At 43.8% G+C, this 72,089-nt stretch overlaps 1 protein-coding gene across 1 annotated transcript; it reads left to right on the forward strand.

Moving 5' to 3' along the window:
- Window positions 1-840: 840 nt before the first annotated feature.
- On the forward strand, window positions 841-12,316 carry ARSI (arylsulfatase family member I). The gene is made up of 2 exons (XM_033927474.1): window positions 841-1,881; window positions 10,642-12,316. The coding sequence occupies exons 1-2, from the start codon at window positions 1,562-1,564 to the stop codon at window positions 12,038-12,040; spliced, it is 1,719 nt and encodes a 572-aa protein (XP_033783365.1). The 5' UTR covers window positions 841-1,561; the 3' UTR covers window positions 12,041-12,316.
- Window positions 12,317-72,089: the final 59,773 nt, after the last annotated feature.

The raw sequence follows: 72,089 nt of genomic DNA on the forward strand, positions 1-72,089 counted from the left end.
TCCCCCAAGGGTGTTCTGTAGTTATTAAGGAACAGATAGAAGTTAAGTCTTGGCCTGAAATCCCCAGTAACATCGACTGTCGAAATAAGAGGTGTAGAAAAGTTTCTCTCGGCCTAGGGCAGGGGTAGGGAACTCCGGTCCTCGAGAGCCGTATTCCAGTCGGGTTTTCAGGATTTCCCCCAATGAATATGCATTGAAAGCAGTGCGTGCAAATAGATCTCATGCATATTCATTGAGGAAATCCTGAACACCCGACTGGAATACGGCTCTCGAGGACCGGAGTTCCCTACCCCTGGCCTAGGGGGTAGAATTTTTTGTTCCCTTGTTCCTTTCTCTGATTCTCTTTAAATTACTGTTTCTCAGTTCTCTGAGGATCGAACCCAAATCTTTTTTTTTTTTTTTTTTTCTTTGCAGCCTGGGAACATTGGAGTACTGGAATTTGCCTGTAGCATCCTGGATGCGTTTCTGCAGAACAAAACAGTTTCTTCCCGCTCCAGGGGCAGGATACCAGATGGATGTGCTCACTAAGTTGACAGAAAGCTGGAAAACAAAGCAGCTGCAAGCATCCCACCCTCTTAACATCAAACTGTCCTTAAGCCTGACTTAAAGTCTGGACGAAACCTCTCGGTCTTCAAAGAGGGAGCGCAGATCATTTCCTAATTCAAAAGCTATCAATCACTTAAGATGCCAGCAAGCCAGGAGAGTCTCCAGAGGAAGGAGAGGCAGAAAGGCAAACGGGAAGAAACGAGAGCTGCCTTTAGGGCCCTGGAGGGTCCCGGTCTAGCGTGTTCAGTTTCCCCTCTGAGTTCAAGAAATGGGAGGCGCTGGGGTACCAGATTCCCCATAAACCTGGCTGCAGCTCTTAGAGCCCGGGGCAGATGTTCCTTACAACTTTTCCAAATTGCAATTTAAAGCTTTGCCTTAGCAGAATCATTTTCCACTGGGGACGGCTCAACTGTTTGCATTTTCAAGAAAGCTGAAAAAAGTGCCTCTCAGGGCATCTCGGTTGCGATTTTGCAGCAAATCTCGTGGAAGCTTGGTTTTAGAGCAATAATCTGCAAAAGCAGTTAGTTTAGGGATAAACCTCTGGAAGGAAAAACTAGCTGGTAGAGAAAATGACCCAGGCTGAGCCCCGTTTATAAGCGTCAGAACCTCTGCCAGACCTTAACTGTGGACTTGCAGGGTGAAATGTTTACTTGCTCTTAATCTGTGGCGGCTTTGTCAAACGACTGGGACTTAAGTTTTCACCCTTTGAAGAAGCTTAGAACAACCACCGAGACGTTCATAAAAATGTAAAAACATACTTTGCATGCTTAATTTTGTATGGGACGAGGATCAGACGTTTCTGGGTTGGGTTTTGTTTTTTTTTCCACATTTCTACCCATGAATAAAAACCTTGCAGATCCAGTTCACTTGCAGAAAGTTTTTCATTTCGTTAAAAACTTTCTTGAAGGAGGAGGAGCTTTTGGGGGTTTGTCAGTCCTTCTCGGACAGCCGGGGGGACTACTGATGCTTGACTACTGAAGGGTCCAAAAGGACCACCGAGCCCTTTCGCTCCGACATGGCTGTGTATGCCCTCACTGGCTTCTCTCTGGTCAGTCTGCTCAGCTTTGGCTACTTGTCCTGGGACTGGATGAAACCCAGTATTCTGGGCAGCTCTGCTGTGGAAGTGAAGGAGAAATCTCGAGTTGCTGCCCCCTCCAGACCACCTCACATCATCTTTATTCTTACCGACGACCAGGGGTACCACGATGTGGGGTACCACGGCTCTGACATTGAGACCCCAACACTGGACAGACTGGCAGCGGAAGGGGTCAAACTGGAGAATTACTATATCCAACCCATCTGCACCCCGTCAAGAAGTCAACTGATCACTGGCAGGTAACAACTTATTTTAAAAGACGCTTAGAAAAGTTTCCCCCTTTTTGCCTCGTTTTGCAGTGACTTCAACTCTGCTTTCTAGCTATTAGCTGGGGTTATATTGTTGTGTGTGCGTGTAAACCATTTTGAATGGCCCGTGCCAGGAAAATGGTACACCCACACACTTAAAAAGAAAGAAATAAAAACAGATCTCTGTTTATGCCTGTTCTGAATCAGTCAAGGGACCCCCATGCTAAGTTATTGCAAAGTTTGCAAGAGAAAGGAAAGGAGGAAAAGATCTATTGTTTCTGATCTTTCTCCCTCCCCCCCCTAAAAAAAAATGCAGCTCCCTCCATTTGGCTTTGACCTCAGGTTTTTAACTTATCTCTGCAAAGCTTTGCTTGTTTTGTCATCCCAGTTGTTGCAGTTGGAGAAGAGAAGCCCTAAGCCACTCGGGGACCATACCTTACCTCCACTTTTGACAGGACTCTTTGCAATCAGGGCAGGATTAAGTCTTCAGTGAGCCCTAGGCACCCAAGTACACTGGGCCCCCTGGACCTGCCCCTCCATGGCCCTGCCCCCTCCCTGCCTCTGTCCTCCCATGTCCCCCTCTTGTGAGAGTGTACCTCTTGACCCAGCTCCAGAAGTCCAAGTAGCACCTTCTCCTCCGGGCAGGATTAATTCATTGAGGGCCCCTAGGCACCCAAGTACACTGGGCCCCCTGGACCTGCCCCTCCATGGCCCTGCCCCCTCCCTGCCTCTGTCCTCCCATGTCCCCCTCTTGTGAGAGTGTACCTCTTGACCCAGCTCCAGAAGTCCAAGTAGCACCTTCTCCTCCTGGCAGGATTAATTCATTGAGGGCCCCTAGGCACCCAAGTACACTGGGCCCCCTGGACCTGCCCCTCCATGTCCCTGCCCCCTCCCTGCCTCTGCCCCCCATGTCCACCTCTTGTGAGAGTGTACCTCTTGACCCAGCTCCAGAAGTCCAAGTAGCACCTTCTCCTCCTGGCAGGATTAATTCATTGAGGGCCCCTAGGCACCCAAGTACACTGGGCCCACTGGACCTGCCCCTCCATGGCCCTGCCCCCTCCCTGCCTCTGCCCCCCATGTCCACCTCTTGTGAGAGTGTACCTCTTGACCCAACTCCAGAAGTCCAAGTAGCACCTTCTCCGGGCAGGATTAATTCATTGAGGGCCCCTAGGCACCCAAGTACAATGGGCCCCCTGGACCTGCCCCTCCATGGCCCTGCCCCCCTCCCTGCCTCTGCCCCCCATGTCCACCTCTTGTGAGAGTGTACCTCTTGACCCAGCTCCAGAAGTCCAAGTAGCACCTTCTCCTCCGGGCAGGATTAATTAATTGAGGGCCCCAAGGCACCCAAATACACTGGGCCCCCTGGACCTGCCCCTCCATGGCCCTGCCCCCTCCCTGCCTCTGTCCTCCCTATGTCCCCCTCCTGTGAGAGTGTACTTCTTGCCCCAGCTCCAGAAGTCCAAGTAGCACCTTCTCCTCAGGGCAGGATTAATTCATTGAGGGCCCCTAGGCACCCAAGTCCACTGGGCTATGAGCGTCAGGAGCAGCACAGAGCATTCAGTGCAGCTCCCTGCACTAATAATCGCTATTGCGGTTTAGTAAAAAAAAAAAAAAGGGGGGGGGGGGGTAAAATGCTTTCTACCTTTATTGTCAAATACCTCAACCTCTCTAACCCTGTCTCCCACATTTTGTAGGGGCTGAGCTGATATGTTCTGGCAGCAGCATCTCCTTCTCCTAAGGACCTGCAGGGATTTGCTTCTTCTATTGAGGGAGGCACTCCCTATGTGTGGGTTTGGGGTTACAAAGCCTGGGCTCTTTCATTAATACTTGAGGACTATGGGTCTATTTTATCATAAAATACAAGTAATCCTGAACAAAAGCCCCTCCTACAATGTCCAAATTCCTAGAGGAATACTTTAAGGCTACCATAACTCTATCAACCATTAAATTAACTAAGAGTCTGAACCCAGACATTTAATGCTAGAAAGTTGTCCCTTAGCCAGGATGCAACCATCAATAGACACTAATTAAGCAGTATAATTGTCTCGGTATAAAACCTAGAGGAGCAATTATTTGGGTACCATCTGCATAGGCAACAAAAGGAAGGCCAAAAGCTTGAGCTAGCTGTCTCGGGGGTTACAAGCAGTGGCATTGCAAGGAAAGTTTATGCCTAGGGTGGAGGCCCTCGGCATCGTTGTGCTGTGTGCCTCTGTGCTCCCTCTCCCCCGGCATTGCTGTGTGCTAGTGCTGCCCGATTCAGGAAAAACATTTTGATTCGATTCAGCCTATTGAATCAATTTTTAGATTCATTTTTCCTGCCCAATTGGGTGGTTTTTTTCAAACATCCTGGTGGGTTTATTTTATAACCTCTTCACCCCTTTTATAGCCTCTTCACCCCCTTTGCCTTCTCCTAACCACACTGGCGCTGTGGTGTAAACAAACAAAAAAGACTTTTCCTCTCTCTCTTAAATCCTAGCTCACGTTTGCGGTCTAACACCAGCTCTGGCAGGATACACGTTTCAAATCTGACATATTGTAATCACAAAACAGAAAATAAAATGATTTTTTCTACCTTTTGTTGTATGGTCATTTTTCAAATCTTGTTGGTCCCAGGCTCTGGTTGTCTTCTGATAACTTGCTTGCCAGGGTCTCCTTCTTTCTTGGTGCTAACCATCCATCTTCCATCTCTGTCCTCCCTTCTGTTTCCCATCCCTCCCCCAGAGGTCTGGCATCTTTCCTTTTTTCCTTTCCATCCCGCCGCAGCTGCAGCGATGGACCCCACCATCCCCAGATCCACCATCTCTCCTTTTTTCAACTACACTTTCATCCAGCATCTCTCCCTCCTTCACCACCACTCCAGGGTCCACCAGTTCTCCCTTTCTCTTCCCAACTACCCTCCTATCCAGTATCTCTATCCCCACCCCCACCCCCTCCACACCATCCCTTGTGTCCAACTTCTCTCCATTTCTGTTCCTTCCCTCCCTAAATCCCATTGTCCATCCCTCTCCCTCTCCTCTGCTTTTAGACCCATTATTTCTTTCCCCTCCCCCCAGTCCGGTATATGCACGTCTCTTTGAACCCCCCCTTCCCTCCCTCCGTGTACTTCTACATCAGGCCCCCCAAAGGCCTGCCCCCCCCAAAGACCTGCATGTTCCCCCCAGCTTCCCCTGCCAACCATCCATCCTCCCGCTGAATCCCTTATCTATCATATCCAGCATCTCTCTTCTGTGTCCCTGTCCCTATTCTCCTCTTCAGTAGTGTCCCCCTTGATATGCTCCTTCCATGCCCAGCATCGTATCTCTGTTTCATGTCTCTCCCCATATCCAGCTTCTTCTTTCTCTCTTCCTTACCTCTTGTATCCCCTTCCCCAGGTACAGGCTTTCTCCTACTATATCTCCTGCCATCCTGCCCACCTACTTTGGAGTAGTATTTGTACTTTGGAGTAGTATCTTGTACCCTTCCCCTTGTGGTCTTGCATTTTTCCCTCCCTCTCCCTCTCTCCGTTAGTCCTCTGCTTTCCTCCCCCTCTTTTTGGTTTGGTCTCTCTCTTCCCTTCACTTCACCCCAGGTCTGGCATCTCCCCTCCCCTCTCTCACTCCCTCTTGCCCCTTCCTCCTCCTCCCTCTGCACAGGCCTGGCAGGCATCTCTCAATCTTCAACATATGAGTATAGAAAATGTGTTATAATGCCCCCCCTGCAAGCCTGCATGTTCCCCCAGCATCCCCGCTCTTACCTTAAGCTAATAGGGCAGCCTGCAGGATCGCCGGTGCTATAACAATCCCTGCAGGGCAGACAGTACAACGTCAGGGGCAGCATGCACATTTTAGTGTTTCTCTTATAGAGCTCCTCCTGTGGGACCTCTGGTTGTGGCACTCTGTAATGGGTAAACTCACGCTGACATCTGTAAAACACCTGTCATAGCTGCTTCTGCCCAGGATCGATGTCCTATGTACACCCCCTCACTGTTGCTGTCAGGTTTAAGGATAGTGAGTGCTTTGTGGCGTGTTTTAAGAATCATACAAGCATGCACTATCGCTATAAATGTGCAGTACAATGTGTAACCAAAGGCAACAGAAACAATGTACTATTTACAGCTAGCATAATAACCAAACTGCAGATCCAAACCTCTTATAAATGGTATAATATGGTCTGGAATATTACCTTATTACGGATAAAAGATTGCCGTATCTTTAAGGTCGCTTGGATTCTCTCCTTCCGTTACTGAGATATCAAGGACTTGAAAACAAACTCAGCTGTCTTGCATTTCCTTGCAACCTTTGACCTCAGGGGGATAGATTTCCAGGAGCTTTTAAAATAATTGATGGGTGGTTCACATCGTGTGCTACCTCCTAGCTCCTCTCAGATTGCTGACAAACTGCTCCTTTTTTGAAGGTATTGTTTATAATAACAGTAAGGGCCAGGACACTTCTCCCTCCGTATTTGCGGTTTCAGCATTCGCAGCTTCGATTATTCACGTTTTTTTTAACTTGCTGGCTCCTCCCCCAAATTACATCAGCTTGCATAGAGAAATCGCTGATTCCAAGGATTTACAGAAAAAAATCACTGATTCCCGGCACTTTCTTTACCGTGTTTTGCCTCTCCTTCAGGAACAGGCCAGGTCTCCCACCATGTTATTCGCGGTTTCACCATATTTTCAAGATGGTTTTTAATAGAAAACTGCGAATAACATATGAAACAGTTATTTGCGGTTTTTCTGTATTTGCGGTTCTGTTAATCCCCTATCGCAGCGAATACGGAGGGAGAAGTGTAGAGTCTTAGATGAAAACCCCACCTCAGGACCAGCTAATTCCAATGCAAAGTTAATTATGACAAATGCCACATATGTTAAGACTGATCTGCCCCAGTGGCTTGCTAATTTAAAATGAATTTGCGTACAGTATGTTTCCTAAACTTGCAAGTGGTACTTGTTTGGGCTAATAATTAATTGGGTTTTTAAAATGTCATATAGATTTATTTTGTAATTGATAAGGATAGTTTGAAAAGTTTGGTAAAAAAAGCAAGTTAATGTAAACTCTTTTGAGGGCTATACATTTAGGGCTCCTTTTACAGAGGTGCGTTAGGGCATTAATGCGCGGAATAGCGCACGCTAAAATGCCACGCGCACTAGCCGCTACCACCTCCTCTTGAGCAGGTGGTAGTTTTTCAGGTAGCGCGCACTAATTCGGTACGTGCGCTAAAAACGCTAGCGCACCTTTGTAAAAAGAACCCTTAGTCCAGAGTTTGCAGTTTTTTTCCCTACGATACGAAAAAACTGGAAACTCACTGGACTAACCCCCACCCCTTTTCACAAAACCGCAAAAGCGGTTTCTAGTGCAAGCCAGCGTGCTGAATGCTCTGCGCTGCTCCCGACGCTCATAGGAACTCTGTGTCAGGAGCAGTGCAGAGCATTCAGTGCGCCAGCCTGTGCTAAAAACCGCTTTCGTGGTTTTATAAAAGGGAGGGTAAGTGTCTATGTTTATTAAAGTATGATATCCCGCCACATCTTACAACAGTTCTCAGCGGTTTACATAGTGATAAAAATTCAATAGAATAAAGAAAAGAACACACTAAAGGTCTGCACTAAAAGAAACACAATTATACAACATGCACACCTGATTACTTCTCAATCAATTGATCAATCGGAAAAGAGTCTGTACTATACGAGGACAATTTTTCCCCCTTCCCCACAGGAACTCAATTTCCCAGTCCGATCTCTGTGAGCTATGTCGCTGTTCCTGCCCCATTCCTGTAAGCTCAGCTTTATCCGCACAAACCACAAACACATGATTTTCAAGAGTTTGAAGCTTGTGCAGTTGAGGACGGAGCTTAGGCATTGGTGGAGTGAGGCATTATGACATCACAATCTGAGCTCTAGAATGTTGCAACTTATGATTTTAAAGTGTTTGAGGCTTGTGCAGATGAGGGCGGAGCTTAGGCATTGGTGGAATGAGGCATTATGACATCACAAGCTGAGCTCTAGAATGTTGCAACTTATGATTTTAAAGTGTTTGAGGCTTGTGCAGATGAGGGCGGAGCTTGCAGACATGGGGCAAGGGCAGGAAAAGAACTTGCGGGGGTGGGACGGGAAAATGAGTTCCCCCGGGGATGGGGAAAAATTTGTCCCCGTGTCATTTTCTAGGCCACACCAAAAGCTAATTGAAAAAAAAAGAGTCTTTAATAATGTCTTAAGGGCTTTAAGATTTACTTCAGACCAAATATTGTCCTCAATGGAGAGACCACATTGTTTAATGTGCTTTCTTACCAAACTTTTCAAACCACTCCCGTATATCCTGTTAACCTGTCTAAAACTTTAGATAGTGCAGGCTGTAAGTCAGGGGTGTAGAACTGAATCGCATAAGGGGCTGAAATCTAAAACATAGGCCAAGTCGAGGGCTGAATTTTTAATTAAGATGCTTAGGGGTCCTTTAATTAGGGTACGCTAACCGATTTTGCTTACGCTAAATGCACCCCTTAATAAAAGCACCCCTTTGTCTTATTAAGACTTCTACTAAGAGAAGTATAGGGTTACCCCACGCCAAAATTAAAAACATGGACAAAGTCGTTGTGTCCAGTACTGGAGGAGGTGAGAGCTGAAGGCGGTTGCGGATGCGACCAACGGACACGTAAGGCAAAAGTTTTCCAGGCACAAGTCGGATATTGATTCTCCCCTCTACAAAAAAAGCCTAGAGGACTACACCAAAATCTTGTCTCTTGCAGTTGATACTTTAGAATCTAAATCATAATTTTGCATGCAGAAAGTGAAAAACTATCTAAACTTCACTTTCTGCATGTTGCACTGCTTTCAGCTGTGTAGAGCTGAAATTATCAGAAGCAATTAAGGAAAGATTTATAAACTATAACGCGTTTTACCTCATGCAAAGTTGTCATTTCTTTAATAAGACATTAACTACTTTTTCTGCGGCCCTCCAAGTACCTACAAATCGAAAATGTGGCCCTGCAAAGGGTTTGAGTTGGAAACCACTGGCTAAACTGTAACCACGACATCCTCATTGTCTTTGGGAAGCAGAGCTAAGACTGTGATGTCATAATGCCTCATTCCACCAATAAGAGCCAGCCTCATCAGTGATGTCACAATGGCTTGATTGTCCTGTTCTCCCCTCTGCCCTCCAACCCAGACAGCAGATTAACTGTTCCCCTTAACTCAGTGGTCTCAAACTCGTGGCTCCCCAGGTTTATCATAATTACAAAAGTAAAATAAAACCGTTTCTTGATCATCTGTCTCTTTAGCTATAAATGACAATATTAATATTAAGACTTAGCCGAAAGGAAAGATTTGTAAACTATAAAGAGTTTTACCTCATGCAAAATTGTCATTTCTTTAATAAGACATTAACTACTTTTTCTTCGGCCCTCCAAATCCAAAATGAGGCCCTGCAAAGGGTTTACGTTTGAGACCGCTGCACTAAAGCATTCTGTGGTAGTTTTGCCACTTCTGTGTGCTAAGCGTGTGGTATTTTTTTTTTTTTGTATTTTGTTGGTAGGGGGCATATCAGGGGGTGGAGAATGAGCATGGATGCTTTAATCAGATAGTGCATTGACATGACTGCTGATCTAATAGGTTAGTGCGTCCGTAATGCTGGAGCTCTTAGTGCTTCCTAAATAGGAGGAGGTAAGTACTCCAGCAATAATTTCTTTAAATGGCCATCTGCTAATGTTAACATTAGCGCATGGCCAGGAATGCAACAAATAGGAAAAAAAGCCCTTTTTGATGGCAGCAATAGAAGTGGGCTTAGCACATGGGAAAGACCTGGCGATCTAAGCCCATTTCTTAGCACAGCTTAATAAAAGGGCTCCTATGTTAGTACTCTGAACATTTACTCATGTAATTGGTCTTGAGGCTGGATTCAGGGCCCATGATTACATTATTCCAGAAGGAGATATGGTGCATGGGCCCTGGTCCAGCACATTCTCCGCAGTGACCAGGTAAATTGGGGGCAGGTGAGTATCTAAAAATGTGTAAAAAAAAATCCTTGTAAACAGCCAAGTCATAACAAGAATTTACCTTACTCTTTGTACTTCATTTGTGCCAACATCCGGACCGACTCAAGGCATGGACCAGATGAAGCACTGGCTCAGCGCGCCAAGCCTCAAGGGTGCCAAAAAGCCTGCCTCACCTATTCCTCTGCAATGGCCAAAACCTTTCTCCCTGGGTCTGGCAATTCCTCTGTCTTTCAGACCACCCTCCCCTCAGTCTACCTTTAAATGCAGTTGTTCTCTTCCAAGCTCTGGCAGCGTTTTACCAGACCTGGCATCTTCCTTATGCTGGTCCCCTGTGGAAACAGGAAGTTGCATCAAAGTGGGGCAGGGTGGGAAGAGGGAAGATGCTGGATCTGGTCTGGGTTGCGTTTGGTGAAATGCTGCTGGTGCTCAGGAGAAGACAACGGCATTTACAGGTGGACCATGAGAGGGTGGCCCGGGGTAAGGGTGCGCCGGGGGGGGGGGGTGCGCATCGATGAGGGAGGGTGGCATCAAACCAAAAGGTGGCCCATGCCGCCAAATTGAAAGTTGGCTCAGGGTATCACAATCCCTTGAGCCGGCTCTGGCTACCATTATCATATTTATAGAATAGAATGCAAAGCCAGGGTGTAATCATATGCATTGAAGTCATTTGACAAGTGCTTTTTATAGAAGTTAAAAGAGATTCATGTCCTTTCTGAAATATTGTTTTTGTAATTTTGTTTATTCTTTTTTTTTTTTCGCTTTTCTCTCTCTACTCTCCTTTTTGCATAGGTACCAAATTCACACAGGTTTGCAGCACTCTATCATTCGACCACGACAGCCTAACTGTTTGCCACTCCACCAAGTCACTTTGCCCCAAAAACTGCAAGAGGCTGGCTATTCCACGCATATGGTGGGCAAGTGGCACCTTGGCTTCTACAAAAAGGAATGTTTGCCCACACGGCGCGGTTTTGACACCTTCCTGGGTTCCCTGACAGGCAATGTGGACTACTATAGCTATGACAATTGCGATGGCCCTGGTGTCTGTGGATATGATTTGCATGAAGGTGAGAATGTGGCCTGGGACCAGAGTGGGAAGTACTCAACATTTCTGTATGCCCAGCGAGTAAGAAGGATTCTTGCCACACACAGCCCCCAGGAGCCTATTTTCATTTATGTGGCGTTCCAGGCAGTACATACACCACTGCAGTCTCCCAAGGAGTATATTTACCGATATCGGGCCATGGGCAATGTGGCACGACGTAAGTATGCTGCTATGGTGACCTGCATGGATGAAGCAGTGAAGAACATCACTTGGGCGCTCAAGAAATATGGTTACTATGACAACAGTTTGCTTGTGTTCTCCACTGACAATGGAGGACAGACTTTTTCTGGTGGTAGCAACTGGCCTTTGAGGGGCCGCAAAGGAACCTACTGGGAAGGCGGAGTCCGTGGCATTGGGTTTGTCCACAGCCCTTTGATCAAGCGAAAACGCAGGACGAGCCAGGCATTGATTCATATTACAGACTGGTATCCTACTCTTGTTAATTTAGCAGGCGGCAATATATCAGACACAGAGGGGCTGGATGGGTACAATGTTTGGCCTGCAATCAGTGAGGGGAAGGCATCTCCTCGAACAGAAATTCTTCACAATATTGATCCTCTCTATAACCTTGCTAAGTCTGGATCTTTTGAAGAGGGCCAAGGGATCTGGAACACAGCTGTGCAGGCATCTATTCGCATGGGTGACTGGAAGCTCCTGACCGGAGACCCTGGGTACAGTGACTGGATACCCCCACAGACCCTGACCAACTTCCCTGGCAGCTGGTGGAACCTAGAACGACTCACTGACGGAGTGCGGAAATCTGTCTGGCTCTTTAACATCAGTGGAGACCCCTATGAACGTTATGACCTGTCAGAACAGCGACCGGATGTAGTCAGATCTCTACTGAAAAGATTAGTCTATTATAATAGGACTGCCATCCCTGTAAGATACCCAGCGGAAGATCCACGTGGCAACCCAGAGTTCAATGGGGGTGCTTGGGGACCCTGGGCAAGTGAGGAAGATGACTGGGAGGAGGAAAGAGATGGATTATTGAAAAATAAAAATAGGAAGAAAAAGTGTAAGATATGTAAACTAAGGTCATTTTTTAGGAAACTCAACACTCGACTCATGTCCAACAGGATTTGAAAGGACATCAGAAGTACTGGAGTGAAATTTTGAATCGGTGAAATGAAACATGTGCAAAGAGTTAAAAAAAGGGAGAGAGCGAGCAAATACTTAAAAGAGGAGCTTCTAAGCCCTCTCCAGAAGGCACACTTAGCCAGTGGAAGATTTCAGGATTACTGCAATGAATAAAAACAAAACAAAAACTGCAGATCATGTACAAGATGCAGGCACTGTTTATTGCAATATTAGTGGTATAACTACTTATTACCAACCAAGGGACCCAACACGGTCCGTGTTTCGGACAACTTGCCTTCCTCAGGGGTCCGTGGTAAATAAGTTATTGTAACAAACAACAGGTGCCGCTCAGCCTCCGATGTCGAGTGTCATTGCGACACACTTTGACACTCGACATCGGAGGCTGAGGGACACCTGCTTATTCCATTTACTGTTGTTTGTTACAATAACTTATTTACCACGGACCCCTGAGGAAGGCAAGTTGTCCAAAACACGGACCGTGTTGGGTCCCTTGGTTGGTAATAAGTCATTTGACAAGTGCTTTTTATAGAAGTTAAAAGAGATTCATGTCCTTTCTGAAATATTGTTTTTGTAATTTTGTTTATTCTTTTTTTTTTTTTTCGCTTTTCTTTCTCTACTCTCCCTTTTGCATAGGTACCAAATTCACACAGGTTTGCAGCACTCTATCACTAATATTGCAATAAACAGTGCCGGCATCTTGTACATGATCTGCAGTTTCTGTTGGATTCCCTGTTTTTGTGTTCCTTTACATTAGGGATTTCTATTCCGCCTGTGCCTTGCGGTTCTAGGCGGATTACAATAAAGATGATATCTGGGCATTTCCAGTAGAATTACATTACAGGAGAAGAGTTAATTACAGGTAATAGTGAAGAATTACAGTACATTCAATATCACAGGAGATGTTACATAGCAACTGAGTCAATTTACAACTGGTGGAGAATAAAGAATTACAATATATTCTAGATTACAAAAGATGTTACATGAGCTGAGTCAAGTTTCTTCGGGTGGAGAGTAGCATCATATGCCTATAAGCGGAGGTGTATTTATTGTTTTGATGATTGCATGATGTTGGTTAATTAATGTTGATGATATGGACAGTAGGGGTGTTTAGTTTGGGTTGGATAAAGAGATTCTATTCCCAAAGGAATTGATTGGGAACTCATTAGATGGTGGTTTAGATTGATGGGAGATATTTTTTGAACAGTAGTGTTTTTATTTCTGCAATGAATATGCATACAGGTGAGAGAGATTTGCATACAGATGGTCTTCGATATGTGCATGTTTATATCCTGAAAACCCCACTGGCTAGGTGTATCTGCAGGAAAGGGTTGAGAAGCATTTTACATATAAAGCAGCGATGCTTACGTTCTCTTGGCTGTATAGATGCATGGTTACATATAGAGCCGCGCACGAGTCCATACATAAGTACGGGCATGCACATTCACGCGGAGTGGAGGAGTGGCCTAGCGGTCAGAGCTGCTGTCTCAGCACCTTGAGGTTGCAGGTTTGATCCCAGTGTTGCTCCTTGTGACCCCGGCCAAGTCACTTAACCTTCCATTGTCCCATTGTGAGATAGGGAAAAATACATGATAGAAAAAAATTGTACACCACCCTGAACTTCTCCAAAATATATCAAATGCCAGTAAACATATAAACATGGTACTAGTAGACAGAGATGGCATATACTCGTATCAAAGTCAGCCTTGGAATTAAATACAGGGTCTGTGCAGATCTAAATGAATAGATGGCCATGCACACATGCGTAAGTAAAAATACACCTCCCGCATTCAATCAAGCACACACGTTCTAAAAACTAACTCAATATACCACATGATATATTATTCCGCAAACAACTGAAAACTTGGCTTTTCACCAAATTGTAATTCTATCCTCCCCCCTTTTTCTTCCCTTCTACATATAAGTTCATGTAAATCTTTTCCTTCTCTACCTATATTTTAAGTTCTTGTAAACCGTGTCGAGCTTCATATTCGTGGAGATGATGCGGTATATAAACTTAAGGTTTAGATTAGATTAGATTAGATATCCAGGTCTATACTAGCACCCTTACTACCCTCCGTTCCAGTGTATTGCAAACTGTGTGCCGCGAGATGCCGGCGAGAAGGAAAGGCGCCGGCTGACTGCTTACAAGGCATGCCTCTTTCGGCGAGAGGCATATCCTGTAGTCAGTTAGCTCGCAGGCGCCTCTGCGCCTTCTCCTCCCCTCTCCTTCTGCAGCACCCCCTCACCGGCGGTAATAGGGGGCGCAGGGCCGCGGCTGGAGGACACTCATGCATGGGTGGACATCGGTGTGACATCATCGCGTCAACATCTGCGCATATCCGGGCGCCCTCTAGCCGCAGCTTAAAAGGTTTGCGCCACACTGCTCTTTTCTACAGCAGTGTCCTGGGTGTCTGAATGCTGGGCTTCATTTCAACAGCGATTACTGGTGGTGCCCAAGTATTTAACCTGTGACACAGGGTCACCTTCTGAACCCTTCTTTCATCCTCTCCTTTGAGGCATTAGCAAAGTATTTTGATTATATCGCATTTCAGTTGTGGGTATTTCAGTCCTTTTCCAGGTGCTCAAAACCACACAGCCTATCCAAGGGCTTCTCGTGTGTGAATATGTGCTTGTGTGCACTTGTATGTATGGACGTGTTTGCATGTGTGTGGGGAGGGAGGGAGAAGAGATATTGCGCAATAACCCCCAAATTCTGTATAAGGCGCCTTAAGTTGTGCACGCAAATCAGTGAACATAAGAACATAAGCAATGCCTCCACTGGGTCAGACCTGAGGTCCATCGTGCCAAGCAGTCCGCTCATGCGGCAGCCCAACAGGTCCAGGACCTGTGCAGTAATCCTCTATCTATACCCCTCTATCCCCTTTTCCAGCAGGAAATTGTCCAATCCTTTCTTGAACCCCAGTACCGTACTCTGCCCTATTACGCCCTCTGGAAGCGCATTCCAGGTGTCCACCACACGTTGGGTAAAGAAGAACTTCCTAGCATTTGTTTTGAATCAGTCCCCTTTCAACTTTTCCGAATGCCCTCTTGTTCTTTTATTCTTTGAAAGTTTGAAGAATCTGTCCCTCTCTACTCTCTCTATGCCCTTCATGATCTTGTAAGTCTCTATCATATCCCCTCTAAGTCTCCTCTTCTCCAGGGAAAAGAGTCCCAGTTTCTCCAATCTTTCTCTCTTTCTCTCTCTTTCTCTATTTCTCTCTGTCTCCCTTTCTCTCCCTCTCCACTCTCTCTATGCCCTTCATGATCTTGTAAGTCTCTATCATATCCCCTCTAAGTTTCCTCTTCTCCAGGGAAAAGAGACCCAGTTTCTCCAATCTCTCAGCGTATGAAAGATTTTCCATCCCTTTTATCAGACGCGTCGCTCTCCTCTGAACCCTTTCGAGTAACGTCATGTCCTTCTTAAGGTATGGCGACCAATATTGGAAGCGGTACTCCAGATGCGGATGCACCATCGCCCGATACAACGGCAGGATAACTTCTTTCGTTCTGGTTGTAATACCCTTCTTGATTATGCCTAGCATTCTATTTGCCTTCTAATCGATGTCAATAATGATAACACCTCATAATTGGTGCTAATTGACACTAAATAAAAATTACATGCACAACTTGGAAAGCGTGATTCTATAAAAAGCATGCGCCAGGTGCAGGGAGCACCTTTGAAAAGAGGGCGTGGCCAGGGGAGGAGCATAGGTGGATCCTGGGCTTCCCTAAAAGCGATGCGCATTGTGCACTGTTTGTAGAATACGACCGAAGTGTGCACAGGTTAGGCGCAGGGATTTAGTCCTGGTTTTCCGTGGCCTAAAAGTTATGCGACATAAAGACGCTTAGTGCGATTCTATAAAAGGTGCACGCCGATTTTTGGGGGCCCTATATAGAATTTTTGGCCGCTGTATAGAATCGGGCCCTAAATTTGCATTTTCTTACCACTCAGATGGGGTGAGGTTGCATATATACATATGTAATTTTATACGTGGGTAACGTGCGTGTGGTTGTATCTGTGGGAGGAAAAAGAATTCTTAATTACAATATTCTGCATTTAAGTATGTGTGTGTGTGTGTGTGTGTGTGTATGTGTGGGAGAGGGTGTTATCAATAATGACACTTGTGCATTTAAATGGATGTAATGCCTTTTGCATTATGCTCTAAGTTTCTTTCTGTGTAGGCAGACTGCTGTGAATTTTGAAGAAAGTTATTTTCGTCTCTGTAAAACGAGGCCCTCTGGAACTTTTCAGCCCATGCTGATATATTTTTTTTTTTCTGATTGCCATTTAATTCTCATTACAAATTTTCCACTGTATGCTGCGATACAATCTGTGCTTGCACAAAATAGCATAGGACGCAGAAAAGGCTGGTATATGAAGGTGAGGTATGTTTGTGTGTGTGTCTCGCTGTGTGTGGAGAGGGCAGGCCGTACGACACCCATTAAGAGATATCTGCTAGCTGATGACACTTTCATCTTTTCTGAGATGCAGTGATTTAAATGAGCAGAGAAGCAAGAGCCTTCCTACAACACGTGGCTTCTTGTCTCCGCACTACCGTCGAGTCTAGGCATGATGAAGGCAAACCACTACCTCTCGATGTCTTGGTTTACCTATTATAACTCAGTGTTACTACCTGTAATTATGGCTAGGATTCTCTTTGTTGTACGATAACTCCCATTATTGCAGGTGTGCCTGCTGCTGTTAACTTAGCCTCCCAGTGGATGGCATCATTGTTTCACACAAAGATGGATGGAAGAGCCTTTCTTTTGGTGGGCTGCAAAACACTGAAACTTCTTATCAGGGAATAACATGATACCAAAACTCATCACCGTTCCCATCCCTGTGGATAACCGTGGGAAACAATCCTGTGTCTTTCTTTAGTGTCTCTCTCAATCTCAGTCCTTCTACACCAACATTCTTCAGTACAAGGCTTGAGGGTCAGTGGCTGAGCCCATTTATACTCTGATTCTTATTTGAGCCAAGTATAGGCTAATGAAACCATTGTGACATCACTGATGTGATTGGCTCTTAGGCATTGGTGGAATGAGGCATTATGACATCACAATATCTGCTCTGGATACCAGAGACTGTCATTCTTTAGTGTCTATCTCAACCTCAGTCCTTCTACACCAGCATTCTTCAATGCAAGGCCTGTGGGTCAGTGGCTGGGCCCATTCATACTCTGATTCTTATTTGAGCCAAGTATAGGCTAATGAAGCCATTGTGACATCACTGATGTGATTGGCTCTTAGGCATTGGTGGAATGAGGCATTATGACATCACAATATCTGCTCTGGATACCAGAGACTGTCGTTCTTTAGTGTCTATCTCAACCTCAGTCCTTCTACACCACCATTCTTCAATGCAAGGCTTGAAGGTCAGTGGCTGAGCCCACTCATACTCCGATTCTTCCCTCTCTCCTTAAAGAATGACACGGGGATGGTTTCCTGCGGTTATCCACATGGCCTGAAACGGTGGCAAATTTTGTCACCGTACCATTCTCTACTTCTTATGCCTTGTGTGCTCCATCTCCACACATACCGCATGATAGAAAGCAAGCGCATTATGCTCAAAGACAAAAGCATAATATACTGTTTAAGACACACTCTTTCACAGCACACACAGGGATTAATTTTATGTATGTCTCCTACAGGTGGGCACTGGGATGATGTATGCTAACCCCCTAATTTTATATATGGCATTTTGAGGCACCTGCCTAATTTGCATGTGCAACTTAATTAAGGAACAAGCCACTTAGACCCTGATTCTATAAATGGTGCCTAAAGTTAGACCCCTAGATCGACACACCTAGCTGATCTACTTTTACTTCTACTATTAATTATTTCTGTAGCGCTACCAGACGTACACAGCACTGTACAGAGTCACAAAGAATACAGTCCCTGCTCGAAAGAGCTTACAATCTAAACAGACATGACAGACAAACAGGATGTCATGGATACAGTTAATGTAGACTAGGCACTGTATTTAAATTAATTTAGAATGAAGAAATACAAAACACATTCACATACAGTTAAGGCAGGGATCTCAAAGTCCCTCCTTGAGGGCCGCAATCCAGTCGGGTTTTCAGGATTTCCCCAATGACTATGCATTGAAAGCGGTGCATGCACATAGATCTCATGCATATTCATTGGAGAAATCCTGAAAACCCAACTGGATTGCGGCCCTCAAGGAGGGACTTTGAGACCCCTGAGTTAAGGGGAACAGTTAATCTGCTTCCTGGGTTGGAGGGCAGTGGGGAGTACAGGACAATCAAGCCATTGTGACATCACTGATGAGGGCTCTTAGGCATTGGTGGAATGAGGCAGGGGGGTGGGAGTGGGTGTCTGGCACGAGAGACTGGGCATCCTACCGGGGAAAGGGGGGGGGGGGGTGTTCCGGCAGGAGGGATTGGGCATCCATCCTGCTGGCGATCTTCGGGGGGTGGGGTGGAGGGGTTCCGGAAGGAGGGATTGGGCATCCCTCCTGCCACGATTCTTTGGGGGGGTACAGGCGTCTGCAACTGCAACCGCTAAACTTATCGCAGCAGGGCGATCCCTTGCCATGATAACCTCAGTGGGCGCATCTACATACAATGTAGGCCAGCATTTTGCTGGCCTATATTGTATGCGTCTCCCGCTGGCCTAGGGAGATGCGTACGGCCACCTAGGCCCGCCTAAGGCTACTTCCTGGCCAAACCACGCCCACACCTAGCCTTAAGCAAGCTTAGGCAGGCTTGCGAGTCTCCCTAGGCTTCCGGAGGTGCCTCCAATATAGGCGACCTGCCTTGGGAGGTTTTTAAAAAAATGTGCACCCTGATTAGCTGGTTAGACAGCAGGAGGACGCCTACAATCGGGCACCGTTTATAGAATTTGCCCCTTATAGCCTAACTTTAGGCATGATAACTTACACTAGCTCAGTAGCTGGTGTAAATGCTTATGTCTAACTGTAGGCCGTTAGGGACGTAAATGCTAATATTCTATAATTAGATTGTATAACCACCTGACACACCCCTCCCAAGTCCAGAGGCATTTTGATTGTTCAGCCTATAGAACAATGATTAATGGCAGTTATGCCAATTAGCACCAGTTACGATCAATTATTACAAATGGTCATTCATGCCAATTAGCATCTAATAAATTAAGTTATACACGCAACCGATACTGTTCTATAAACTGCATAAATTTGCATGCTAACCCCTTAATTCTATAAAAATTGCTAAAAATTGCATGTGCAGTTTTTGTCACATAACCAAATTGTATACACAATTTAACTGAACAACAAGTTAATTAGTGTCGATAATTACCAGATAGTCATTCATCATAAGATTCCTTGGTATAGAAACATGATGGCAGGTAAAGGCCAAATGGCCCATCCAGCCTGCCCATCCGCAGTAACCAGTGACACCTTCACTATTTGTACGCTGTAATTCGCTGATTATACAGCTCTCTTCACTGTGAACCGCCTAGAAGTCACAAGATTATGGCGGTATAGAAAAATAAAGTTATTATTATCGCATCCTCTCCCTATTGGCTAAGGTTCTAAACATTTGCATCTCTTCTTCCTATAGGCTAAGGCTCTGTACACCTGCATTGTGAGGTCATAGAGCTGCCCATCCGCAGTAACCATTATCTCTTTCTCTCTCTGAGAGATCCCACGTGCCTATCCCAGGCCCTCTTGAATTCAGACACAGTCTCTGTCTCCACCACCTCTTCTGGGAGACTGTTCCACGCATCTACCACCCTTTCCGTAAAAAAGTATTTCCTCAGATTACTCCAGACCCTCTCATTGCAGAGTTTCCTTTCAAATGAAAGAGACTCGACTCGTGCGAATTTACATTATGTAGATATTTAAACGTCTCTATCATATCTCCCCTCTCCCGCCTTTCCTCCAAAGTATACAGATTGAGATCTTTAAGTCTGTCCCCATACTCCTTATGATGAAGCACTAATCCTAGGACTCCTGGACTACTGTAACATACTTTACCTGTCATGGCCCGCCAACATGCTAAAACAATTACAAACAGTCCAAAATACAGCCCTAAGACTAATATACTCGTCGAAAAAAATACGACCATATTACCTCAGCTTTCCAGGACTCACACTGGCTCCCAGTACAAGCACGCATACAACACACATTCAAAGCCCTAAATGGAAATGGACCAAGCGATCTGAACAACCGCCTAATCTGGAAAAACACATCCAGACCACGGAGAACTCAAGCACACTTTACCCACCCCCAAATCAAAGGCATGCAAAGCAAAAAAATATATGACGATCTACTAGCCACCAGAGCAGCAAAAATAGACCACCACCTCTCAAATCTGCTGACCACGACGCCCAACTACAAAACATTCAGGAAAGAACTGAAAACTCTACTATTCAAGAAATTTGTCAAATGATCTAACCAAACCGTATCGACCCTTCCCAGATCCCGACGCATACTATAGCTATCAACCTTGCAATCCCCCTGGGAATGCCCAGGCTAATTTCTTGTTGCAAACCGCCTAGAACTGAAAGGTATTGGCGGGATAGAAGACATCAATGTAATGTAATGTAATACCATTTAGTAGTAACTATCAGCCCCCTCTCAGATCTTTAAGGTCAGAGGGTACGCTGCAATGGCCAACAGATGAGTTATCACAAATACATTATGCCAACACGAGAGCATCGGTAATTTTGGTTGCAGGTGTAAAATTATGGTATACAATTACTTTCTGATATCCAGAAATGTAAGAAGGGTTTGAAGACAACTTTGTTCATGGAGGCTTTTAACTGAGTAGGCTGGGAGAGTACTTATGCACATTTTAGATGAGTTTGATTTGTTTATTTGTATGTTTTGTATGTTATATGGTAATTATGTTTGAATTTTGTAAACTGCTTAGGTTTAAGCGGGTCAGAAATCTTTTAAATAAATAAATAATTGGCAGTATAACAAGCAAATATTGATTCTACGTAAAATCAGTTACAAGTTGTATGTATAAATTTAGGCATGGGATCCTCACCAAAACTTTACATTTGAGTCAAAAAAGGGGACATGGAAATGTTACTTTAAGTTTATTTATTTATTCAATTTTCTATACCATTATCCCTGGGGAGCTCAGAACGGTTTACTTGAATTTATTCAGGTACTCAAGCATTTTTCCCTGTCTGGCCCGGTGGGCCCACAATCTTTTTAATGTGCCTGGGGCAATGGGGGGATTAAGTGACTTGCCCAGGGTCACAAGGATCAGCATGAGTTTGAACCTACAACCTCAGGGTGCTGAGGCTGTAGCTTTAACCACTGCTGGAAATCAAAATGTAGTAAAAGTGAGCCAAGTATAGGACAATCAAGCCATTGTGACATCACTGATATGGTTTCAAGTTTATTAAAATTTTTGATTAAACGCAAATCATAGTTTCTAAGCATTTTGGTTTATGTGCCTAATTAGTTATGTGCCTAATTTTTGGGCTAAGAAAAAACGATCACATCAGCCCCTACTACAAAAAACTACACTGGCTTCCAATAGAAGCGCGAATTCTATTCAAATTCGCTTGCACCTGTTTCAAACAAGCCTGGGGACTAGCACCTTCATACCTACAAACTCACTTCACCCTATACAACCCCACAAGAACGACCAGAAACAAAAACATCTTTGCATACCCAAAGATTACAGGCTGCAGATACAAATCCTTCTTGGACAGAACCTTCCAGTTCCAAGCGAACAGACAGCAAACCTGGCTGAAAAACCACATAAACGAACCAAACATGACTTATAATACTTTCCGCAAATCGATCAAAACCACCCTATTCGCTAAATTCATAGACTAAAACGGTCCCCTCCCCTCTAAGACCCCTCTCATGGATGTTCTAAATCTTTCAGACACTCATTACCCTTAGATCTCCAATTAATATGTAAGTTACCATTTAGACTATTGTACTGCATCTAGTCTCTTTATTCGGTACTGTATTTAAACTTATTGTATGTTTAGAATTTGGACTCACTCTACTGTATTATATGTGAATTTATTGTATTGTATTAGTATTGTACTGTACTTGTTATTCGCTGAATGTCCAGCCTTCTTACAATGTAAACCGCCTAGAAGTCGCCTGACTATGGCGGTATAGAAAAATAAAGTTATTATTATTATTATTATTATTATTTTATAAATTATATTTTAAAAAAGGGAGACAAAACAGACAAATATCCACTTAACAACACTTGACCAACGGAAACATTAGGAAAGTTGGGAGAATTACAATTTAAAAGTAGAGAATACATGAAAGGTAAACCGCAATAGGGAGGGGAGACCATCAGGTTGACTCTTAGGCATTGGTGGAATGTGGCATTATGATGTCACAATACCAGCTCTGGTGATCAGAGGCTGAAACTTTTCACACTATTTATTCCAGGGGAGCTCAGAATGGTTTACATGGATTTATTTTGGAACTCAAGCAGTTTTCTCTGTCCTGGTGGACTCACAATCTTTCTAATGTACCTGGGGTAATGGGGGGGGGGGGATTAAGTGACTTGCCCAGGGTTACAAGGAGCAGCGTGGGTTTGAACCCACAACCCCAGGGTGCTGAGGCTGTAGCTTTAATCACTGCACCACTCTAGAAATCAAAATGTAGCAAAAGTGAGCCAAGTATAGAACCGTCAAGCCATTGTGACATCACTGATGAGGTTGGCTCTTAGGCATTGGTGGAATGAGGCATTATGACATCACAATACCAGCTCTGGTTATCAGAGCCTGAAGCTTTTCACACTACTTATTTATTCAATTTGCTATACAGTTCTCCCAGGGGAGCTCAGAATGGTTGACACAAATTTATTCAGGTACTCAAGCATTTTCCCTGTCCTGGTGGGTTTACAATCTATTTAATGTACCTGGGGCAATGGGGGGATTAAATGACTTGCCCAGGGTCACAAGGTGCAGCGTGGGTTTGAACCCACAACTTCAGAGTGCTTAGGCTATAGCTTTAACCACTGCACCACACTCTCATGTGTAAGTATAGAATACATGCATATAGAATAAGGGCATTTGTGTCTAAATTTAGTCATGGTTTCCAGGCGTAAGCGCTATATAAACCAACCTTACTAGGCATGGTTTATGAAATAGCATTTTTTTCAGCACCAATTTTTTTTTGGCCCAATATATAGAATTCAGTCCAAAGTGTGAATTTAGCTTGCAAGTTAATAGACTTAGGGGGGACACTATATATATATATATAGTTCTCTCCCTTTCCCTTCCTCCTCTCTCCCCTCTTTTTCTCTCCCCTTCCTCGCCCTCTAACCTATCCACCTCCTCTTTCTCTCCCCTCTTACCTCTCATTATAGTCGCCTTGAGCCTCTATAAGTATGAGCGACGCTCAAATAGAAGATTAGATTAGATTCATCTCTCATATAGGTCCAGGAGATTTGCAAGGAGCCAATATCACTTGGACAATTGAACAAGTCCAGAATTGTTCAGGCTTTTAACTTTGCACTAAAGCAATGAGCAAGACCATGGAGAGTGGCACGGATACCTGGTTTTTCTTTCTTTTTTTTTAATTTGTGGATGCCAAAGTACACTTTTACAAAATCACTTATATGACAGGAAACTAAAAGTATCGAATGAATTCCTAATGTCATTAGTCAGCAAATGGACCCAGACTCTCCAGAAGATCCATTGCTGGCAGGGAGGCCAGATGTTGACTGCTGCGCTACCAGCGCCATGTTCCGCCTTGCATTTGCATGAAGCCAAACTGTTATTGCACATCTTCATGACCCGTACTGGTGCTTATTAAAGAATATGAAAGCTGACAGGGTGCAAAACGGTCTAATGAATGTGCAGAGGAGGCTTCGGCAGCCGTGCTCCCTCTCTTTCTCTGCCAGCCCACAGGGAACAGTTTTACAGCAAAGTCAGAATTAAACAGAGGAGGGAAAGGGAAAGAACGTTTTGAAAGGCAAAATACCCAACCTGACACATTGTATAGCAATTGCTACTCATTTTGAAATCACCCATTTGCTCCTAAACACTGAAGTGTCCTCTTTTATTTTAAGTTTACATTATAAATCCTTTATGTCTGTGTGGGACACTGAATCCAGATTAATATGCAATCAATCAATCAATATGCAATAAGAGAACTGGAACAATAAAGCAGTAAGGTACCATAAGACGCTGACTGGTAAAAGAGGCTGAATGTTTTCATTGGCTCCCCCTGGGAGGACCAAGATCTCTTGTGTCAGCGACATCCAATTGCACATTTCCCCAGCTCCTCTGAACAGAAAGACATCCTCTAGATCAGTGTTTTTCAACCTTTTTATACCCGTAGACTGGCAGAAATAAAAGAATTATTTTGTGGACCGGCAAACTAATAATAATAATAATAATAATAACTTTATTCTTCTATACCGCCACAATCTTGCGACTTCTAGGCAGTTTACAATCAAGATAGCTGGACATTCAGCAAAATACAATATGCAGATAATCTTGCGACTCCTAGGCGGTTTACAATCAAGATAGCTGGACATTCAGCGAAATACAATATGCAGATAATAGAAACATAGAAACATAGAAATAGACGGCAGATAAGGGCCACAGCCCATCTAGTCTGCCCACCCCAATGATCCTCCCCTACCTTTCTCTGTGAATAGATCCCACGTGTCTATCCCATTTGGCCTTAAAATCAGGCACGCTTCTGGCCTCAATAACCTGAAGTGGAAGACTATTCCAGCGATCAACCACCCTTTCAGTGAAAAAGAATTTCAGTTTCCCGCCCCTGATTTTCCACGGATGCCCCCTTGTTGCCGCGGGACCCTTGAAAAAGAAGATATCTTTCTTCCACCTCGATGCGGCCCGTGAGATACTTGAATGTATCGATCATGTCACCCCTCTCTCTGCGTTCCTCGAGGAAATACAGAGAGCAGAGACTTTAAGAAAGCAAGAATATAGAAATACAATTTTCTGAGCAAGAGTATAAGATGTACATTTTGGTAGGTAATGTCCGACAGGACCTGTTTGGAATAAATAACAACGAAAAATTATGATAAGATGAAGATAACAGTTTATACGTATCACAGTACCGTGAAATTCAGGTGGGCTAAGGAGGGGGGTGGTAAAGGTAGGGGGTAGGGGGGACCGTTATTGGGGAGAGAGAGGGGAGAGCGGGTCAATTGTTTAGGTATTTCAGGAACAGGTATGTTTTTAGGCATTTCCTAAATTCCCCGTAGGTAGTGGGCGAAAGCAGTTGATCTAGGTCTTTACCCCATAGGGCTGCTTGGTGAGAGAGAAGGTGTTCGTGGTGTTTTTTCAGTTTGCAACCTCTAACTGGAGGGGAAATGAATTTTGAGTGTGTGTTTCTCTTGCGTTTGTTATTAGAAAATGAGAAGAGGTCCATTATGTACTTGGGGGTAAGTCCATATAGTACTTTGAAGCAGAGGCAGGAGAATTTAAACCTTACTTGGGCTTCCGTTGGTAGCCAGTGCAGCTGCCGATAGTAAGGTGTCACATGGTCGAATTTCTTCAGCTCGAAGATAAGTCTGACCGCAGCATTTTGCATTATTTGAAGACGTCTCATATTCTTTTGTGAGATTGCTAGATAGGCGATGTTGCAGTAGTCGAGTTGACTCAGTACGAGGGATTGCACTAGGATTCTGAATGCTGACGTATCGAAGTATGATTTAATGGATCTGAGTTTCCAGAGAATAAGAAAACCCTTTCTGAATAGGGAGTCCACTTGTTCCTTCATAGTTAGGCATTGATCTAGAGTAACACCTAATATCTTCATGGTGGGCTGGATAGGGTAATTGAGTTTATTGATGTATAGTGGGGTTTTATTGTCAAGCGGGTGAGGGGAGGCAACGAAGAATTTTGTTTTTTCTGGGTTGAGTTTGAGCTTGAAATCTGTCATCCATTGTTCCAAACTACTAGGACTAAAATTTAAAAACCCTGTTTCCGCCCCATCTCCACGAGCTTGGTCACCTCAGTAACTATAGAAAAATAGACAAATATAGTGCAAAATATAGTCAGCAGATATAAATTCTCAAAACTGACACATTTTGATCACTAAATTGAAAATAAAATCATTTTTCCTACCTTTGTTGTCTGGTGATTTCATGAGTCTGTGATTGCGTTTCCTTCTGTCTGTGCATCCTTTCTTTCATTTCTTTCTTTCTGCACTCAGGCCCAAGACTTGTCCCTTTCTATTCCCTCCCTCTTTCCTTCCTATGTCAGCAAGGTGGTAAGATAACAGCAGACCGGGGAAAAGGAAGGAGGGAGGCTTTTTTTTTCATGGCAGTAGGGACAAGAAATGATCGCCTGTCCCGTAGTCCCCGAGCACAGCTTCGGGACACTGTCCCTGAAAACGGGACATTTCGGCGTCCCGAAGTTGTGTGTGGGGACAACGGGACAGGAAGTCTGAAAATGGGACCTATGGTCGCCTTAATCTTGCCGGCCCTGTGCAGACCGGCAGAAATTTCCTGCGGACCGGCGGATGAAGAACAGTGCTCTAGATCAGTGTATCGCAAACTGCGTGACATGGCACACTAGCGTGCCTCCTGAGATTTTGGGTGTGCTGCGGCATGCTGGGGAGGAGGAGAGGCACAGGCTGATCGCCTACAGGACGTGCCTCTCACGGTGAGAGGCACGTCCTGTAGGCAATCAGCCGGCACCAGCACCTCTCCTCTCCGGCCTTCTTCCCAGCTGGCATCCCCCCCCACTAGCGTCTCAGGGCCCGTCTGGAGGGCCTTTGCGCATGCACGGACATCGCCGTGATGACACCATGCATGCACATGAAGTCATCATAGAGACATCCATGCACTTCGAGGCCGAGCCGCAGCCACCGCGTTTAGTGTGCCACAGTGATAGGTAGCTTGTAAGTGACTCACATCTGCTGACTGAATTCACCACGGATATTCAATGCTGGGGCATGTTAGTGGGACAACTTAGAAGTTAGCTGGGCATGGGGGCCAATATTCAGACTGGTGCCTGGTGAATTTCGCATCAAGATAAGACAGCATGTATGCTGTCCTAACTTCATCCACAGCAGGTTAATGCACTGAATATCACTGCTAACTGGCTAAGTAGTCGCTCCATTCAAACTCCACCCCCGGACCACCTTTGACCTAGCCGGTTAGGGAATGGTTGGTTAGAGCAGCTGGCTCAATGGCACGACTCGATTAAATGCTACTACCCCAGTGTTCTTCAACCACCGGTCCATGGACCAGTGCCGGTCCACAGAAATTTCCTGCCGGTCCACAGGGCCAGCACGTGCATCAGGCCCAAAACAGTGTTCTTCAACCGCCGGTCCACGGTGCGATCGATGCGGCATTATCTTCAAGCCAGCTCCCTCTTCTTAACTGATTCAGTGCACAAAGCTACGGGCAGCGGCTCCTACGGGCATCCTGCGCCTGAACCGGAAGCCTTCTCTCTGACGTTGCAACATCAGAGGGAAGGCTTCCAGATGAGGCACGGGACGTGCAAGGTGCAATTAGTACTATTATGGGGCGGGGTCTGGGGTGGAGATTGGGTAGAGATGGGCGGGGTCTGGCCCACGACTTAGCCCAGTGTTCTTCAACCGCCGGTCCACGGACCGATGCCAGTCCACAGAATAATTCTTTTATTTCTGCCGGTCCATAGGTGTAAAAAGGTTGAAAAACACTGGTCTACCCAGTTAAACCTCTTTGAATATTGTCCCCGATGAATAAGTTTGAGATAAATTTACATGCAGTGCCTCGACTATAGGCAAATGATCTCATGCATATTCATTGTGGGGTATCCTGAAAACCTAACTGGCAAGGTATATCCCAAGGACTGGGTTGAGAACTAGGGTTGTGGAGCCCCTTCCAATTTTCCTCTTGCATCATTTCTCATATCATTTTTGAGTTAAAAAAAAATTTTGTTTTGTCACACGAGTAATGTTGTCAAGAACACACACTTTTTCTGAAAGATTGTACCCTTGGCAAGGTGTATCCCAAAGACTGGGTTGAGAACTAGGGCTGTGCAGCCCCCCCCGCCCCTCCCCAAAAATAATAATTTTGTGTCATTTCTCATGTCATTTTTGAGTTTTATTAAAATATTTTGGTCACACGAGTAATGTTGTCAAGAACACACACTTTTTCTGAAAGATTGTACCCTTGGCAAGGTGTATCCCAAAGACTGGGTTGAGAACTAGGGCTGTGCAGCCCCCCCGCCCCCCCCTGCAAAAAATAATAATTTTGTGTCATTTCTCATGTCATTTTTGAGTTTTATTAAAATATTTTGGTCACATGAGTAATGTTGTTAAGAACACCTGCTTTTTCTGAAAGGATGTACCCTTTTTCCTGATAATAAGCACATGTATGCACTAAGGGCATGTGCTTTATATGGCACCTAAAAGAATCAGTGCCATCTAGAATGGCACTTAGCTTGATTCTACAAGATCAACAATCCTTTTATTGAATTGTGCTTAGCGCTTGTGCATGATGCTTGACTTAGGCAGACCCATTTAGGCCAGCTCCAACCATGTCTAAATGCCTTTGCCTAAGCAGGGTGTAGATCAGGCATCACATATTTTAAGCTGTTTTTATATCCTCATTACGAGTCACACATTTTGATACGATAGCGCAAACTCAGCCACGTCGCTCAATGTTTGTGTCACAAGCCATATTTTCAAATATGATTGGGCAACATTAGGACCCCTGATGAAGGCAAAAGAAGCTGAAACACAGACTGTGTTGGGTCCGATATATGTCTCCACTTTTATGATATATGGTGTTAGGGGAAGCATGGCGAGGACTGGCCTACAGAGTATCCAAGAGCTAGACATGACTGAATGGATAATAGTAGTATATGATTTAAATAAAACTTTTTATTATTTATCAGTTCCCGTGACACCCAGAAACGGAAATAAGAGAGAACGAGAGGACTCTAAATCAGAGGAGATAAAGAGGAACACAGGGGAGAAGGAGGGAAGGAGAGAAAAAGAAAGGATTCTAAGACAAAGAGGAACCCAGAAGGGAAGGGAGAAAGGAGAGGGGAGGAAGTCAATTGTAGCAAATCCAGCAATGTCATCGAATTTGCTAGGATTGGAAACTCAGCATCTACTATTCAAAGCCTGTAGATCATACACAATTCTCCTTTTTCCTTCTGGTTTCTGTGTATTGCCTCCTCTTTTAAAAGGTGCTGCCTAACCTTTGGTCTCCCCTCAGCATCTTGCTTCAGACATAGCTCAACATTCTTTACAGTCATAACCTTCCCATAAGGGTATTCAGAGGGCAGGGAAAGAAGGAGGCAAAAAGAAACTTAAGGGGGGAGATGGAGACGCATTTAAGTGGAACAGAAGAGAAGTACCTGAGGGAAAGGTTGGAGATGGGAATGGAATGCTCCTACACCCAATTCTTGCCAAAGAACCACTTATCCCCACAGATCAGGTCACTGGAAGGCCTGATGGTCTTCAGGAAAGCGGTAAAGACCGTCCTCCATCAAAGTGACCTCAAACCTGTTGCACCATGCAGACTAGAGACCTACCTTCCCTCTCCTCCACTTATCCTAATTGGACCTGTAATCTGTTACCGAGCTTCCCTCCAGACTTGTTCAAATGTATACCCCTCCAATTGTCTCCCCTATATTGCTCTGCTTTCCTGCAGGATAAATGTGTCTCTCCCTCCTTGTTGATTCTATGTTCCCCACTGTTACATGCGCTATGTATGTTTACTTGTAACCATTTTGAGCTGTTTCGGAGAACAGGATATAAATCAAAATACATAAATACCCCCCCCTTATAGAAAATCATGCAAGATGTTTTTAGTGCCAGTGGCAAGCTGAATGCTCTACGCTGCTTCGACGGTCAGAGTTCCTATGAGCGTCAGAGCAGCGCAGTGCATTCAGCGTGCTTGGCCGGCGCAAAAAAACCTGTTGCGCAGTTTTGTAAAAGGGGACTCTAAGAAGAAAGATGAGGATTGGGAGAAAGTTCAGACAGGAGGATGAGAGTGAGGGGAGGAAGGAGAGTGTGTGTGTGTGAGTGGGGGGAAGGGGTGATGATGCATCATCCATTTGCACTTCTTTCAAGAATCCTAGATCGCCCTAGGTATGACTCAATTGCCTTTACCATGTACGACCAGACTGAATAGAAGGCAGCTCTGTGTTCCTACAGTACTGTATATTGATTAATTTTCCTGCAAAAAGCCAGACATCAGCTACCCTATCTGCACAATGGTGGAGCTGGGTATAGAGAGAGTAGAGAGGGACATATTCTTCAAACTTTCAAAAAATAAAAGAACAAGAGGGCATTCGGAGAAGTTGAAAGGGGACAGATTCAAAACAAATGCTAGGAAGTTCTTCTTTACTCAACGTGTGGTAGACACCTGGAATGCGCTTCCAGATGACATCATAGGGCAGAGTACGGTATTGGGGTTCAAGAAAGGATTGGACATTTTCCTACTAGAAAAGGGAATAGAAGGGTATAGATAGAAGAGTACTGTGCAGGTCCTGGACCTGTTGGGCCGCCGCGTGAGCGGACTGCTGGGCGGGATGGACCTCGGGTCTGACCCAGCGGAGGCATTGCTTATGTTCTTATGTTCATGCAGTTGTTTTTCTCACATAACATATAAGAACATAAGAACATAAGAAGCGCCATCTCCGGATCAGACCTTCGGTCCATCAAGTCCGGCGATCCGCACACGCGGAGGCCCTGCTAGGTATTCACCTGGCTTATTTTATAGCCAACCATATCTTTATATGCCTCTCTCAAGGAGATATGCATCTAGTTTGCTTTTGAAGCCTAGGACTGTCGATTCCACAATAATCTCCTCTGGGAGGGCATTCCAGGTGTCAACCACTCTCTGAGTGAAGCAGAACTTCCTGACATTAGTCCTGAACTTGCCCCCCCTTAGCTTCATTTCATGTCCTCTTGTCCGTGTCAAATTGGACATTGTAAATAATCTTCTCTGCTCTATTTTGTCGATTCCTTTCAGTATTTTGAAGGTCTCGATCATATCCCCACGCAGTCTCCTTTTCTCAAGGGAGAACAATCCTAGTGTTTTAAGTCGATCCTCATATTCCAGTTTCTCCATACCCTTCACCAGTTTTGTTGCTCGTCTCTGCACCCTCTTCAGCAGTTTTATATCCTTCTTTAGGTAGGGAGACCAATGTTGGACGCAGTATTCCAAGTGTGGTCTGACCATTGCCCTATAAAGCGGCATTATAACTTTCTCCGATCTACTCGAGATTCCTTTCTTTATCATGCCCAACATTCTATTTGCCTTATTTGCCGCTGCCGCGCATTGTGCTGACGGCTTCAGGGTCCTATCTATCAGTACACCCAGATCCCTTTCTTGTACACTTTTTCCCAGACTTGCACCTGACATTCTGTACTCGTATTCCTTATTTTTACTGCCTAAAATGCATTACCTTGCATTTCTCCACGTTGAACTTCATCTGCCATTTCTCCGCCCATTTTTCTAACCGACACAAATCGCTCTGGAGTTCCTCACGGTCCTCCTGCGATCTGATTGCCCGGCAACATGTTTGCATATTTGGTGGGTTTTTTTTTTTGGTTTTTTTTGCCTTTTCTCAGTAATATACACCAATATGTCTGCCAGCACTCTCCATTGTTCTGCATCTCACCTAAACACAGCAGAAGCATTTTCCCTCATCCAGGCCCTGCCATCTCTTAGAATACACAACAAAGTCATCTAAAGGCATTTCAATGCTCAAGGAATCATATAATCCTTCTAAACAATAATTGAATTTATTCATGCACTAATTGGCGAAGAGAAGCTCAAAAATAGATATTATTTTCAGCTAAAGTGCACGGACAAATTGAACTTTATGTAAACAGCTTCACATACTGATGCAAGAACTTCATCCTCAAGGCCATTTAAGACTAAAAACTGTGAATCTGACAGCAGCTAACATCATTGGCTGACATATTTATTTACGACTATGCAGCTTACATATCACATCCCTAAAATCTTGTTTCTCTACGATTTCATATAAGCCCGTTCTACAGAAAACTTGCCGACGGAGGCAAGGGTCATCTTCAAATTTGCCTGCCTCTGCTTCAAAACCCTAACAGGCTCATCCCCAATCCACATGTCACACCACTTTGTATTCCCAAGCGCCACTCGCACACGCAACGCCTATCTCTTTGCCTTCCCCTCCCTAGAGGGCTGCATCTACAAGATTCCTCGACAGAACACTGTCATTCCAAGCAGGCAAACGGAATAAATGCCTAACCACCCTCATCTCAAACACTCCCTCCTACCAATCCTTTAGGAAATCAATTAAAACCTATCTCTTTGATACATTTCTCTGACTCCTTCCGACCTTGTTGTACCTCAGAAATACTTATTGCACCCCTGACACTAATGTAATTCGAAACTACTCTCTGTAACATCGCTGTTTATGCACAGTCTCTTCCTCTGTAAACCGCTCTGAACTGTTTGTGGTACTTGCGGTATACAAAAATAAAGTTATTATTATTATTATATAGCATAGACATGACTGGACACCATCATAAGCATCCCCCCCCAGTATAAAATGTCAGTACAGTGCTCCCCCGGTGATTCACGGTCGGCGATTCACGGTCATTCGTGGTATTTTCTGACTGCGAATGACCGGGCAGGAGAGAGCAGCCGGAGCGCCGGCGAGTGAAGGAAATCACTCGCAGTATGCTCCAACCGCCTCTTCCTGCACTAAAGTCGGGCCTCACCAATCAGGAGCTGCGTGTCACAGCACAATGCCACAGTAACAGCTCTGACGCTCACAGGCCTCCTCCTTTATAAAGCCGTGCGTCATGATTTAGGCCCTGCTTTACAAAGCTGCGCTAGTGTTTGTAGCGCTGGCCGTGATGGTAAGAACTCCAACATTCATAGGATTTCTATCCCCTTCCTTTACAAAGCTGCGCTGCGTTTTTAGTACCGGCCGCCATATTAATGGCTCCAACGCTCCAACTTGCCATTGTACCGTGTCGTCCGAACGCGCTGTTTGACCTTGCCGTATGTTTCTTTATTGTGAGGTCGAACAACACGTTCGGACGGAACAGTACAAATGTGACAGTTTTCAAACGCAATTTCTTTTTTTTTTTTTTTTGAGTTCAATAGTTTTTTATTGAGTATTTTTAGAAAATACAGGAAGCAGTTCAAATACATGAAGTCAAAATAAAGCTTTCTGTATAAAGAGCATATAAATCTATATTTAACTATAGAGGAACATAACAGTGAGAAAGGTTCCTACTATTAGAACTGCATGTGAAGAGAATATAAGAAGAAAGTGAGAAAGATGAAAGAAAAATAAAGAAAAGGAAATCAAAGAAAAGGAAGACAGGAGTGTCTACGAAGCAGAACGTACATAGGTATCTAGGAATGACCAAGGTGATTTGTTAAACTTCAAGTTCATGAGGTTCTGGATGTAATTTTTTTCTCATATGCATATGATTCAAATCTATGGTACATACACAGAGAGTTCCACCAAATAACGAAGATGATTTCCAGTTTTTCAGAATGTGCATGAGAGCAGTCACAGACATGGTATCAATGAGTTTAGGAGGACAATTTCTGACTGCCTCATGTTTTGAAACTTCTTTTGCAGGGGCCTCCTGACAAAGATAATGAAATGTGATCCACGTTGACACCTGGGACACCCTAATCATTTTTGAGATAAGTCTTTATCTAGTTTAACAACACCTGTTTAATAAGACACCACATCCTGAACTCTTTCAGAAAATCACTCAAAACCCACCTATTCGACAAATTCACCTGATCCTTCAAATCTGCGCGACACCTACCTCTTCTCACACACCTCTTCCTCCTACCCTATGCTATCTCATCACATAACTGTCTTTCTATCCCTTCCCAATTCTAATTTGATGTTACCTCGCTATACCGTTCTCCCAAAGGAGTTCAGAACGGTCTGTCCTGGCAAGCTCACAATCTATCTAATGTACCAGCCCTCCATAAAGATACTAGGTGTAACTCTGGATCAATGCCTAACCATGAAAGACCAAGTAGATTCCTTAATCAGAAAGGGATTTTTCACTCTCTGGAAACTCAGATCCCTTAAAGCTTATTTTGTTACATCGGTTCTTAGAATCCTAGTCCAATCCCTCGTACTAAGCCTGCTTGACTACTGTAACATCGCCTATTTGGCAAGTTCCCAAAAAAATATGTGACGCCTACAACTGTTGCAGAATGCGGCAGTCAGACTAATCTTTGGACTAAAAAAATTTGACCACGTGACACCCTACTACCGGCAGCTACATTGGCTGCCAATGAAGGCACGCATAAAGTTCAAATTTGCCTGTTTCTGCTTTAAAGCATTACACGGAGTTGCCCCCAAATACATTACTGACCTTTTCTCCTTCTCAACCAACAGACACAAGAGAAGTTCACATTCCAACTTCGTTTCCCCCCCCAGTGAGAGGTTGCAAACTGAAAAAACACCATGAATTCCTTCTCTCACACCAAGCAGCATCATGGGGTAAAGACCTAGAACAATTACTTTCGCCCTTTACTTATGAGGAATTTAGGAAACGTCTAAAAACACACCTGTTCCTAAAACATCTTGACAACTGATCCACTTATCTCTTTCCTCTCAATAGGACCTACTGTCCTTTTGATCACTTTTCTCCTCAACAATGAATTTCCTGTCTAATTACTTCTCTTTCTTCTTCCCCTCTTGAAGTCAGTCAATTTGTACCTTTGCTTAATCTTTTGTAAACCGCATAGAACTTCACGGTATTGCGGTATATAAGCTGTTATTATTATTATTATTATTAAGTGACTTGCCCAGGGTCACAAGGAGCAGTGTGGGTTTGAACGCACAACCTCAAGGTGCTGAGGCTTTAACCACTGCGCCCCACACTCCCCTCTTGTACACCATCTTGAACTGAAAAGGTATGACGGGATATAAATAAAGCTATTATCATTATGATTATTATAATAAGCACTGAAATCACAAGTAATTCAAATGGCATTGGAATTTATTTTCAATCGGCGACACATATGCAGTGATTAAGTGATGGGTTCTCCTATAGGGCTTGTCCCCGGGAGGACTACATTCTTCTGAGCATATGCGAGATTGAATATTGGTATTTGGAATAATCCCCTATCCAGGCCACGTATTGGGTTGTTTGTTTTTTTTTTACTTCAGACATGAGAAAGGTAGAAACAAGCAAGTGTAGACCAATTACACGCATTATCCTATGCAAAGCCAGGTGTCTGCCCCATGTGTTGTTTCTGCCTTTACCGTTATTATTCATCTGGGGGGAAACAATCTTGGAGCTTTGCTTTGCAAACAGTTGATGAAAGCAGTGAAAAGCGATTTGGCAGACCTATCTGCTCGCTGTGTGCGCATATAGCCAAATATCATCTCACACATGAGATGGGCTGACTCCGTGTTATGGAACCAAGGACTGAAAAAAGTCAACAGACTAATATACTATATGTCAGGAGTGAGAGACTTCGGGCCAAAACATTCGGCATGAGTGGGTCAGTTGCAACCATCACCCCTGGATTTTCAGGAATAACAAGGTTCATCTTTTAGCCATTGCTCAGGATTTGCTTTTTAACCATTTCCATGCCATACTGGAATCATTGTTCATCTGAATATCATTAGTGTGAATATACTGAGCAGACAGGGTTAGTTGGAGGGGGGAAGGGGGAGAGGGCAATACAAGTATACGGGTATGCTTCTTTTACCTATGGCAGGGAGCCTGAGCCAAGAAAGCATGACTTATACACAAAGGCCCTGATTCTGCAAAGCACATCTAAAGTTGGGCGCAGTTTGGATGTCCAAGATAGGCGTCCTTTGTCCATGTTGTCCACAAAAATAGAAGGTTTTGCATGCAATATATCTGTTTTGATGTGCCCTGTTTATGTGGTGCCTTATTAAATATATTTTGAGCTTAATAAAGCAAAAATAAAAACCCAGAGAGCTATTCAGCAGATTGCATTAAGGACGTCCAAACTGTGCCTAAGTCCCGTCCATGGAACTCAGATCTATTTGATGCCCAAACTAAGCTCAACAGTAGACCTGGTTTTCATTCGCCTACAATGTAGGCATGAGACGGACGTGTAGGTCACTCAGTGTTATGCAAATAAGAACATAAGAACCGCCATCTCCGGATCAGATCTTCGGTCCATCAAGTCCGGCGATCCGCACACGGAGGCCCAGCCAGATGTACACCTGGTGTAATTTTAGTCACCCATATCCCTCTATGCCTCTCGTAAGGAGATGTGCATCTAGTTTGCTTTTAAATCCTAGAACGGTGGATTCCGCAATAACCTCCTCAGGGAGGGCATTCCAGGTGTCCACCACTCGTTGCGTGAAGCAGAACTTCCTAATATTTGTCCTGGACTTGTCCCCCCCTTAGCTTCAGTCCATGTCCTCTTGTCCGTGTCACATTGGACATTGTAAATAATTTTTTTCCTGCTCTATTTTGTCGATTTCCTTAAGTATTTTGAAAGTCGTCCTGTGTCTTCTCATCTCCTTCACCTCTGATCTTCAGTATCTTCTCCAATGCATCTCTTCACTGCACATGTAGCTTGCAGAACAGACTCACGGTAACCATACCAAGCTGACCACCTCACTGCAGGCATAACTATCTTCCTTACCTCTTCACACTGTTCTTTCAACAGTTGTAGCTGGAAGAGGAGATTAAATGAATCAAAGGACGCCCTTAGTGAAGCTTCGCCCATTCCACGCCCACACCTATTCCATTAGGCGTGAGTTTTCCTAATGGGCGTCCATGAAATTTTGGAGGCGCCTACAAAGTGACGTTTACATCCTTTGGATGCCCATATGCCAATTATTGCTCGTTAAGACCCTTAAATGGCTCCTGAACCACTTAGTTTGGACGCCTAAGTCCCGCTCAGCGTTAGACATGATTTAGACGCCCTTTATAGAATCAGGGCTAAACTGAGTAGGTGAGTGGTGAGTGACTGGAGGCAGCTTACTCGAGGGCCATGCACAGTTTGGATTCAAAGTTGCAGTGCTGAAGATGCCAGTTTGCTGGAGAATAGCAAATTCCTTGCATGAATGGCACCATGAGCAAGCACTATAACCCCCTAACTTGCTGGAGCACAGTGGGTAACGAGGTACAAGAAATACATGGCTCTTTGGCTCCGTCTATTGCTTGTGTCACCCTACCTTCCCCTCATGTTGAAATAATAAAACCACAACTATTGTTTTAATGATGTGCCATTTAACGATGGGTCCAGTTGAACAGTACACCTTACTCTTCAGAGCAGAGTAAAAGATAGCCCTGCCCGGCCATGTTGAGAGCAAGTGGTACACTCTCTTACTCGTACATGCATTTCAGATTCTTTTTTTTTTCTCTCCACTTAAAACCTGTCTGCTAGATCACCTGACCCTGAAATGTCTTTTCTCCCTGTTAAAAAAAAAAAAAAAGACTCCCACTCACCCAGCCACCCACTCACACAAAACAGAGTTCTGCACTATACATCTACCATAGTCCTCTTCTGCCATCCGTGTCCTCACTGCCCTCAGTTTTCAGTTGCAATACATAATTCCTCTTTGTCTTCTTGGTCACAAAAAGCTATAATCTATTTCTCACTATCTTGATACAGAGGAATTTTTCTATTATTGAATCAACCACAGCCACCCCTTCCTCCACACACACACACACACACACACACACACACTTTCCTCCCACGCACCACGTGCTGCGGTCGCATTTCCATACAGTGCTCTTTTTTCCTTCCTATGTGACCTGTGCTCTAATCCAAGGTTTCATGCAGTGTAATTACATCTCTGTGCAGTGCTCCAAGGGAAGTGCAAAGCACGGGTGGATTAATTTAACCATGCTGAGCTGTACGACAAGGCAACAGAGGGTTAAAAGTGGGGGCGGTAGGAGAGCTCACTTAATGCAGTAATGCAGGGCTGTTTAGGGCGGAAGGCGAGAGAGAAATTAAAAAGTAAAGGGCCAGAGCACAGGATTGATAGCAGAACAGAGCATCAACTGTTAAAAGGGGGCACTCCTGTAATACCTTAAAATAGGGCAGAACCAAGTACAGAAGATTAAAGGGCAAAATGAAATCCTTCAGGCAGTTCATTTTGGATAGCATTATTCATCTTTTATCTGTAATCTATTGACACTTTTTGTAGAAATGTTTGTTTTTTGTTTTTTTTTCTTTCAGTCTCTGAAAAAAATGTCTATGACTATCATTTTAAGGACAGCAGAAGGATGACTTTTTTTTTTGTTAGTTCTAGTTATAAGAGAAACACTTATGTGGAGGGCCATTTTTGATAGGACATTGAAGTTTGACATTGGATGTTTCCCACAAGATGACCAAAGTTGGAGGTGGAGAAACATAAGAACATAAGAATAGCCTTACTGGGTCCAGTAGCCTGTTTTCATGGTGGCCAATCCAGGTCCTTATACCTGGCCAAAACCCAAAGAGTAGCAACATTCCATGCTACCGATCCAGGGCAAGCAGTGGCTTCCCCCATGTCTTTCTCGATAACAGACTATGGACTTTTCCTCCAGGAAATTGTCCAAACCATTCTTTTTTTTAGTAGAAACTTTTTTATTCACCAACATGAAAGATAAACACAGCACAGAGAGAACACAATTATTTTCTCAGTACAATGCCTCAATACAGAATAGCATGGTAACACCCAACTAGAAATCCCAGATAACAGCGAGAGTCCAGGCCTGTACTCTGATAGCCTGGAGCCCTCCAAATCCATACTAGAAACAACCCCCCAACCGCTCCATCCCAACACCCCCACCCCCAAAACCCCTCCCTCAACCAGCTTACATAGACATCTTGGCCACCAGGACGTCCAACCCTTAGGATGTCCAACTTTATTCTCATTTTTGACCTTAAAACTGTTCAAGTTCAAAATGTCCTAATGCAGACTATTTAGACATGGGAGGAGCCAGCCTTGTAATGGACTGGCCACATAGACATGCCAACAGAGCAGTGGGGCACCTTAGAGGGTGCCAGAAGTATATCTCACCATAACCCTCTTCTAATGTATGATGACCCCTCCAGAACTTCCCCCCCCCGCCAACCCACTATATCCACCTGTCTACCATCCCAATAGCCCTTATGACTGCAGGTGGCACCTATATGGCAATATATTATGGTGAATTGGAGGGTTTTGGTGGGCCATAAATGTAGTGGTTAGACTGGCTTATGGACTTGGGTCCTCCTCTCTATGGCTCACTTCATGCAGGCTACTTAAGACACCTGTGAGATAGGATTTCCCATTCTAGGTGCTGCTGTTCTAGAGACAGGTATGTTCTGTTTCATTCAGATTTGGGGGGTTTGGAGGGGGGGTCAGTGACCACTGGGGGAGGTCATAACTTAATCCCTCCAGTGGTCATCTGGTCCAGAGAATGGCCACCCGGATGGTCTCGGGACTCAAGGATCTCCCGTACGAGGAACGGCTGGATAAGTTGCAGCTGTACTCACTCGAGGAACGCAGAGAGAGGGGTGACATGATCGAGACATTCAAGTATCTCATGGGCCGCATCGAGGTGGAAGAAGATATCTTCTTTTTCAAGGGTTCCGCGGCAACAAAGGGGCATCTGTGGAAAATCAGGGGCGGGAAACTGCACGGGGACACCAGGAAATTCTTTTTCACTGAAAGGGTGGTTGATCGCTGGAATAGTCTTCCACTTCAGGTTATTGAGGCCAACAGCTTGCCTGATTTTAAGGACAAATGGGATAGACACGTGGGATCTATTCACAGAGAAAGGTAGGGGAGGGTCATTGGGGTGGGCAGACTAGATGGGCCGTGGCCCTTATCTGCCGTCTATTTCTATGTTTCTATGTTTCTGGTCAACTGTGGTAACCTTTTAGCACTTAGATACTTTCAAAACAGGTCTAGCTCAGAACGTCTAAGATCCGTCCAGGACTTCTTAAAAAAGTTTGATTATACTGCAAGACTTCCAAGTCTAAGCCAGCCCATAACACACCTGCAAACCCCCCCCCCCCCCTAGTTCTGGACACATAGCGGGTAGAATGACTCAGAAGACGTCCAGAAATACCGTTTTGAAAATCGACACACGGACGTCCTGGCGATTAGGATGTCCAAGTGCCAATTTATGCCATTTTTTGGGGATGCTTTAATGTTTTAAAAATGCCCCTAATAGTAACACTGTATATGACAGCGGATAAACACCTTCACAGTCTATCTAGTCTGCCCATTAAGGTGACCAGATCCACACCTGCCACTCTATGCAGGTTACATGCTGTCATGATCAAATACTGACATAAGAAATGGGGCTGTCAGCTTTGTTTCTGAGAGGCTTGGTCTCGCTTATAAAATTCTCCAGTTGTGAATTGACTTCTGGGAGCTCCACTTGTAATCAAAGTGCTGGGACTCAGCTCTCACTGTATGCCAAATAGGAGTCCACCATACCTTAAAAACACTAGATCTCAGTGGTCCATGCTAGCTATGATATCCAAGTTGACCTCATAGACAACATGAGCCAACTATATACACTCTTGAAGAGAATAATAACATATATAACATAAATAGATGTTAATTTGGGAACGCACCACTTACTTATAACTTAGCTCTGTGTAATGTTTAAGAACAGATACTTAGAGCATTTAAGAAAGAACTAGAATTTTATTATGATTATTTTTATAGAACAAAACTATTTATAAGACTAGGCAGCCAATGCAGTAATTTTAGTTATAATTTAGGGATCTTTAAACAAGGGAAATGTGCCACAAGATAAAATCTTGTCAGAGAAACAGAATGATTACTTTGAGCTGGATTAAAAGTCACTCACTATGATAAAAGTCCAAGAGGTCTGTTTGCAGAGGGTAGCTGGAGGAGATGATGTCCTTGCTGGAAGAAAAGTTCTTCAGTTGCTGATTAGCTGGGAGCTCATGGAGTCTTGGATGTAGAGGAGAAATTCCAGCAAGGTGTGTTGCAAATGTCCAGTAGTGATCCAAAGAGGAGGGGTTTAGGTGAATATCCCCTTTTTATGGACTATAGGGGCTTGAAGTCAGGTCCAATCATCAAGTCAGGAATAGTGTCTAATCATAACTCAGGAACAATGTCCAATCACAAGTCAGGAATTCAGTTCAATCATAAGTCAGGAATTCAGTTCAAAACTGGATTGCCTTCCTCCTACTATAGCTCTGGAATCTGGGGTCTCTTTGCAGATTGAGTTCTCTTCTAAGATATTGGGAGCCCTTTTTGATTCCTCTCTTACCTTCAAGGATCAAATAAACTACTTGATCAATGTTGAGGAAGGTTAGACATCTTTTTCATCATCAACACTTCTCTGTTCTGGTCCAATCAATCATAGAAGTTGATTTTTGGAAAAAGTAAATTTGACCATGTGACCCCCTTTGCTTCTGAGTCTTCATTGGCTCCTGGGTTTATCTTAGAATTCAATTCAAATGTGCTTGCATCTCTTTCAAAAGAGGCAAATCTTACCCGACAGCCCTTCAGCAATATTGCTTATAAAAATGTTAAAAAGTACAGGCCCAAGAACAAAACTTTGAACAAACCACTGGTAACATCCCTTTCCCTTATGAACTCTAGAAGGAAGCTCTCTTTTGCACAATGCACATACAACAGCGGGTGTTAGTAGTAAATCTGAGAGACTGAGATCATACTCCACATACCCTGGCTTAGGAGTGAGGTTTATCATATTCAATGCAAAGAAATCTGACCATGTCACCCCCTTGTTGCAAGAAGTCCACTGGTTGCCAGTGGAACACAGAATCACTTACAAAATTCTTCTGTTAACATTTAAGACTAGACAAAACAACCAACCTGAATTTATCAATAATCTTCTTACCCCTTATATTCCTTCTAGGTCCCTAAGATCAACAGCTAATAACCTTTTCTCTATAACGTCACTGAAGTTTATATACACAATGAGATCTACCATCTTCTCTGTCACTGCCCCCTCTCTTTGGAATAATATTCCAAATTATTTACATAGAGTGTGAGCCTGCCAGGACAGATAGGGAAAATGCTTGAGTATCTGAATGTATACCACTTAAGTTATAAGTGGTATATAAATACTAAATTAAATAAATAAATGGCCAATCCAGGTCACTAATACCAGGTGAAAACCCAAGGAGTAGTAATATTCCATTCAAAATCCTAAAGAATAGCAAGATTCCGGAATCCCAAAGAATAACAAAAGATTCTGGAACCCTAAACTGTAACAACATTCCATGCTACCGATCCAGGGCAAGCAGTGGGCTTCCCCCATGTCTTTCTCAATAACAGACTATGGATTTTTCCTCCAGGAACTTGTCCAACCCTTTCTTAAAACCAGCTATGCTATCTATATAGTTGGCATGTTAGTGACTTCACAAGCGGTACTTGAACATAAGGATTGCCGCTGCTGGGTCAGACCAGTGGTCCATCGTGCCCAGCAGTCCGCTCACGCGGCGGCCCTCTGGTCAAAGACCAGCACCCTAACCGAGACTAGCCCTACCAGCGCCCATTCTTGTTCAGCAGGAATTTGTCTAACTTTGTCTTGAATCCCTGGAGGGTGTTTTCCACTATGACAGACTCCGGAAGAGCGTTCCAGTTTTCCACTACTCTCTGGGCGAAGAAGAACTTCCTTATGTTTGTACAGAATCTATCCCCTCTCGTTCTCCCTACCTTGGAGAGGGTGAACAACCTGTCCTTATCTACTAAGTCTGTCCCCTTCAGTACCTTGAATGTTTCGATCATGTCCCCTTGATCTTGGGTGACTGAAGCTGTGGCTTTGGCCATCTTCTTGGGCAGACTGGAGGGTCTTTTCCTGTCATCATTTACTGTGTATGACACTGTGGAAACGTATTTACACAAGAGCTGTGATCTGGTTCAGGAAATGCAGTGCAGCAAAGCACCGATGAAGCCTGCCGAGGTAGTCTCTTGAGAGATCTGGCCTGATATTCTTTTCATATTTTTCTTATTCCAACGTGAATGAAACATGAAGGAGCAGAAGGACGGAAAGCTGTGCAGGGTGACTCTCAGAATTTTCTGTGGGAGGAAAAGTAAAGAAATCTGACAATTTTCCTCCCAGGAAGAATAGGGCGAGCTGCACGGGAAAAGGGAGGACAGCTGGGGATTACTCTTGCCCAAGAAAGGAATATGAAAGTAATTCTATAAGGCGTTTCCATTTAGGCACCAGAGGATTATATGTATTTAAGGCACTTGTGGCTCGCATATCAACCATCTATGTGGATAACAATGATACATACATAATTAAAACAATATATTACATATATAAACAAAACATAGCAGATTATTAACATAACATAACTTTATTCTTCTATACCGCCACAATCAGATGATTTCTAGGCGGTTTACACCGAAGAGAGCTGGATAATCAGCGAAGTACAAAATACAAATAAGAACCTACAATAAACAACTTACACATGTGCCTTAAAATAAAAAGGGTCAAGCAAGACAGGAGAGACATCTCCACAAACTCAAAAGACCAACAGTGGAGATGTTCAATAGTTGAGGTGTGCAAAATTTATTACTCCCAAAAATCTGCTTGATTGGTGCGATGGCTTGACAAGCACATGCTTCGGCCTCTTTTTGTTTTGGAGAGTGAAGTTTTAACCGATGGTTTTTACGATCAGCGGACAGCTGCTACACCCTACTGAAGAAAAGGCAAAAGGCAGATTTTTTTTGGGACTAATACATTTTGCACACTTCAGCTATTGAACATCTTCACTGTTGTTCTTGTTGTGCCTTAAAATAAAAAGCCAAGCAATTATAAAGGCCACACAGTTAATCTGCGTGGCCACTAACAGTGGGCACAAGCCAAAGAAAATTGACCCCCAGGGAATCCGCAGACAGAAAAGTCCAAGAGAAACCAAAAAAAAACACTGTGGAGAAACGATGATCCTGAAAAGGACTTTAATAGAAGTTCCAAATGTACATAAAAAAAAGCCAAGTTCCAAATAAACAATTCACATAAAAGGTAAAAATCCACATAAAAATCAAAAGGACCTAATAGGCTAGTGTCGAAGGACCCAACACGGTCTGTGTTTCGACAAGGTGTCTTCCTCAGGGGTCCCTAAGGATCCTATGATGATGAATATGTGGAAAAACTGGTGCGTGGAGAATCAAACGCTGCTAGAACATAAGGCAATGTGGTTTCACTAACAGTGGGCGACATCAAAGCCTATAATATAAAGTTTAAAAGGGGTTGGAATAGGGGGAGGGGAAGAAGAATGAGTGGGGTTTGTAACAAGGAGGATAATTTGATTGGAGGGTGGTAGGAGCAGGGGATTGAGGGGAAAAAGAAAAAGGGGATGGAGCTGGGGACGGGGAGAGAAAGAAAGAAATTGGCGGGCTAAATAAGAAACACGGGTGAAAGAGCTAGGGTGGAGAGAAAAGGGATTTGAGTTTCCCTCCCTCCCACCGCTTTTCGGATCTAGAGATGTGAGGGGTGAACGATAGGGTGAAGTAGGGAATTTGGGGGGGAGGGTCGGTCGTAGTTTGTATGTTGGGGGGGGGGCCTAAGGGCAGAGCCGATATTAAAGGCAGATAGAATTGGAAGTACTATGATGGTGAATAGTAAATATGTCCTCGTGTGCGACACCGCCACGAGTTGAGGTGGCTCGACGACACCGTAAGTCACCAGGAGATAAGGGAAAGTTTGGGATAAGGGAGCCAGTGTCGATACCAAATAGCTCTGTGAGGGAAATCATAAATGGTGAAGTGTGAAGTTTGGTGATGTTTATAAAATTTTTGATAATTAATGTTTGGAAATAATATGAAACAAAGCTGCGGCCAATATTTGCCCAATTGAGAATGTCCTGGTTATTATTGGAAATGGGTGATGTATTTCAGAATGGCTGATGTACGAGTCCCAATGTTACAAGATTACAAAGTAACCAAATTTGAAAAGGCAAGTCAAAAAAAATAAGCGTTCAAATTTTTCCGAAATGCCCAAAAATCAAAGGTCAGACACATAGAATCTGGAACCGAGTTCCATAGTAAAGGTCCGGCTACTTGGAACATACGTGATCGATTTTGCAACTCTGGTGACAGAACGAAGAGTGAGGACAGCCAAAAAAGCTCTGTCTTGTGATCTCAAAGAACGAGAAGGCACATAAGTCTGCAGCAGAGAAGCAATCCCGGACAGAGTTGAATACCAAGGTTAGAAGCTTAAATTGTATTCTCCAAACAACCGGCAACCAGTGAAGTTCAGCCAGCAGAGGTGTAACATGGGAATAATGGGGCAATCTAGCTATTACCCTGGCAGCGCTATTTTGAGCCACCTGAAGCACTCTGAGAGAAGTCTTCAGCAAGCCGCAAAATAGAGAATCGCAATAGTCTAGATGTGGTAAGACATAACTCTGCATAACCAGTCTAAAATTCGTAGCTGACAGCAAATCCTGTAGTTTTAACACCATACCTTATTTTAAAGAAAACATACTGTGGGCTATGGGCCTAGTCTATAATGGAACCTAGGAGGTTAGATTCTGTTATAGAATACTAGTGTAAAACCAGGCACTTCACATTTTGGTGCCCGCAGTTGCACCAGCTGTCATTAGCAGGTGCCAAATGTGGAAAGGGCAAGCGTAACGTACAGGTCAGAGCCCCTTTTTCTGTGGATGCCTCCATTGCAAATACACGGGAAGGGGTAAAACGCGGACCTCACGGACCTTTACGGACCTCGCGGATCTAAAACCGCACGTCCTTAAAAATCCGAGGTCCGTGCATTGACAAGTCCGCCTTCGCTTTCCCTGCAGCTCAGCTCAGGCCCCCGGCTCCCTCGCGGACCTCACGGATCTGAACCGCACGTCACATCCTTAAAAATCCGAGGTCCGCGCCACTTTTAGTCTCTGGCTCTGACACAGCTCTATGACAATTTAATTCTGACGGATCCTAATGCTTTTCCCTCCCTAAGCTAGGATCCGTCAGAGTTAAATTGTCATAGAGCTCTGTCAGAGCCAGACTAAAAGTGGTAGGGACCTCAAAAGTGGTGCGGACCTCGGGTTTTTAAGGATGTGACGTGCAGTTCAGATCCGTGAGGTCCGCGAGGGAGCCGGGGGCCTGAGCTGAGCTGCAGGGAAAGCGAAGGCGGACTTGTCAATGCACGGACCTCGGATTTTTAAGGACGTGCGGTTTTAGATCCGCAAGGTCCATGTTTTACCCCTTCCCCAAATACACCCTATGAAAGTTAATTGGGTATTTGCAGAATAAAGCATAGACGCCCTGCTAGCATTTTAACAGCTAATGAGCTCACATATGTGCATAAGTGCTAGTAGTCTAGTCAATTATGTGCACAAAGGACTGCCCTTAAATACGGTATATTCCAAATAGAGGCCACACAATCCAAGATGACGCCGTGTTAGGAAGGGTGAATGGGAGCTCCTTGACCAGCATGTTTTGGCAGGACCTATCTCGATGCTGTGGTGGATAACCATGGGGAAGAGGAAAGGAGCCCAATGGAGGAATGCACCACAGCCGTTGAATAAGTTTGTCAATCGTTCCCCATTTTAATTTTTTAATTGTCAAACGCTTAGAATGTACGATTAGCGTTTTATCAAATTTTAATAAAACTTGAAACTTGTTAAGAGGCCCCCAGGTTCCTAATGCCATTCTAATCACTCGGCGAATATAGCGGAGAGCAGTGACGATCGGGTCTCTCTTAGCTTGATCGAGCGTGTGCCTCCTCCCCGACCCGGAAGCAGTTCAGCTGCGGGAGATGATAGCGGTTCAAACCAGGCTCGGGTGAATGAACTGCTTTCAATGCAGGGGCTCCCTCACCCTTCGGGAAAAGCTCTGAGTTCCCACCAAACTGAAAGTGATATTGCTCAGCACAAAGGGAAGGCTGCTTCATTTGTGGAGACCTGGGAGATTAAGACACCAGGTACTGTGACTTTAGATTCTCTATGGGATGCCATATAGAGTTTGAATGACTCTTTGCAGAAATTGGCTGCCAAGTTTGCGACTAATTTGACTGTGATTTACGAAGCCGTTTTGACCAACTCAGAGAAGCTAGACCAACAAACAGACCAAACAAATGCTATAGATAATGAAATGCAACAGGTAAGTGGGACTTCCGCTTTGGCAGAGTTTTTAGGGTAAGAAGCAAAGGCCTGCAAGAAGAGAAAATAAGAAAAGAAATCCTATACAGTTAGATGGTGTTTAAGGAGAGAACTACCCGAGTTTGTCCATCAAGCCCTTTCCCTTCCCTTGTTTAAAAGCAGACTGAAAACCCACCTTTTTGATATAGCCTTCAATCCTTAACCCTATTTCTCTGCCCTCCAACCCAGCCAGCTGATTAACTATTCCCGTTAACTGTATCCATGACATCCTGTTTGTCTGCCTTGCCTGTTTAGATTGTAAGCTCTTTAAGCAGGGACTGTCTTCTTTCTGACTGTATAGCGCTGCACACATCTGGTAGCGCTATAGAAATAATTCATAGTAGTAGTAGTAGTAGTAGTAGTGTGAAGAGTTTCAGTCTTTGGGAAGCAGAGCTGAGATTGTGATGTCATAATGCCTCATTCCACCAATAAGAGCCAACCTCCTCAGTGATGTCACAATGGCTTGAGTCTCCTGTATTCCCCTCTGCCCTTCAGCCCAGCCAGATGATTAACCGTTCCCCTTAACTGTATTCATGACATCCTGTTTGTCTTTGGGAAGCAGAGCTGAGATTGTGATGTCATAATGCCTCATTCCACCAATAAGAGCCAACCTCCTCAGTGATGTCACAAAGGCTTGATTCTCCTGTACTCCCCTCTGCCCTCCAACCCAGTCAGCAGATTAACCATTCCCCTTAACTGTATCCATGACATCTTGTTTGTCTGTTTTGCCTGTTTGGATTGTAAGCTCTTTCGAGCAGGGAGTGTTTTCTTACTCTTTGTGATTCTGTACAGCGCTACGTGCGTCTAGTAGCACTATAGAAATAATTCATAGAAATATCTGTGTCTAATTAATAATTTAAGCTCTCTTTCAGCAACAGATAATGTGACTTGGTTTGATTGTTATTGTTATTGTATTGCATTCACTCCTAATTCTTAAATCTTGGATCCAATTTTGAGGACTAGTGTGGGATTAAGTTGAAGAATATATTATTTTTTCATGTAGCATTGGTTTATTTTCAAGTTTGAAAATAATTAATGTTATGTTTCCTTGATCGCAGTTTTCTGTACAAGATGATATGCTTGTTAAATAATTTGAAAACTTATAAATAAATAAATAATAAAAAATAGGAAATAATTCATAGTAGTAGTAGAATTGAAATCAATCTGAGATGTGAAAAGCAAAGAAATGGACAAATAGGGTGCTATTTAAGTCTTGAAGTATAAGTTGACCGACAGAACTGCACAGAGAATCCATGACTAGTATGACTCAGAGATGTTGCAGGACATGGGATTTATTTGCTTTGTAGGAAAAAAAATTAGCTCTCCCAAAACCCATTTCAATTCCCCGGAGTCATCTTGGAGCCAGAATCTGTCTAGCACAGAACCACTTGCTAACTTAGCATGTACAAGGAACAGTCAATCTCACCATGATGATTGACGGAATCTAGAATAATGTTGCAGGTGGAGTTGGCACCACTGCACATCGCCTGTGGATATTCCCCGATTCCTGTCAGATCTGCACTTTCAACGAAACTTTAGTTTGCAACCACAGTTCCCAGAGTCATACAGCATTACCTAACACTGCTTCCCCTGTTCAGCAATTCAAGTTGGAACTTCACCATGGCAACCGCACAAAATCCGGGGAGAGGGAAGGTGAGAGGAAATTTCTCATCATGAAGACCAAACATTTGAAGATGTTCTCAAGGAAATGAAAAGCAGGTGTGCGTCCATGTGTGCACATCCTTGTGTTTAGATGTTTTCTGTAGGTTAGTCAATCAGATGGAAGACATATTGGTCCTACACTCACCTTTTTTTATATGTGTAACCCTGGTCCTGCTTACCAGAGTCTCTGGGCATTAACTAGGTCTTTGGGACAAGTACCAGGACCAGGTGACTACAAAAGCATACAATTTCTGGGTGATGACTAGAGCTGCCTGATTTCCAATTTGAATCGATTCACCAATTCAATTCGGCTGAATCGTTTTGAATTGATTCGTTCTTGTAAAAAAAATCAGTGGACTCACTGATTCAGTGCAGGCCGATAAGGTATGCTCCGAGAGCCGGCGTTGTCATGGTCTGGGAACTTCACAGCAGCAGCCTTCACAACACGCTGCTCTTACCAGAATCGAGCCTTCCTCTCTGCCGGGTCCTGCCTTTGCAGAAACAGGAAATAGGCGGGACCCGGTGGGGAGAAAGGTCCAATGCCAGCAAGATAAGTGTGTTGAGGGAAGGGGGGGGTAACAAAGAAAGAGAGCAAGTGAGGAAGGGAGGAGAGAGGGAAGGAAATAGGTGGGAGTTCTCAAACCTGGGGGGCATGGATGGAGGGTGCTGGATCTTGGGGGGAGGGGAGAGGTAAAAATGCCTTACTACATGGCAGGCATGGACGGAAAGTGGAAAAGAGAGAGAGATGCTGGGACAGGTGAGCTGGGAAAGCAAAGGGAAGAGAGAGAAATGAGGAGAGATGAGTAGGAAAGATGCTAAATCCACAAATGGAGAGAAAACTAGAGAGAAATGCTTACCCTGAGATGAGGGATTTAGGAGGAGAAAGGGAGAAAAGCTGGACAAATGGAGAGGCAGGGCCACATGAGAAGGGATGGGGACACAGTGGATGGAAGGGGTAGAGATAGGGTTAACAGACGTCCAGGAACATCCAGACAGGTCCTCTTTTTAGATAAGGTTACCAGATGTCAAGATTTCCCCGGACATGTCCGAAGGTTTGGACGGCTTTTCAAAACCCAGCACTTTGCCTCCTTTAAATCACGTGAGGCAGGAGGAAATCTACACATGCACAGATTTCCTCCTGCCCAACGAGAGCAGGCAGTGAGAGGGTGAGACTGGGGTGGGGCTAGGGTGGAATTGGGGGTGGGACTGGGGCCTAATGGGGTGGGATGGGTGGAACTTGGCAGACCTGGGGGTGGGTCTAGGGCAGGGATGGGCAACTCCGGTTTCCGAGGGCCGGAATTCAGTTGGGTTTTCAGGATTTCCCCAATGAATATGCATTGAAAGCAATGCATGCAAATAGATCTCATGCATATTCATTGGGGAAATCCTGAAAACCAGACTGGATTCTGGCCCTCGAGGACTGGAGTTGCCTACCCCTGGTCTAGGCAACCCTATTTTTAGAGGACTGTCCAGGTGCATAGACAGACTTTACAAAACCCAGCAGTCTGTCCGCGTTTTGGAAAGCCTCGATGAGCTCCAGCCACATCTGGAGGGCCTCTGAGGATGCGTGGATGATGACACACACATTGTCAGGGAAGAAGAGAGGAGGCCTTGTGGGGGTGCCATGGGGGGTTATACTCGAGGCAGAATTGAGTGGGACTGGGGTGGAACATGGTGGGGGAGGGGCTGGGCTGGAGGTGAAATAGGGTGGGGCCATGTGTTCAGGGTTTTGCAGCCCAAAATCTGGTAACCCTAGGTAGGTAGAGAGAGAGAGAGAGAAAGAAAGAGAGGGCAGATGCATGGAAGGGAGAGAGAGGACAGGCACTGGAAGGAAAGTGAGTGAGTGAAAAGAATGATTAAAGCACAAACAACAAATGGTAGAAAAAAGATACCATCAAGAATGACACGGGTATGAGCATCAAGCAATTGAAAGAAGCCGTGGAAAACAGGGAAGCATGACAAGGACTGGCCTACAGAGTATCCAAGGGTCAGACACTACTGAATGGATAGTAGTAGTAAACATAGAAACTTGATGGCAGATAAAGGCCAAATGGTCCATCCAGTCTGCTCATCTGCAGCATCCACTATGTCCTCCTCTCCCTATTGGCTAAGGCTCTTTACAGCTGCATTGTGATGTCATAGACCTTTATGGTTATAGAAATATTGTAACATGAAGGCAGATAAAGGCCAAATGGCCCATCCAGTCTGCTCATCTGCAGCATCCACTATCTCCTCCTCTCCCTATTGGCTAAGGCTCTTTACAGCTGCATTGTGATGTCATAGAACTTTATGGTTATAGAAACATTGTTATGATTCCAAGCAAAAAAAGGAGCATAAAATTACTTTTAATAAATATGCTCTTCAAAATTTGATTAGCAAAATACCAGCATATATCTTCAAATATTCAATAGTGTCCATAAATGTAACATTAAATTTAAAAAAAATATATATATAATGTGAAAAGTGCTCAGTGTCCTTTGTCTCCTGCACACTCGGTGCCGCCAAGAGAACAAGTTTGGGACCATCATAACACTCTTCCGTCTCAACACAAACAAGTTATTACAATGGCTACTTATAAAAATGGAAAAGGTAGCACTTATCTTATATTGGAGGTAACTGATCTTGTTCTTTCATCATGACCAAATAGCGGCCCGGCAGGAATTTTTCTTTGCTATTGTGCTTTAAAGTGACAGGTGCGTGCTCATAAGGTTGTGCATAAAACGAGGAGCATCTTCTCTATAAGGATAGAGCTCGACACGGTTTATAAGAGTTTAAGAAAAGAAAATATAAGAATTAGTGGTTATATAGAGAGCAGTGGAATTTACATTTTTGAAAATAGCCACATTTTCAGATGTTTTTGAAATAATTGGAAAGAACCCAAGTTACGCAGCTGGACAGGAAAATTATTCCAAAGCTCAGTAATTTCAAAGTAAAGAGATTTCCCTAATTTTCCAATATATATAATTTAAGCTTTAGGATAGATCTGGTAATATCAGGTCTTGCAGAGTTCCAGGATAGAGGAATTAAAGGGGGAAGAGTGCCATGCAAGAGCTTAAATGTTAGGCAGGCACATTTAAAGTAAACCCTAGAGATTACTGGGAGCCAGTAAAGTTTTAACAAAAGCTTTTTGCAAAGATCAACCAGCCACAGTATTCTGGATCTGTTGGAGTCTTTAAAGACTTTTCTTGGTTAGACATAGATAGACCAAATTACAATAATCCATCCTCGATAAGAACATAAGAATTGCCATTGCTAGGTCAGACCAATGGTCCATCCTGCCCAGCAGTCCGCTCACGCGGCAGCCCCAAGGACAAGACCAGTGCTCCAAATGAGTCCAGTCTCACCAGTTTAGCATGAACTTGTCCAACTTTGACTTGAAACCCTGGAGGGTGTTTTCCCCTATAACAGACTCCAGAAGAGCGTACAAGGACAGCAAAATGTTAGTGGAAATAGGATCTCACTTTCCTCGGCATATGGAGACTAAAGAAACTTTTTTTTTTTTTTTACCAGAGAATTAAGGTGATCATTGAATGAAATTGTTGAGTCTATAATGACACCCAAAACTTTACTTGAGAATTCAATCTGCAGTGAAGATCCAGAAGGCAATGAAATGGACTGAGAGAGGATATTTGAAGATTGACAGACACTCACTATTCTGCTGTACCTTATTTATTTAAACCTCTTTTATACCGTTTACAAAAAACTAAATGGTTCACCTCAGGGGTGTCCAACCTTTTGGCTTCCCTGGGCCGCATTGGCTGAAAAAAAATGTTTCTGGGGCCGCACAAACGTGCAAACGCTGCAGCAAGACAGAGGAGGGAGCCGGCAAGAGGGTAAACACCCGGGGGCAGCAGAGGGAAACACTGCATCGCCCTCGACTGTGGCAGCACAAAATACTTCACGGGGCTGCCTGCGGCCCTCGGGCCGTAGGTTGGACACCCCTGGTTTACGTCAATAAAAACATGCATAAAATTAGAAACAATCTAAAATCTGCCTAATTAAACAATCTCTTCTCTTCAAATATCAGCTAATACATCTCAAGAATACATCAACAGACATAGTTTAGCAGTTTCTTCTCTTTCAAATGCCAACTAACAATTCACAGAAATGCAGTAACAACTGAGGTTTTTAATTGCTTCTTAAATTGAAACCGGTCTGCACACAGATACAATAGGCCCACCAGAGCATTCCCCATCTTAATACCAGCAATACAGAACATCATATCCTACCTTCAAACGTTTCCTGATCTCACGCTGTATATCCACCTTCAATAAACATAATATGATACTGTGATATTTGGTATGGAAATGAGAGCAAAAAGTCAGATTTCTGCGAATAACAATAAATTACTACTTATAATGACTGGTGTTGCCATTCAGCAAATTACATATAATTGGAAGGATTGGAGGAGATTAAATTACAACTTCTGGTGGAATTCTTTATGCCATATCTATAAAATGGAAAGGTTTATTGCATTACAACAGGGATATTTTAAGAAGTTTCAGGATGTGTGGAAACCATTGACAAAGTATTGTAAAGATTCATTTGAATTTGTTTCTCTTATATTTATCAACTTAAGGTATAGGGAGGGGGGGAAGTTTATTATTATATGTTTTATATGATAATGGAATATATGGGAGGGAGGGATGGGAAAGGGGAAGGGATAAGAATTTATGAAATATATCAATGATTGTTTGTAAGTGATGTATTTATTGTTAATATGAATGAATATATTTAACACTTAATGTATTTTTGAAAATGAATAAAGAATTAATTAAAAAAAAATAAACATAATCGTAGCCAAGATTATGTGAAATGGTATTGGAAGAGAGGAGGTTTAGGAAATAGTGTTAGTCATTCCAGAGGGGTAGCTATAGTTAATCTGGAGTAGCGAACATGACAGAGCATGGTGTCAACTTCTAGACTAACCAATTTATTGAATGCTGAATCTTCGAGGGCAAGATGCTTATCGTTAATGTTACATCATCCCTCAGCGGCGGCTAAGAAAGTAAATTGAATGTTATGAATTATCAGAAAAGGAATGGAAAACAAAGATGAAAATGTTAATAATGCTCTTGTATCGCTCTATGGTATGGCCACACCTCGAATACTGCGTGCAGTTCTGATCTCTGCATCTCAAAAAGATATAGTGGAATTAGAAAAGGTACAGAGAAGGGTAATGAAAATGATAAAAAGGATGGGACGACTTCCCTATGAGGAAAGGCTAAAGCGGCTAGGGCTCTTCAGCTTGGAGAAGGGATGGCTCAAGGTGATATGACAGAGGTCTATAAAATACTGAGTGGAGTGGAAAGGGTAGATGTGAAATGCTTGTTCACTCTTTCCAAAAATACTAGGACTAAGGGGCATGTGATAAAGCTACTAAGTAGTAGATTTAAAACAAACTGAAGAATTATAATTATAATTTTTGGTGGAATTCGTTATGCCAAATCTTTAAAATGGAAAGGGTAATAGCAGGGGTATTTTAAGAAATTTAGGGATGTTTGGGAGCCATTAACAAAATATTGTACGGAATGAATATTATTTTTTTTCCCTTTGTTCATACACGTCCAGTGTGGGGGGAGGGGAGGGAATATTTCTATGATTTATTATGCTTAAGTACAATTGTTGGGTATGGGGGGGAGGGATATTTGATGTGAGTCAAACTTTGATTGTATATTAAGTGATGTTAAAGTATTAAATGATTGTATCTTATGTTATACTTGTTGAAAGTTTTTAAAAATGAATAAAGATTAAAAAAGAACCCCAAAACAAAAAACAAACTGAAGAAAATATTTCTTCACCCAGTGTGTAATTAAACCCTGGAATTTGTTGCCAGAGAATGTGGTGAAATCAGTTAGCTTAGCAGGGATTAAAAAAGGTTTGAATAATTTCCTAAAAGAGAAGTCCAAAGGCCATTATTGAAATAACTTGGGGAAATCCACTGTTTATTCCTAGGATAACAGCATAAAATCTGTTTTACTCCTTGGGATCTAGCTAGGTACTTGGGACCTTGGTTGGTCACTGCTGGAAACAGGACACTGAGCTTGATGGACCTTTGGTCTGTTCCAGTATGAAAAAAAAAAAAAAAGAACGGTATTTATCTAGTAGGAGGTGACAGTTCCTTCCACTGAAAGAGTAAAGTGATAGGTATACTGATCAGAGATTGGTTCTAACAGGATGAGCTCAGGCGATATCCTTTCCCTGTATTCTGCTGGAGATAGATAAGTCATGAAGGAGTGGGAAAAAGTAAGGAGGCTGAGGACTCAGAGGAGCAGTTGATCTAGATATCAACAAAGTCTACTCAAGGCTCTTGCTGTGATTTGGACTACTTCAAACTATGACTGTTTTGCAGCTTATGTTGACATGCAATCTTTATGAAATGGGGATGCTGAGTTTCTACTAGAGGATATTTGTATTTAAAGAAACTCTCCAACCCCTATATGTCATGTCTATTTGTCGAAATTAGATTATAAGCTCATCTGTGCAGGGACTGTCTATTGCTTGTTAAATGTGCAGACGCCTTTCAGCGTTATAGAAATGATAAATAGGAGTAGTAGTAGTAAAGAATCTTCCTTTTAAAATGCTCATATTAAACATGTGTTAACTACTCATCAGTGCAGACATGAAAACTGCCAATCAAGTGGAGAAGGCTTCATCTAAGGCAAGGCAGATATTGGGTTGTATCAATAGAAGTTTCGTCAGCTGAAAGCCTGAAGTCATAATGCCGTTGTACAGGGCCATGGTGAGACCTCATCTGGAGTACTGTGTGCAATTCTGGAGGCCACATTACAGTAAAGATGTGCGCAGAATTGAATCGGTTCAACGGACGGCCACCAGGATGATCTCGGGGCTCAAGGGTCTCTCGTACGAAGAGAGACTGAACAAATTGCAGCTCTACACTCTCGAGGAACGTAGGGAGAGGGGAGACATGATCGAAACATTTAAGTACCTCACGGGACGTGTCGAAGTGAAAGATGATATTTTCTTTCTCAAGGGACCCTCGGCCACAAGAGGGCACCCGCTCAAACTCAGGGGCGGAAACTTTCATGGCGACACCAGAAAGTATTTCTTCACAGAGAGAGTGGTTGATCATTGGAACAAGCTTCCAGTGCAGGTGATCGAGGCAGACAGCGTGCCAGACTTTAAGAATAAATGGGATACCCATGTGGGATCCCTACGAGGGTCAAGATAAGGAAATTGGGTCATTAGGGCATAGACAGGGGGTGGGTAAGCAGAGTGGGCAGACTTGATGGGCTGTAGCCCTTTTCTGCCGTCATCTTCTATGTTTCTATGTTACTCCAGCCACACAGATTGTTGTGTGTATCAATATTGGAATATTGCATTTTTTGAACATTTGAAATATCACACAAATTATAAAAATAAAATCTACAGTGGAGAGGTTTTTATGTCAATGATTGCTGTAGTCCATCCAGGCAGAGAGGGACGCACGATAGATAAATTTGGATGCTGTCTGTATCAAAATTCCATGATGGCAAATAGGATCTTGAATTACAACTTCATGTTCACATCTTACCTGAAGTACTGCATAAAAACCATGCCCTACTTTTTCTCTGATTTGGCTGCGCACCGGTTGCCTAAGTTTCAACAATTTCAACAGAACAAGAAGGCATTCGGAAAAACCGAAAGGGGACAGATTTAAAACAAATGCCGTTCGAGCAAAACAACCCTGAGGCAACGGGTATACTTTTAAACCGCGAAATGCAGGCCGCGTTGGGAAAAATAGAAGCAGCTGTTTGGCGCTTTGTAAAAAAATTGAAGCGGTATGTAAAAGCGGAAGAGAGCACAGATAAGTACTGTTACTATATATGAAAAGTAAGATAAAGTACTTAGAAGTATCTGTAGCGCTTCTCATAGATAATAATAATATTAAGATTTGAGGAAAATCATAGGTGCATTAACTGAATGGAGTTTTATGGATAAATTAAAAAAGAATTGCAGAGAATATAAAAATATATATATGAACTTTCAGAACTAAAAGTAGAGAGGAAAAATGTATACATAGAAACGGATTATGAAGAAACCTATCATGAAAGAATGAAATTTATTATGAAAAAATGGACTACAGTGGTTTAACGCCTATGACTGAATGAAAGTAGTTTTGAAGAGTGATAAAAGAAGACCTATTAAAAAAAAGTTTTTATATAAAGAAATTTAGAGATTAAATTATTACTAACTTAAATTAAATTGAAGGGGGATGGTGGAATATAGCCAGTGATTGATATCTAGAGCGTAAGTAAACATTTAGGGCTCCTTTTACTAAGCTGTGTTAGGGAATTAACGCGCGGAATAGTGCGCGCTAAAAATTCTAACGCAGCTTAGTAAAAGGAGTCCTTAGTTTCATTGGTTGGGTATCATAGACTGCTACTACTACTATGTTTCAATTCTAAAGCACCAAAAGGCGTACATTTCATATTCAATGGAGGGCCCCCTTCTCAGAAGAGCTTACCATCTAATTTGGATAGACAGACAGGACACTTCAAGGTTGGAGGCCCACATTGTTCTGCCTATTGATTTTAATGCTGCTGTTAACTGCGAACGGTACAAATCACTGAATCGTGAGAACCCAGAGTTGCAGAGCTAAATAAAGAGCAACATTTCTTTCTCCAGGTATCCTGTCACAACACGGCATGCCTCAAGGCATGCTGGGCTTCAGATTATGCATGAATGAGGCTGTGCATGTGCCAGTTCATGCCAGGACTTGGTGCATGAAGATGGAAGGGTAAGATTTATTTCTCATTACAGCAGGCATAAAATGACACTTTCTTCTTTAAGAACATAAGAACATAAGAACTGCCATCTCCAGATCAGACCCATGGTCCATCGAGTCCGGCGATCCGCACACGCGGAGGCCCAGTCAGGTATACACCTGATGTAGTTTTAGTCACCCATATCCCTCTATGCCTCTCGTAAGGAGATGTGCACCTAATTTGCCTTTGAATCCCAGCACAGTGGATTCCTTGATAACCTCCTTTGGGAGAGCATTCCAGGCGTCTACCACTCGCTGCGTAAAACAGAACTTCCTGACATTTGTCCTGGACTTGTCCCCCCTTAGCTTCAAACCATGTCCTCTTGTCCGTGTCGCGTTGGACAATGTAAGTAATTTATTTTCCTGCTCTATTTTATCGATGCCTTTCAGCATTTTGAACGTCTCGATCATGTCCCCTCGCAGCCTCCTCTTCTCAAGGGAGAACAGTCCCAGTTTCTTGAGTCGTTCCTCGTATTCCAAGTTCTCCATACCTCTTATTAACTTCATAAGGATGCAAAGAAGGGGGACCCATTCCATTCCCAACGATAACAGTCAATTGTTTGGGAAAAGGGGATGGAGTGCAATGCTTTTAGAGCTTAGATTAGAATCTTCATTGGTAAAATTCAAATCTAAACTAGAGAGATGCGCGGGGACAGAAATCCCACCCATCCCCGTCAGGATCTACTCCGTCCCCACCCATCCCCGCAAGGAATTACCTCCATCCCCGCCCGTCCCCATATAAAGCAGCAATTACTTCTGACAATTCCACAATTTCCTTTGTGTTTGCGCTGCTGTTTTCCTTGTGGAATCTCTTTGGTGGAACCCTTTTTTTGTTTTCTGTTCAGGTAATTAACTTATAAACCCCCCTCTTTTACTAAGGCTGACGTGTCCATTATATTATATGGATGAATCCTGCTTCCAATGCCTTCCATCCCCGTGGGAGTCCCGTTGGCTAGAGGGGGGTCCCCATGGGAGTCCCGTGGGTTAGGGGGGGGATTCTCGTGGGACCCCCCCACGGGACCCGCGGGATTCCCGCGATCCCCGTTCCCGTGCAGACCTCTAAACTAAACTTAAAACATTTCTATTTAAACTTGCCTTTAATACTAAGGATGACAAACTCCCCCCTACAATCAGTTCCCATCCTATTATGTTTCCCCCACCCCCCCTTCCTTCTCCATTTCAAATTTTGTTTTATCTTGATGTAACTATGATGTAACCTTCCCCCTTTTCCTCCTGGCTTCATGTTAGTTATGCTTAGTCCGTGTAACCCCCTCAATTTCAATAGAGATGTTTTTATCTTTTTTTACCATTAACCTTATTGTAAACCGTTTAGAAATCCATGATAGACGGTACTGCATATCAAGTAATTAATAAACCTGAAAATTGATTTGCTATATTGCCTTTCTGTGGTTACAAATCAAATCAATTACATGAAATGTCCAGTCACAAGGAGCTGCACTGGGAATTGAATCCAGTTCCCCATGTTTTCAGGCTGCTTCACCAACTACTCGGTTACGCCACCATAAAATCCAGGGTCTTCCTGGCCTAAATAAGAGTGCCTACTGGCACCTAACTCAATCAGTGCCCAAACTCTACCCTAGTCACATCTATATACCAGTAATTTTAAAAAAAAAATGTTTTAATTGTTTTAATGGCGCTTTCAATTATCAGCGCCAATTAAGAAAATTAAGTTAGATGCCTAGATTGGCTAGGTGCACTGATCTAGGTGCCAAACTGTAGTTGTCTTTTATAGAATCAGGGCCTCTGTCTGACCATCTTTGAATTAAGGATGTGTGAGAATGACATGGTAGCAGAATTCATCACCATTCTTTTCCCCCACGGATAACCGTGGGAAATCATCCCGTGTCAGCCTCAGTCCTTCTACACCAGCATTCTTCAATGTGAGGCCTGAGGGTCAGTGGCTGGGCCCATTCATACTCTGGTTCTTATTTGAGCCAAGTATAGGCTAATGAAACCATTGTGACATCATTGATGTGATTAGCTCTTAGGCACTGGTGGAATGAGGCATTATTGTAGAGTCATGAAATGGTTAACTGTTGTTTAAAATATTGCTCTGGCCTACATAGCTGAAAACAGTGTACAATCTATTGACCTCATCTGCCTGAAATGTATGTCTCTACCTTACCACATTGTAAGCTAAATAGATAAGAGTTTGAGCCATGATGTACCCTGTCCTTTTGTACATTTAACATTTAGAACTGTAAGAGTTAGATAAGTGTCCTGCTAGTGTCAGCTTAGAACCAATGAGTGTTAAGAAAAGTAACACGTGAAAAGCTTTTTCTAGAATTCAGTTGTATAGCCAGAAAAATGAATAAATATCTCTGTAACTTCCTGGTTTCGGCACTTCTGAGCCAGCTTGGAGCTCAGGGGTCCAGCAGACATTCTGTAATAAACCTCTTGTACTTTCTTCACGCCTCTGACTTTGTGTGTCCAAGTGACCTTTCATTATGACATCACAATATCTGCTCTGGATACCAGAGATCGTCATTCTTTAGTGTCTATCTCAATCTCAGTCCTTCTACACCAGCATTCTTCAAAGCAAAGCTTGCGGGTCAGTGGTTGTGGCCATTCATACTCTGATTCTTATGTGAGCCAAGGATAATGAAGCCATTGTGACATCACTGATGTGATTGGCTCTTAGGCACTGGTGGAATGAGGCATTATGACATCACAATATCTGCTCTGGATACCAGAGACTGTTATTCTGTAGTGTCTATCTCAACCTCAGTCCTTCTACAGCAGCATTCTTCAATGCAAGGTTTGAGGGTCAGTGGCTGAACCAATTCAGACTCTGATTCTTCCCTCTCTCCTTAAAGAATGACATGGGGATGGTTAACCACAATTATCTGCGGGGACAGGAACGATGATGAATTCTGTCACCGTGTCATTTTCTATCAGAATCTCCATGTCTCTCCACCTTGGGTCTCTATGAATCAGTCCACAGGTGGATATGGATACATTTGAACTAACATTTACTCTGCTCAGAGATTCACATAATCTTTGACTGTTAACAGCCTGCAAATTTTCACATGTAACTGAACAGATCTGAGTAAATCCAGATTTTAAACATAATGCAGCTGCCTCCACAATTCCAGCTTTCACCCTCCACATATAAGAAAAATCCATTATACATAGTCAAGCCACATGATACCACCACATCTGCTCTGACCCAAGAGATAAACACCTTAAGACCCTGAATCCTTCAAACAAAAAGGATAAAACCCAAGAACAGTCTCCAAGAATAGTGCCTCATCCCTTAAAACACCCAGAGAAAATTTACTACACTACAAGAACAAGAACAAGAAAACCGTTGGTAGTGACATACAATCCAGAGCCGGAAAAATTCTAAGAGATCTCCATCGACTACTTCATAAAGATGAATTACTAAAAGAAATATTCCCAGCTCCACCTGTGCTGGCCTTCCGTCAGCCACCAAATCTGAAACAAAAATGGGTAAAAAGCAAGCTCCCTACACAAAGCCATGAAGAGGAGAATGGCACACATCCTTGTGGTATGACAAACTATGTAAGCACATCTCAAAGGATCCCACAGTCACTCATATGGGAAAAAACATTCAGCATAAAGGGATCCTTCACATTTTCATCTTCTAATGTGGTAGACATCATTCGGTGCAAAAATGCAAAGAGGGATGTTACATCGGTGAAACAAGCCAAATGCTAAAGGCAGAATCGACCTACATAGATATCATATTAAGAATTGCATTACCAACCAGGCTGTCACCTCTGTCGGACAACACTTTGGAAAAACTGACCACTACACCAATGATTTTATAGTAAGAATACTAAAAGGGAACTTTAAAACAACCCAGGAATGTAAAACCTTTGAAATCAAAATGATAAGGTATTTTGACACCTACCAGACAGGACTTAAGAGAGATCTGGGCTTTCTTTCCCACTATAAAGACATTTAAAACTGCTCACCCACCCATCCCTCCCTCTTCTTATCCCCAAAATGCTTTCATGTTTTTCTCATATATACTGATATTTGTCAACATTTGCTTTTTTCTGATCTGAAGAAGAAGATGCTCATCATAAAATGCATTGAGTGAGTCCAATAGAAAAGGTATCGCCCTATTTTCTTTGTTTTATTTCTTTATACAACTTTGGAAAGTGGACTAACACGGCCACCACACCATGTCACTCAAGCATAAAGTCAAAATTTCTTGCTGGTCTGGAGTAGTCTCTGTGGGTCAAATGTTTGCGGACCTACAATTGGAAAATACAACTGCTTGGATGAACATATGCTCATTCCTAGATGATTCTGATTACATGGTTTAAGGTGGGGTGAGGGAAGGAATTCTTTTTCTCCAAAATATTGGTAATAACTGGACCCTGTATGAATGATTTTTGATTGTTCCCTGGATGAATAGAGCTGCAGGGTTCAAAAAAAATTTGATCACGTCACCCCTTTGTTACAAAAAGCCCACTGGTTGCCTGTTCTACATAGGATTACATATAAAATTGCCCTCTTGACCTTTAAAACCATGCAAACTAATGCCCCGGCATTCATAGATAGACTGCTCATCCCCTATGACCCTCCCAGAACCTTAAGATCAACCTCACAGCATTCCCTTAACGTCCCATCCCTAAAGATAACTGGTACTCGTCGTACCTTCATTTTCTCAGTCACCGCCCCTTTAATTTGGAACTCTCTCCCTCTATACCTTAGAGCTGAACGAAACTTGCAGAAATTCAAAAGCAGCCTAAAAGGCTTGCTTTTTAAAGATGCCTATAACTGATTTTTACACACGTATCTACTCCTGCAATTTTTAACTTTTTCCCTTTTCCTATTCTATTTTCCTTTTATGTATTCTTTATTTAAAATTGTAGTTCTTCCCTCTTTTCAAGCCATAAGTATGTTTGCTTTGTTCGTGTATGTCCAATAATTTAAAAATGTTCGTCTCCCAGCTATTTTTAAATACTTTGTACAATTCTTTGTACTTTTGGATAAGCATTTAATCAAAACTTAACTAAACTATGAAATAAACTATAAACGACTAGCTCTTTAAGCCCGTTACATTAACGGGTGTTAGAGACACTTCCTCCCTTTCCCCTTCCCCTTGCATTTATTTCCCTTTGCACGGTCTCCCTCGTGATCAGGACGGGATGGAGGGGGGCTGCTGGCCGGGGCCGGCGGAGAGGAGCTAGGCAGCTGGAGGAGTAGCAGCAGTCGCTGCCGATCGCAGCCTCCGTCCTACCTGGATTTGCTTTTTTTTCTGCATCGGGAAGGTGGAGAGCGGCCCGCGAGGTTCGCTACAGCGGCTGGCGAACCTCAGCAGGCCGCTTTGAAGAGCAGCGGCAGTGGGAGGGAGGAGTCTCTGGAACACGCGCCTCCAGCTAGCGCAGGCGCCGTGAGGTGTGACACAGAAGCACACCTCACGCCACCAGGAATCGCGATCTTTGAAAAGCGCATGCACGCTTAGCCTTTTATTATTATGGATACCAATTTCTGGAAGAGGGCTGTTAATATGCTGAACAGAAAACCCTTTTCCGTTATAAATTTCTGTGCTACTGTATCACACGGTAAGAAAACTTATTGTTAGTTGCGTGAAGAGATGTCTGCAGGGACCAACCTCTTGTACAGAAAGCTAGAAGCTCTGTGGGAGGCACTGCAGTGAGGATACTTGTTGCAGCAGTAGGGAATAGAAAGAACATTGTTGATATGTGAACTGGTAATTGCAGGAAGGGAGAATAAATTAATTTCTTGAGTGCATCACCTTTATGTGAACCTCCGTCTCCACTCCTGCGAAAACTATATGAAAATGAGAGTCCTTTTTTTCTTTTTCCTCATTTCTTTACATTTTTTTTGTGTTTAGTTCTGTAGTGTTGCTGCTCCCGGGTTTTACATGGCTGTTGAACACATCTGTACAGTTAAAGAAACATAGAAACAGACGGCCGATAAGGGCCACGGCCCATCCAGTCTGCCCACCCTATTGACCCTCCCCTACTTTTCTCTGTGAAGAGATCCCACGTGACGATCCCATTTCGTCTTAAAATCAGGCCCGCTGCTTGCCTCGATCACCTGAAGTGGGAGACTATTCCAGCGATCAACCACTCTTTTGGTGAAAAAGTATTTCCTGGTGTCACCGTGCAGTTTCCCGCCCCTGATTTTCCACGGATGCCCTCTTGTTGCCGTTGGACCTTCGAGAAAGAAGATATCTTCTTCTACCTCGAAACGGCCCGTGAGATATTTGAACGTCTCGATCATGTCTCCCCTCTCTCTGCGTTCTTCGAGTGAGTAGAGCCGCTCGAAGAGCGCAGAGAGAGGGGAGACATGATCGAGACGTTCAAATATCTCACGGGCCTTATCGAGGTAGAAGAAGATATCTTCTTTCTCGAAGGTCCAACGGCAACAAGAGGGCATCCGTGGAAAATCAGGGGCGGGAAACTGCACAGTGCAAAAAAAAAAAAAAAAGATATCTGTCTGCCTGCTTCCGCCTATAGACAAGTAACATTTGTTATTTTCCTCCTTGCACATGGCAAAGAGTAGGAGATAGGCTCATGCGAGTGACAGAGAATCCCAGTGAACATGTACAAGCCCTCTAAGAACATCAACATGGAAGCAAGCAGTTTGAAAACTGGACATACTAATTTGCTTTTCTTCCGAATACATAGACACATGATGGCAGATAAAGTCCAAATGGCCCATCTAGTCTGCCCATCCACAGTAACCACCCCCCCCAAATCTGATCCCGTAAACTGTTAACCACTAATCTCTAACTATGAATGTCCCATTCAATTTGTAGAATCTTTCTAATTCATTGTAAACCACATAGAACATCACGGTCCTGCGGTATATAAACTGTTATTATTATTATTATTTCTTCCTCTCTCCAAGACAGTGTATTGCAAACCAGTGTGCCTCCTGAGATTTCAGGTGTGCCGCGGTACACTGGGGAAGAGGAGAGGTGAAGGCCGACTGCAGGACGCGCCTCTCATGAAGAGACACACGTCCTGTAAGCAATCTCCCGACGCCAGCACCTCTTTTCTCTGCCGGCCCTTCTCCCCAGCGCAGGTCCTTCTCTCAGCGTGTGATGTCAACACGCCAATGCCAGCGCACTTCCGGGTGTCTCGAACCAGGGTCACAAGGTTTAGTGTGCCCCGGCTCGAAAAAGTTTGCGAGACAGTGCTCTAAGACAGTGTTCTTCAACCTTTTTACACCCGTGGACCGGCAGAAATAAAATAATTATTTTGTGGACTGGCAAACTACTAGGACTAAAATTTAAAAACCCCGTTTACGCCCCATCTCCGTGAGCTCGGTCCCCGCAAACCATCTGATCCCATCTGCACAAGCCGCAATTATGATTTTATATTGAACATATTTTATTAAAGTATAAAAAGAAACAATATTCTGAACAATTGTGATTTTATAAATACAAATATACAGAGCACAGACCAACAAAACCCCTGTCTCCCCTCCCCTTCACATATATCCCCTCTACTATCAAGAAAACTGAACAAGCCAAGTTATTATAGAATGCTACATAGAAATATCATGCTAACAGTTATGTCCCCAGTTATGTCTCTAGCAGGATATATATTTCAAATCTGATATATTCTAATGATAAAATTATTTTTTTCTACCTTTTGTTGTCTCTGGTTTCTGCTTTCATCTTTTTTTCACTCTTTTCCTTCCAGCATCTGCCCGTTCCATCCAATGTCTGCCCTCTCCCCTTTCCATATGTATCTGACTTCTTTCTATGCCCCTCTTCCCTGTCCATCCTCCTCTCTCCTTTTTAAATCATTCATTCCAGCTTCACTGCCTTCTTCATTTTTATCTCTCCTACACCAGATCTAGCATCTTTATCCCTCTCTCATTTCTCTGCTGACCCCCTTTCCAGCATCAACGTCTCTCTACTTTCTCATTCCTCTCTCTCCCCTTTCCCTCATCTGATCTCTCCATTCCACCCTGACCCCCTTCCCCTCCTGTAATCTCCCTGCCAGCTGTTTCCTTCCTTTTTTCTTTCTCTCTACCCTCCTTCCTTTTTTTCCTTCTCCCTTCCCTCCTCCCTCTATCCAACATTAACTCTCTTCCCATCCCTTTCCCTCCTCCCCTCCCAGCAGCATCTCTCCTTCTTCTCCCTTCCCTCCTCCCTCTATCCAACATTAACTCTCTTCCCATCCCTTTTCCTCCTCCCCTCCCAGCAGCATCTCTCCTAACTCCCTTCAAGTCCAGTAACAGCTCTCCCTTTATCCAGCACCTTCCCAGCCTCCTACAGTGGCTTCCTCCCCTTCCAGCAGCTCTCAGTACTTACCTGCAGGAAGTTGCCGGTAAATCACTGCCCTGGCAAATAGGAGAACTGGTGGAAGGGGAGACAGCCACTGTGAAGGCTCCCCAGGATCTTGTTCGCACACGCTGATCATCTCCCTTCACCTGCACCTGAATCTGCAGCTCTCTTCGTTCTAATAGCAACTTCCCCGCGGCCCTCTTCAGCAACTCGGCAGGGGCGGCGATCAAGACACGCTGCCGACGATGGGACCTTCACTCTCTGAGTCCCGCCTATTTTGTTTCAACTTCCTGTTTCTGAACAGGCGAGACTCAGAGAGGGAAGGCCCTGACGTTGCATAGAAGAAAAACTGTGTATTGGTATGCTAATCTTTGTTTTGAATTAAAAAAAGAAATAGAAGTGAATAAGAAAACAGATAAATGGGGGTGGGGTATGGGCAGGACAGGGGGTGGGGAAGGGCCAGGGAGGCCCCAGTATATTTGTGTGCCTAGGGGCCCTTGAAGAATTAATCCTGCCCTGTATGTGTGTCCTTTTTTGGTATTTATTTAATTATTCTATTTTCTATACTGTTCTCCCAGAGGAGTTCAGAATGGTTTACATTAATTTATTCAGGTACTCAAGCATTTTTCCCTGTCTGTCCTGGTGGGCTCACAATCTATCTAATGTACCTGGGGCAACGGGAGGATTAAGCAACTTGCCCAGGGTCACAAGGAGCAGCGTGGGTTTGAACCCATAACCTCAGGGTAGGCTGTAGCTTTATCCACTGTGCTACACTAGCAATCAAAATGTAGCAAAAGTGAGTCAAGTACAGGACAATCAAGCCATTGTGACATCACTGATGAGGTTGGCTCTTAGGCATTGGTGGAATGAGGCATTATGACATCACAATACCAGCTCTGGTTATCAGAGGCTGAAACTTCTCACACTATTTATTTATTCAATTTTCTATACGGTTCTCCCAGGGGAGCTCAGAATGGTTTACACGAATTTATTCAGGTACTCAAGCATTTTCCCTGTCCTGGTGGGCTCATAATCTGTCTATTATACTTGGGGCAATGGGAGGATTAAGTGACTTGCTCAGGGTCACAATGAGCAGTATGGGTTTGAACCCACAACTTCAGCATGCTGAAGCTGTAGCTTTAATCGCGATGCCAGAAGGAGAGATGAGGCCTGCTCGAGTAGCAGGTTAGAGATGCCACTCACTGCCGGCGTTCATTTGAAGAGGTAGGTGGGTGGGCAGAGAGGAGGTGAGGTGCCGGCGCCTTCACCAAGATGGTGCCTGGGTAGGGTTAGTGCCAGGGAAACAGGAAAAGCCCAACTTCCCCAAACTTGGAAAGCGGAAATCAAACAGCGAAGGAGACTCTTGGTGTTCAATGCCTTTTAGTATATCACAAGACTCGACACGATCGTGTTTCGGCCCAAGAGGGCCTGCCTCAGGAGTCTGTAGCCAAATGGATGTAAAGTCCTACCCATATCATACCCCTTTCTTCCCTCGAGGAAACAACAATTTGTAACTTTTACTCCCTAATGTTTTCTCCATATGTATCTTAGTTCGTCTGTATTTTCAGTTTGTCGTAGCCCTCTGAAATTTTTTAATGTAAAATAACTTGTTTTATTGTCCTATGCTAAAATTCTTTTATTATGTAATTCGCTTAGTTTTAATAGGCGAACCATCAAATTTTAATAAACTTGAAACTTGAAACTTATAAGTCAAAATTTAAAAACAAGAAAAAATGGCTTTGAGAGTCCGCACAGCTATACTGACAAAGGAGTTTGCTGCAAGTGTATAAATTTTGCCTTATAAGGATAGTGACTTTACAACCATTTGGCTACAGACTCCTGAGGCAGGCCCTCTTGGGCCGAAACACAATCGTGTCGAGTTTTGTGATATACTAAAAAGCACTGAACACCAAAAGTCTCCTTTGCTGTTTGTTTTCCGCCTGGGTAGGGTTAACAGACATCCGGAGTCCCCAGACATGTCCTCTTTTTGAGGACATGTCCGGGGATCCGGATGGTTTTTCTAAACCTGGCACTTTGCCCGAGTTTTGAAAAGCCTCCTCTCCAAAGACACCACCGTTTTTTATTTCCCTAAGACATGTGTAGTCGTACATGCATCTCCTTAATATTTATTCCTCTTTGCCTACCTCGATTCCATAGCCAGATCAAGGGCTGAAAATGTTGCCCTTAACTGTTCTCTGCAGAATCATCATGGGGGCCAAATCCCCTGAAGCTTTTTTCTGTTGGTTGGGGGGGGGAGGGGGAGCATGAAGCTGAACGGGAGTGTCTGGGAGGAGATAGGGTGGCAACAGCAGCAAAGAGAAGGAAAGAACAATAGGCGAAGCTAGACATGGGGTCAGAGTTGGGATTGAGAGATGAGATTCTGGCCACCTGGGGGGAAGAGAATATGCTATATTGGGATGAGTAAGGAGGGCCACGTAATGGCCACATTGGGATGAGTAAAGAGGGAAAAGGGAAATAGTGACCCCCTGGGGGATAAGGAGGGAAGAGATTCTGACCACCTTGTGGAAGATAGGTAGGTGAAAGAGAAATGCTGGTCATCTGGAGAAGGGGAGATGCTGGCACCTGGGGTGTGGGGTGAAGGGAGGGAAAGGGAAGGTGGTTGCCACATGGGGGAGTAGGGAGAGGCGTATGGGTGAAGATTCACCTAGGGTATCCAATAATCTTGTGCAATATGGTAAAGCAGCTCTGGGAGTGTGTGGTACAGTGGTTAGCGCTACAGCCTCAGCACCCTGAGGTTGTGGGTTCAAATCCCACGCTGCTCCTTGTGACCCTGGGCAAGTCACTTAATCCCTCATTGCTTCAGGTACATTAGATAGAATGTGAGCCCACCAGGACAGATAAGGAGAAATGCTTGATACCTGAATGTAAACCACTTAGGTAATAAGTGGTATATAAATACTTAAATAAATAAAATATCCTTCTCCTCTTGCTGCCCAGAGCCCTTCCTCCACATGCTCTTGCCTCTCCTGCAGGTAAACATTCCCCTGCCCTTCCGCCTTCCCTTGAATCTCTGCTGGGCGACTTACCTGGTCTCTCTGTGTGGAGTGGAGCAGGTAGATGTGAATCGCTTGTTTATCCTTTCTAATACTACTAGAACTAAAGGCATGCAATGAAGCAACAAAGTGGTAGATTTAAAACAAACCGGATGAAAGCAATTAGCTTAGCAGGGTTTAAAAAACAACAAACCAAAAAAAAAAAAAAAAAAAAAAGGTTTGGATAACTTCCTAAAACAAAATGGACTTGGGGGAAAATCCACTGCTTATTCCTAGGATGAACAGTATAAGATCTGTTTTACTTTTTGGGATCTTGCCAGGTATTTGGGATCTGGATTGGCCACTGTTGGACACAGGATACTGGGCTTGATGGGAAGCTCTTATGTAATGTTATTATCTGGGAGGAGGCATGTTGATCACTCAGCAGCTATGGTGGAATACCTCCTTCACAGTCCCTCCGTGTCCTCACTGGGCTGTAGGCATAACCACATGTAAGAAGGCTATGGCAGGAAAGACATGCAAATGTACTGTACCTAACAACTGTGCATATGCAGACAGCCTGGCAGTGGCCACAGCACAACAATTAGTTAAGCTGAGATGCTTCAGGCAGCAGAAGCTGCAGAGAAAGGCTGTTAATTTATTTTTAATGGAAGCTGCGATGCTCAGCGATGGCAGTTAGCAAACTGTGCCCTATGGTATGGTGGCAGTAGGCATTAGCCTGGTATTGAATTTAGTAAGTCTGGGTAGCCAGTGTTATGTGACTGGAGGTTAGGTCAGGAGGGCTTTCTTGTCAGTATAGCAGTGGGGAAAATGGGACCCAGCGCTAGGTGCAGGTAGGGGCTGCAGGCAACAGGGCAGACCAATAAGGCACAATGATTAGAAGCAGAAGGTGCCAAAGGGATGCAGCTCACATGTGAATGTGCATCTGGAGTACTGCGTTCAGTACTGGTCGACGTATCTTAAGAAGGATATGGCGATTCTCGAGAGGGTCCAGAGGAGAGCGACAAAAATGATAAAGGGCATGGAAAACCTCTCATATGCTGAGAGGCTGGAGAAGCTGGGGCTCTTTTCCCTGGAAAAGCGGAGACTTAGAGGGGCTATGATAGAAACTCATAAGATCATGAAGGATATAGCGAAGGTAGAGAGGGACAGATTCTTCAGCCTAGCAGGGGCAACAAAAACTAGAGGGTACTCAAAAAAATTGAAGGGAGATAGGTTCAGAACAAATGCTAGGAAGTTCTTCTTTACGCAGAGGGTGGTGGACACCTGGAATGCGCTTCCAGAGGAGGTGGTAGAGCAGAGTACGACTTTGGGGTTCAAAAGGGGATTGGACGAGTTAATGAAGGAAAAGGGGATCCAGGGGTACAATTAGAGGGTTACTATACAGTACAGAAGGCTGTAAAGTAATAGAGTAGTAGAGTAATAGATCACTACAGGTTATTGACCTGGGGGGCCACCGCGGGAGCGGACTGCTGGGCGTGATGGACCTATGGTCTGCTTATGTGCTTATGTGCAATGTGAGGAGAGTTGGGCTGGTTGATTTTGGAGTGGGAAACATATGTCTTGCTTAAAATTTGGGGACAATTGCTGTTATACTGTGGACCCTCCAAGCCTGCAAATCTGGGGACAGTCCCTAAAAATTGGGAATATCTGGTAACCTTAAGTATAAGGAAGGGGGAGAATAAGTGGGTTGGAGGGTGGCAGGGGGAGAATGCAGGCAAAATGCCTCATTAGATGTCCAGAAAATTGGCTTTGAAAACCGGCACTTGGACATCCCAACGATTACGATGTCCACATGCCAACTTATGATGGTTTATGGGCATTTTTATTTTTGGATTATGAGCTCCACTATGTGTAACCTAAAAGGAGGTAGAGTTAGGGGAAAGACATTGGCGAGTCAGGTGCATTTCAAAAGTCTGTGTGCAGTGTTATAAAATACTAGGGATGCATGCCAGAAATGATTCCTGGTTTCAGCAGGTGCAAGTCCTATGTCCAAATTTGCTCTTCTGAATTTCAGCCCGGAGTGACGTTTATAGAATTCACTCTGCAGCTCCTCAGTATCTCTCCTCTCTTATCTCTCTCTCTACTACTCCCCTGGAACTCTGTTCATGAGCAAGTTTCTCTTATCTCTACCCTTATCTTCCACTGCCAGACTCCTCCCTTTCTAGCTTGCTGCATCATATGCCTGGAACAGACTGCCTGAGTCAGTACATTAAGCTCCATCTCTGGCAGTGTTCAAATCTAGGCTAAAAGCTCAATTTTTTTCAGGCTGCTTTTAACTCCTAACCCTTACTCACTTTTAAGATACCCATATCTGTTTTATCTTTCCCTACCCCTAGTTGTCCCATGTGTTTTGATTAGATTGTAAGCTCTATCAAGCAGGGATTGTCACTTACAGGTTTAATGTACAGTGCTGTGTATGTCTGGCAGAGCTATGATAAGTAGTAGTAGTCATAATGTGCATGTCAATTTTTTTTCTGGCAGTGATTTTTCAGTGCCTTTTATCGAATCTGGTCCACAATCCCCAATACAGTGGTGCCTCGCATAAAGAACGCCTCGCACAGCGAACGCTGCACACAACGAACTTCATTTCATGATTCATACAACGAACTTCGTTTCACACAACGAAGTCGCCCGAGCTTCCACGATCGCTGCCGATGTATTGCATCCTTCCGCGCAGGCACTGCAGGCAGGCACTGCAGGCAGTCGTGCTTAACTTAAGCACGTATCGCGGCAATCGTTCTTCATTACGAATTAAATCACGCACGCACGCACGTATCACGGCAGTCGTCCTTTTAAGATAAACTCAATATTTTTTATAGATCATGGCTTCTAAAAAAAGCAGGAAGGTGATGTCTGTTGAAATGAAACGGGAAATAATTAGAAGGAGTGAATGGGGGGTCAAACAGTGTGACCTCGTCAAAGAGTTTGGCCTCAGCAAGACCACCATTTTCACCATTTTGACAAATTTATCTTTTTTTATGTCATCTTAGCATATTTTATGCTGCAGAACGAATTATTTTTTTTAACATGTCTTGTTATGGGAAAACGCGTTTCCCATAATGAACTTTTCGCATAACAAACTTGCTCCTGGAACCAATTAAGTTCGTTGTGTGAGGCACCACTGTATTCTGGTGAAGGAGAAAAGAGAATAAGTGACATAAGATATGAAGGAGGATTGCGAAGATCAAGAACAGCATCATTAAATCATAATTGTAGACACCTCAGTATTGGTTTGATGCACGTTAGCAAATCCTCAGACAGTTGGATCTAAAGTGGAGTCCAACAAATGTATTAGCAGCCGCCCGCTTGTTTGATCCACAGTTAAACG

This window comes from Geotrypetes seraphini, chromosome 18 (assembly GCF_902459505.1).
Source record: "Geotrypetes seraphini chromosome 18, aGeoSer1.1, whole genome shotgun sequence".
Lineage (NCBI taxonomy): Eukaryota > Metazoa > Chordata > Amphibia > Gymnophiona > Dermophiidae > Geotrypetes > Geotrypetes seraphini.

What these genes read in the sequence shown, in the direction of transcription:
- ARSI (XM_033927474.1), top strand. Translation starts at nt 1,562, where the DNA reads ATGGCTGTGTATGCCCTCACTGGCTTCTCTCTGGTCAGTCTGCTCAGC. An exon ending in AGTCAACTGATCACTGGCAG is followed by an intron (nt 1,882 to 10,641) that starts GTAACAACTTAT and finishes CTTTTTGCATAG; the next exon opens with GTACCAAATTCACACAGGTT.